Here is a 72089-nt window from a genome sequence, read left to right as displayed (position 1 = left end):
GTTCAAAACCTGTAAAACTAGATTTAACTTGCCTCTCATACATAGTAAACGAATCCAAGGTTCACAGTTGGAGAACTGCAGTTCGGCTGTGTCTTGCAGTCACCATGTTTTCAAGTTAACAGAATGAGTAATTTAATAATACATTTTATTTATACAAGGCGCCTTTCAGAGAACTCAAGGACACTGAACAAACAAACAAATAAATAAATAAATACAAAACACAATTATAAACAACTTAAAACATCAGAAAATCTAAAAATTAAAACCAAACAAAACCACTATAATTAGGAGGAAGAAGAAAAATCCATTTTAAACAAATGTGTTTTAAGTTTACATTTGAAAGATAAATATGATTTGATATTTCGGAGATCCGCAGGTAATGAGTTCCAGTGCTTGGGAGCAGAACGGCTGAAAGCTCTGCTCTCCATGGTAGTTAGACGGGAGGGAGGAACGGTCAGATGGGTGGAGGAAGAGGATCTAAGGTTACGAGATGGAATGGCAACATGTAGAAGGTCAGACAGATATGGAGGTGCGAGGTTATGGATGGCCTTAAAAGTTAGTAGCAGAATCTTAAAATCAATACGAAACTTGATCGGGAGCCAATGAAGCTGCTGCAAGACCGGAGTAATATGGTGAAAAGATGGGATTCCAGTGATGATACGTGCTGCAGAATTCTGGACTAATTGAAGCTTGTGAAGAGATTTATTAGGGAGACCAAAGAGGAGTGAATTGCAGTAGTCCAGCCGAGAAGTGACAAGACTATGAACAAGAATGGCAGTGGTATGAGAAGTGAGGGAGGGCTAATGTGATTAATATTACGTAAGTGGAAGTAAGCAGACCGGGTGATATTATTAATGTGACATTGGAAAGATAGAGTACTGTCGAGGATGACACCCAGACTCTTGACCTGAGATGATGGGGAAACAACAGAGTTATCAATAATAAAAGAAAGATTATTGGTTTTGGATAATGATGATTTTGAACCAATGAGGAGAACCTCAGTTTTATCACTGTTTAATTTAAGAAAATTTGAAGAGAACCAGGATTTAATTTCAGAAATGCAATCAATAATCAATCAATCAATCAACATTTATTTATATAGCACATATTCATACAAAAAAAATGTAGCTCAAAGTGCTTTACAAAATGAATAGAAAAATAGAAGACACAATAAAAAATAAACATAAGTCAACATTAATTAACATAGAATAAGAGTAAGGTCCGATGGCCAGGGTGGACAGAAAAACAAAAAACTCCAAAAGCTGGAGAAAAAAAAAATCTGTAGGGGTTCCAGACCAAGAGACCGCCCAGTCCCCTCTGGGCATTCTACCTAACATAAGTCAAACAGTCCTCTTTGTATTTAGGGTTCTCATGGAAGGACCTGATGATGATGGTCACGTAGACTTCTGGCTTTCAGTCCATCATTGTTGGAGCATCATGATGCTTTGAGTAGGTGGTGGTGGCAGGCCGCCACCACAAAGAAACCGGAAAAAGAAACAGAAGAGAGAGTAGGGGTCAGTACGGATTTTAGAGCCACCATGAATAGTTATTATGAAGAATTGAACATACAGAGTATCAGGATTAAGTTAAAGTGAAGTTATAAAAGGCCATGTTAAAGTAATGTGTTTTCAGCAGTGTTTTAAATTGCTCTACTGTATTTGCCTGGCGAATTCCTATTGGCAGGCTATTCCAGATTTTAGGTGCATAGCAGCAGAAGGCCGCCTCACCACTTCTTTTAAGTTTAGCTTTTGGAATTATAAGGAGACACTCATTTGAAGATCTAAGGTTACGATTTGGAATATAACGTGTCAGGCATTCCGATATATAAGATGGAGCGAGATTATTTAAGGCTTTATAAACCATAAGCAGTATTTTAAAGTCAATCCTGAATGACACAGGCAACCAGTGTAGTGACATCAAAACTGGAGAAATGTGTTCGGATTTTCTTTTCCCAGTTAGGATTCTAGCAGCTGCATTCTGCACTCGTTGCAAATGATTTATGTCTTTTTTGGGTAGTCCTGAGAGGAGTGCGTTACAGTAATCTAGTCTACTGAAAACAAAAGCGTGAATTAATTTCTCAGCATCTTTCAGTGATATAAGCGGTCTAACTTTAGCTATGTTTCTTAAATGAAAAAATGCTGTCCTAGTGGTCTGATGAATATGCGATTTAAAATTCAGATTACAGTCAACAGTTACCCCTAAATTTTTTACTTCCGTCTTAACTTTTAATCCTAGTGCATTAAGTTTATTTCTGATAACCTCATTGAATCCATTATTGCCAATTACTAAAATTTCAGTTTTCTCTTTATTTAGTTTGAGAAAATTACTATTCATCCATTCAGAAATACCAGTAAGACATTGTGTTAGTGTATCGAAAGAGTCGGAGTCATCAGGTGCTATAGATAAGTACAGCTGTGTGTCATCAGCATAGCTGTGGTAGCTCACATTGTAACCTGAGATAATCTGACCTAACGGAAGCATATAGATTGAGAATAACAGCGGACCCAGGATAGAGCCTTGTGGAACACCATATCGGATATCATGTGTCTTTGAGATTTGATTACCACAACTCACAAAGAATTTTCTCCTGCCAGGTAGGATTCAAACCAATTTAAGACACTGCCAGAGAGGCCCACCCATTGACTAAGGCGATTTCTAAGAATATTATGATCAATGGTGTCAAATGCAGCACTCAGATCTAAGAGGATGAGAACAGATAAATGGCCTCTGTCTGCATTTACCGCAAGTCATTTACTACTTTAACAAGTGCAGTTTCTGTACTGTGATTTGTTCTGAAGCCTGACTGAAAAGTATCAAGAATAGCATGTTTATTGAGGTGGTCATTTAACTGCATAATGACTGCCTTCTCTAAAATTTTACTTAAGAAGGGCAGGTTAGAAATGGGTCTAAAATTTTCAAAGGCAGAGGGGTCAAGATTATGTTTCTTAAGAAGGGGTTTAACTACAGCAGTCTTAAGACAGTCTGGAAAGACCCCCGTATCTAATGACGAATTTACTATGTCCAGAATATTGTCAATTAGAACGCCTGATATTTCTTTGAAAAACCTGGTTGGTATTGGGTCAAGGACGCAGGTGGAGGATTTCAGTTGAGAGATTATACTATGTAATTCAGGTAAATCTATCCTGGTGAAAGCATTTAATTTGTTTATAACGGAGTACCGGGGCTTTGGAGGTTCTGCAGTGTTCGGGAGATATACTATGTTATCTCTAATATCATTAATTTTTTGAGTGAAAAATACAGCAATGTTCTCACAGGTTTCACTGGAAGTATTCTGGGGGCATTCCTTTGTGTTCCCTGGGTTTAACAGAATATGTGAGGGTGGTGGAAAAGAGGAGGTGGGTTTACCAGCAAGGTAGAGCTGGGTGTCATCAGCATGACAATGAAAATTAATGTTATATTTGCGAAAAATATTGCCAAGGGGAAGAAGGTAAATAATAAAAAGAAGAGGCCCCAGGACAGAGCCTTGGGGCACACCAGAAGTAACAGCGGTGGGTTGGGATGTGAAGGTTTTAAGCTGTATGAACTGAGTGCGGCCTGAAAGGTAAGATCTAAACCAATCAAGTGGAGTGTGAGTAATGCCAATCAAAGATAATCTATTAAGGAGAGTGGTATGACAAATAGTATCAAAGGCCGCACTCAGATCAAGAAGGATGAGAATAGTGATTAAACCAGAGTCAGCAGCCATAAGGAGGTCATTAGTAATTTTAACAAGTGCTGTTTCTGTACTATGAAGGGGGCGAAAACCAGACTGGAACTTCTCATATAGATTATTGTGAGACAAGTGCCCAGAGGGGACTGGGCGGTCTCTTGGTCTGGAACCCCTACAGATTTTATTTTTTTCTCCAGCCTTAGGAGTTTTTTGTTTTTCTGTCCACCCTGGCCATCGGACCTTACTCTTATTCTATGTTAATTAATGTTGACTTATGTTTATTTTTTATTGTGTCTTCTATTTTTCTATTCATTTTGTAAAGCACTTTGAGCTACATTTTTTTGTATGAATATGTGCTATATAAATAAATGTTGATTGATTGAAGTGGGTGTGAAGTTGGATAGCTACTATTTTTTCAAGAATTTTGGAGATAAAGGGCAAGTTAGAAATGGGGCGAAAATTATTGAAATTAGTAGGATCACAACCAGGTTTTTTTAATATTGGGGTTATAGCAGCAGTTTTGAAAGATGAGGGAATAATACCAGTAGTAAGAGAAGAGTGAATGATGGCAGAAATAAGAGGGACTAGAGAGGGAGGCAGGCTTTAACCAAAACTGTAGGCAGGGGTCCAGCTGACAAGTAGATGACTTGGATTTGCAGATGAGATCTGAGATTTCAGAGGAAGTGGGAAGCTGGAAAGAAGAGAAAGAGTGAATAGGTGAGTGTAGTTCAGAAGAAATACAGAAAGGATCTGGACCAAGGTGCTGATGTATCTTTTGGATTTTCTCATTGAAAAAGACATAAGAGAATTACAGAAGGCAGTTGAGTGAAGGTGAGATGGTAAAGAGTCTGGAGGTTGTGTAACATTATTAAGTAAAGAAAACAAAGACTTGGTGTTACCTGTATTACTAGTAATTAACTGAGTGTAATAATTAGATTTGGTTTGAGCTATACAATCCTTGTAATAGAGTAGATGATTTTATACATCTCTTTGTGGACAAAGAGTCTGGTTTTTTTAAACAACCTTTCAAGTTGCCTGCCTTTAGCTTTCAGAAGCCGAAGTTCAGGCGTAAACCAGGGGTCAGAAAAGGAAAAAGAAACAGATCTGGTTTTAGCGGAGCCAGAGAATTAAGAATACCATTAAGACAAGTGTCATAATATGAGACCAGTTCTATGGGAGAGGATAAATTATAAAAGTCCATTTGCGAATCAATTCTAGAAGACAGCAAATTCAAGTTGATATTCTTAATGTTACGAAGGCTATGAGGCGTGGAAGCTTAGGAACAGAAAAGGTAAGTTTAGCGTTGAATGAGAGGAGAAAGTGGTCGGTTATAGTGAGTTCATCTGCTGTAAGATCAAAAGGAACAACACCAGAGCAGCAAATCAGGTCCAAGATATGTCCTTTACAATGGGTAGGAACATCAGTGTGCTGCTGGTATCCAAAACTCTCCAGGCAAGATAAAACGTCTCTAGTGAGAGGGATATTGATATTGTCCAGATGTATATTAAAATCCCCCAGAAGAATTATATTTGGAGTAATTACAGATAGATTGGTAAGGAAGGTAGCAAGATCGTTCAAAAAATTGTTGTTAGACTTAGGAGGACGGTAGACAGTTGCAATGATGGTTGGAACTGGCCCAGACAGTTGACATACAGTCGATTCAAAAGAGCTAACAGCAGGTGCAGGCAACGGCAGGACTTTCCACTTCTCGCGATAAATTATCGTGACACCTCCTCCACGGCCAGATGCACGGGGTTGACAAGTGTAAACAAACCCCGGGGGGGTGCATTCATTAAGTTGTGAAAAGTCTTGAGGTTGCTGCCAAGTCTCAGTTAAACAGAGAAAGTCAAACTTACGGTCAATGAGGAGATCCTGAATGAGATGTCCCTTGCTCGTAAGTGAGCGGATGTTCAATAGACCAAAGCTGACAATGTTGCTGTCGCATTTGACAGTGGTGTTAGTCGACCGAGCTAAGCTGGCCAACACGCTATGGTCAACGTTCCTATCTGTGTTATGTGGAGGGTGCCGAAAATCAATTTTCAATCAAAATTTAGAAGGTTTCACCCAAATATGTTAGGAGATACACCAGTCACTAGTTACATTTTATTGTTTAACAGAATCCCTTTAAACACTAATACATCAGTTACAACATTCACAAAGCTTTTCTATGCTTCTCAAATAAACTGTTTTGACTTGCTTGTGCAACTGCTCCTTCAACGTAGCTGCTGTGGCATGTTCATCATCGGCATTGTGAGATGCAGTTTTGCAGAACCAGTGGTAGAAGCACGGGGCCAGTCTGGAAAAGGTGGTGGGTGTCGCACCTCTTTGAATCCTCAGTTGCCCAGTGCTACTTTTGTCACGTGCCCTGTGAGCAGTTGCATTGTCCAAATGAAGGACGGTCAACAGCATTCATCTTTTTCCCCAATTTACTGTCACAAACAGCAAGGCAATTCAGTGTAACATTGACTACCAGGTACTTTTAAAGTATTTAAATGATGACAATATCATGGGAGATGGGGCCACCTCTAGCTTGGACTTTGAATTCTGCACCTGGTCATTGTTGTTGTAGAGTCTTCACATTGTCCATGTGTGTGACATGCAGGTGAGGTTTATTGGTAATTTCAGTGTGAGTTCCAATGTGTGCATGAGTGGGCCTTGAACTAGACTGTGCCCCTGGTCCATGATTGTTTCCTACCATGTGCCCATTGGGGTTGGGATCGTCACTGCACCCCTCTGACCTTAAATTGGATAAAATCTGTTTAAGAATGCATTTTATTGATCAAGTTTAATAATAAAAATCATTATGCTTTAAATTTTGCATCTCACTCTTGCCACTAAGGTACACAACTTACCTGAATGTGAGCAGCTGACAACAAGCAACCCCATCCCCAATAATGTTAATCTCCCAAGAAGTAAGGTATTTGCAGAGCCACAGCACCATACGTCACCGCAGTTTCAGACCCGCAGTTGTAGACCCGCAGTTGTAGACCCGGAAGTGACGTTTCAGGACTGACTTCGTAACATTACTTTCGGAAGGTTTCGGCAGGTCTCGGCAAGTAAGTCTTCTCCAAGTCAGAACTGACGTCACCGCAGTTTGAGAACGGAGAATCGGAAGATAACTTTTGGAAGGTTTCGGCAGGTCTCTTTAACATGTCGACAAAATTAAAATCGTTAAGATCTGTGTTATTTGAAAATAGTTTTTCGTTTACATTCATGAAACGAAATATACAGTATAATTACAATGTTTGCACCACGTTAGATTTTAGTAAAACGTTAATAATAAAAGTGATTACATTTTTTAAAGAATAAACATTTTAGCCAATCTAATATTTTTAAACATGTATGTGAAGAAAACGGCAATACGTTATACACTGAATTATGCTATATATTAATTGCCTTACATTGAACTTCTCTAGTTTTTATCACTTATTATTATAAGCCACCAAAAAAATATTATTAATAACCCTAATGTATTTATATAGCACCCTTCCTATGCCCAAAATTCAGAAAGAACAACAAGACCTATATAACATTGGCTACAAATATCTCCACTAAATAAAGATAAATACAGGATATACAAAACATTCAAATAGAATAAAAAACAATAATCCAGACTAATATACAACATATAATACTACAACAAATTTTTGAACAAATAACATAATTTGTGATAAGGCAAACCCCGAGTACTTGGACAGATAGAGGGGGTAAACTGAAAGGGCAGAATGTCAGGTCTGTTTAATGTCTTCCTAAACGAATGAGTTAAAAACAAATGAATGGAGTCAGCTGATGTCATTAATTTTGGGAGGTCATTCTACAGTCAGGGCGCTATATACAGCTGAAAGGCCCTGCTGTCACCCACAGAGTGCAGGTTAGTGGGGGGCACAGAATGAGAGGACCTCAGTGGGCAGGTCAATAACAGAATTTGATATTCAATCCTGTAAGACACAGGGAGCAGTGAAGCTGCAGGATGGCTGTGATGTGCTCGCCGTTGCCAGTCCCTGTCAGGACTCTTGCAGTTGAGTTTTGAATCAGCTGGAGCTGTGATATACAGTAAGATTAGAAGTGGCACCTGCCAGTAGTGACTTACAATAATCAATGCTGGATGTGATAACAGCAGGGACAAGATTTTCACCATTAGAAAAGGACGGGAATGAGCAAACATAAGAAATGTGACACAGGTGGTAGTTTCTTAATGTGGCTTACATGGCTGAAATAAGAAAAGGAGGAATCAAAGTGACACCGAGATTCTTTGCAGTAAAAGAAGGTCTGATGAGACCATCACCCAGAATGGCTGAAGAGGAGCTTGTTTTCTTAAGTTCTTAAGTTGCACTTTAGTGCCGCTTTGCAGGAGATAAGTTATGTTGCAATTTAATTTTAAAGAGTTTTGCTCTGTTCAGGTTTTAATTTTAATTTAATTTCACTGAAGCAAATTGTGAGCTGAGAAGGCTGTGATGAAGTGTCACTTTTAACATTGAAACAGATCTAAACATCATCTGCATAAAAATGATAAGCCAGTCCAAAGCTACAAATAACTTGCTCAAGGGAAGCACAGAGGATGTCATTTCATTAACAAGGGGAAGTCAGATGGAGGAACTCCTGTGAGAAATTAAGGCATGAGGCTTACCCTGGACATGACATAAGCTGCATGGCCACAACGCCATATGCAATAACTTTTACTTTTACACAAACTGGGACAGGAGCTCCTCAAGATGAAGGTAACAATGCTTAGCTCAATAAGGAAAAATAAGCCAGAGCTCCCATCTCAACTGCTGGCCACACAGAATAGGCCAGTGAAGACCTTCACGTTTGTATAAACAAATGACACATCCTTGGTGCACAATGTGACCTGCACAGAGAGAGGAGATTCCATGGCCAGAAATGATAATGGACGCTAATTCTACAAAAGAGGAGTGGAGAATTTAGACAAAACATTACGCTGGATGCTGGCCACAGACAATTTTTCAACGTATTGAACATCTCATAAAAATACTTTTGTCATCTGGGCAACCTTGAACCGAGGCTGGAACAGGGAGAAGACAGAGCCATCTTGAGGAGCAGAGTAAACCATTGGTGACACCTCACATGCTACTGGGATGACATGTGCCAAAGACCCCAGCATGTACAGCCATTGTGTCGATTCAACAGTCCAATCCACAGAGGAACCAATGATGGTACCTGTAGTGTGTATGCATAGTGAGTGTGTTTGTGTTTCTCACTGTGTGAACTGTACAGTTATTACAGTATTGTGTAGAAAATGAAAATATTAAATTCTGCTTGATAAACACATAGAATGTGATCTGAGAGTAAACAGGTTATTTACATTGCTTGTTAAACTAAAGTGACCTTCTGATTTAAAAAAAAAGTCCCAATAGTACATACGTAGAAAAAATGTAATCATAAATTGAGATTCAACACAATTCTTTCATGCTTCTCAAAGAGAAATTAAAATATGAGGTTTGTAAACTACTGTATTTGTGAAGGACTGAAGTGTGAGGCTATCTAAAACTACCATTGAGTGTACTTCAGTAATGTGTTAGTGACTTAGAAAACCACAATATTACATTATTGCACATCAGCATCTTCATAATGTCCAAGACCTCAAATCTTTCACTGCTGTACCAAAATAATGTTCTGTCCTCCAAGGAAACCCTCAAAAACACTACATTATCTCCAAAAGGAGACATTTTTACTAATTTTCGTGTTTGTTCTGTGATGAACTATTTTTAAAAAATATTTTAAAGGAGCCTTTAGATAGCACTAAGTGGGCTTTAAATGAGCAATAGACCCAAAAAGACTTGCAGTTAAATTGTTTATTTTCAAAACTACCCACCATCAAAGGAAAACAGAAAAATCAAAGTATTATAAACTGAAATCAACAGAGTATTAATGCACAATAAAATACAAGTAACAATCAATGTAGCAACAGACAATAATTATACTGATTCATTAAATATGCAGTTTACTTTAAGTTTCATTTTATCCCGACATTCCCGAGTGAAAAGTTCCATATCATCCCTAAACTGAAAAATAAATATAAAGGGTTCTTTTGCCAAAATTAAATCTTCAGTTTCAACTGCATCGATGATGTCCTGGAGAGCTCGGCTTTGGTCCTCCTCCTCCATCTCCAGAAAATGGGGCTCAGACACGGCACCTCTGAACAACTGTCTATGTTGGCAACCATTTTACTGCAGTGTGGAGGTCCCTTTTTATTAGTGGTTCCTTTAGATAAAGACCACAAAGAGAATTAAACAAAACATGTATTTCTACATGCCTATTTAAATAATATTAGATATTACATACAGTATATACCTCCTCACTGCTCTGGGTCTCATTCACACTCTCCAGTGCCCCTTTAGTGAACGCCTTTGTCCTGTAAGAAATATTCACACGTTAGCCAGAGAGAGAGAGAGAGGAGATACCTTTCAACAGCAAAATTCTCCAACAGAATGAAGCACCACCACCTCCTGATCAAGGGTAAATCACACTGCCATGCAGATGGAAAAAACAAAGTACATTAAAACCAGTAACAGATATTAACAAATAATCAGAGACATAAGTGAAAGCTTACAGCTGTGAAGTCAAATGGCATCCAAGACAAGGTGCAGAGCATACTGTGGAGCACACAAAAGAATTATCTTAAATTAATATTTAATCTATTTGCATACAGTACAGTGCACACTCTACTTATTGCAATTTATTTATAGTGATTCTAAAGAATTCCCAACCTAAAAAATAAGTTTCTTTGATTTTCTCACCATCAACATGAATACTCCACAATCCACTGACCCAACCAACTGCTGTGGAAGATTCTGAAATTGAAATGGATTCATATCACCTACTGCAAGTTACAAAAGAATGTCCATTACTTGTAGTCCTCTCAATGACATTCCTATAAACTAACCTTGTTTTTAATTAGTATCCATGTGCCTGAAGATATTCGTTTTGTCATGTTACTGTAACAAAACAAACAAACAAGTCTTACACATACAAATGTAAATATCCAATATGTGCTGATATTTAGGTAGAGTAAGAAAATCTTGATGTAAGCAGAATATAAGCACAACTTCTTAAAGTAGGCATGTGTTATCAATATTAGTGTGACGGCATTTTGCATATACGGGTTGGAAAATGGATGGATGGATGGATAACTTAAATATTTATAATATACACTTGAATTAAATAAAATATTGTAGTCTGGCAGTAGGGGCAGTGATAATGCTGTGATGGTCTGCAGTCTAAACCACATCTGTGGATGGCAAAACCTAAAATGTGTAACAGTATAAATTGTTATAATGTAGAATACCGAGTTAAAAGTATACAGTATGTACCAGTACTGGACATACATTAAAATAAACTCTCAAATGAATTTACCTTCATGGAGAACTGCCTTCTTGAAATGACTCTTCAAATGCTTTTTTAATTTTTCCAGTTTGGAGGGCTTAAAAACATTACCACTACAAAAAGGACAATGGAACAAGGTGCAACATCTGTTGCATTGAGTCAGCAGTGGTACTGACACTCCCAATTGAATAGTTATGTGTTTCTATAAAAATGACAAAAAAGCAGGATAGCTTTAGCAAGTTTAAATTCTGTATCTACAGTAATCACTCACAATACTAAATAACTGTTTTAATCAAGCAATCAAATTTGAATTATTTTGTGCATTTTACAATTAGTATTGTCACAAAGCAGCTTTAACTATTTCCAGGCCATAAACCTGGAGACAAAAATCTTGGTGTCAGTACCAGATTATAATTGAACAAAATAAAAAATGGTCTGTTTTGTTTTACACAAATTAAAAATAACATAGCAAGTTTAAAAAGAAAAGACAAAGGACAAATAGGAATGCAGATTCATTGTAAATTTTACTTATTGGACTGACTAAGCAAATATATTTTTATCCTAGATTTGAAGGCTGACAGACTGTCAGAATCTCAAACCACTTTGGCAGGGTTGTTCCTAAAACAGTGTGCTTTACAAACTACTGTTTTATTTCCAGCTACAGCTTTTTTTTTTATTCTAGAGACAACAAGATATTCCACTTCCTGTAAGAGTGATTGTAAGGAATTAAAAGGTAACTCAAATATTGAGATCCTTAACTATGCAAAGTGATACATGTGATCACCAGTACCTAATAATTCAATACAAAATACAAAATTTGCAGAAAGAAAATGTAAAGAAAGCAATACAGGGTGATATATACTGTTCATATTTCCTGGCTCTTGTAAGCTCTTCAGCCGCTGTATTTTGAACTAAATTAAGTCTGTTATCAGCCACAAAGCCTTATAGTGATCCATGTAGAAGTAATAAAAGCACGGATAAGTTATTCAGCATCATGGAATGCTAACATAATCTAAGTTTTGCAATATTTCTTAAGTAAAATGAAGACTACTCTAGATACATGTTTAGTATGTGTATCAAATGAAAGATCATCATTTTCATTGTAGATATATCCAAGTTTAGAATTAGTGCATTGTGAGTGATAGGGGTGCCATCAACAGACATGTTACATTCAGACTGACATTTTTAGCAGCTTTCAACCAATGACTAGCACTTCTGTTTTTAGAATTCAACAAATGAAAATTTCAAGGAATCTACTTTCTAACAGGTAAACCTCTATTTTAGAACACTGAGATGGTTCATGTAGTTGATCAGATGAATATCATGGTCTATAGTATCAAATGTGGCACTTACTGTAGATGTAATACTATGGGCCTAAAAATGCAACCTTCGTCAGTGGAGTGCAAATCATTGAATACTTTGACTAAAGCAGTACCTGGGTGAAAATGTTACAAGAGATTACTTTTATTTGCAAAAATATAGAGAACCACTTACCTACACCTTTCTCTAAATTTCAGAAATACAAGAAAGATTAGAAAATTGGTCTATAATTTGATAGATCACAGTTAAAAAGATTTCTTTTTTTACATTAAGAAGAGGTTATTAGCCAGTATAAATAATGTAGGTACACATCCAAGATTTAAAAACTAATTTATAATACTTAAATGTGGCTTACCAAAGAGAAAGAAAAAGATCTTTCACAAATGTAGTAAGAAAATGAAGGAAGATTTAGACTTGTTAACTAATGCACCAAATTCTGAACATTCAATTTGGGCAAAGGATTTTAATTTCTCAGCTTTCTTAAAAGCAACATCATTTGACACTACTTCACTGGCTAAATAAGAAAACATAATTTATTATAAAGTGGTGTAGAATTTTGAAGCTTATACCTAGATTACTTTCTCATTTGAAGACTTAATGTTCACTTCTTAACCGAATAGGAATATGTTTGTTTCATTTTCATTAAAAAGTCGCGCCCACCCCCCAAAAAAGAAAATAATTAAAAGTTAAATAAACACTACGTTAACATTCGTTAGGAAATGAATGGATGGATGAATACAATTTATAAAATATATTACAAACAACAAAACGAAACTTAAAAGATCTTAATTTAGGTTAAATATCGTCTTAAAGTATTGGGAATTTTCCGTTCATCAAGAACATAGACTGAACTTTGAGCAAAATGCATTTTTATCGTATTTTGCTGACAATGCAACATTAAGTGTCGATTTCTCCAGTTTTTACGAGGCAAACCACCGTAACCAGTGTTGCAGTCATTAACAATTAGCTCGCCAGCCAAAGATTACATACATGTAAACGTAAAGTTAACTTTTCAAACTGTTCTGAAAAACGTTTTGCAAAATGTACAGGTTTATAATTATATTAAGAATAACAGTAGTAATAATAATAATAATAATAATAACAACAACAACAATAATACCGTGCTGTTTTCTGTCATATTTTGTTCGTGCTCAAAAATGCTGCGCTCGTGCTAAAAACTAAGACTTGTGTTCGATAAATGGAGGCGTTGTTTTCGCCTTGCCTAGAAATGGTAACGTCACTTCCGGGTCTAAAACTGCGGGTCTACAACTGCGGCTCTGAAACTGCGGTGACGTATGGTGCTGTGGCTCTGCAAGTGGATGCTTCTCCAAATAGACGACGTTTTCCAGAATGACTGTCTATTCAAATTAGCCAAGAAAAAAAGAAGCAGGCTGCTGGCTAACCCACCAGCGAGGAGGTGCAGGGCTATTGGAGGCACGCGCATCAAGCACTGTTGCGTTTTTTTCGATATTACACACTTTTAACAATACCAGACGTTCCCAGCTCCCCGTGTTAGCGGTTCATATAGTAAAACAACCAATTTAGCAACACTAATCAGTGCGAACCACTCGTTAGTTCAGCCTTCGGAAGAGAACGACTAACGCGCGTCCGAAGTGAGCAAGCCCGCTAACATCCCAATCACGCTCGCAGCCTGTCCTCGTCAAGCGGCAGTGTGGGTGCGGCCTCCGAATCCTCCAATGAGATTGCGGAGTGGGCGGGATCGTCGAGGGTGCGCTTGAGGCGCACTGTGACAGTACAGTTTCGGCTTGCCTGGCCAATCGACGGAATAGCGAAATTTTAGCAGAGCTCGAAATTACAAGGAAAGCTTAGAAAGTCTGTCTGATACCAGATCACCAGCGTTAGAAGGTCTCGATGAACAAGGGTTGCGGAGAAAACAGGTACTGCGCCCATTCAAACAAAGGGCGCGGTGCTCGAAGGAGGCTTCGCAGACAAAAGGTGTCATTGCGAATGACTTGTTTGTTCATCGATGGTATTTAAAACATTTTGGTTTGCAGGTCCCACAAAAGCAGGACGCGACTGCACCACATATTTATTTCAATCAATCATGACAGGACCGAACGGTTTATTAAATCGACAAGATCTGTTGCGACGCACTTAAACCTTTCATACGTCTCACACGCATTCCTAACCAGTTATAGGTGTAATTGTTTTGGAACCATTATCGGATTAATTTTCTTTTCAATATTGAAAATTCACATTGACTAGTTTCTGCTCCTAGAAGGGCACACGTCTGCTTTAAATTTTGTTCAGTAGCTAAGCATATAGTAAAAAAGAAAATCCCATTGCAGTTTAAAACTATCTGTTTGTAACTAAGTCGTAACTGATCATTATCTTCATAATTTTCATTCCATTTTTACTGGTAAGGCTGAGGGTGGTAAACCTCCAAACCAAACGTTTCCAACGTCTCCTGTGGAATTCCAAGATGCTCCAGGCCAGTTGAGAGATAAAATCCCAGTATATCCCGTAAGGGTGCCTAATACACCCATAGTGATCATGACCAACACATCTCAAATGGTTCCTCTCAATCCAGAAAAGCATCAGTTGTACCCCAAGTTTCTCCAGCATGGCCGAACTTCTCCCCCATACATGGTTTGTAAACCCTGCATCCTGGTGCAAGACCAGTGCCGTTTGAGCAGTAAGGGTCCATGGGGCACAGCTGTGCCAAATACGTTAATGAGCTCCTGTTGGTATTTTTTACTTATTATTAAAATGTTCTTAACAGCCTTTCACCATGTGCTCAATTTAATTGCGTATTTAGAAACATATTGGTTTCGTAGAGTGTGAAATGGTTCCTGTCAATTGCATCATGCCTGCTTCCAATTCATGGAGTAGCTTTATTGGCCCTACAGTGTTCTGGGCTTCCCGCTGCATATGTGTGCATGTGTAACCCAGTTTAATGTCAGCTCTTGAAAGCTAGAGCCCATTATTCTTAGTATTAGCATAATGACTGCCTTTTTGTTTATTTTTTGTTAATGACAGGTTTGCACTTCTGGTTTAAGTTTTTCCTACTCAAGGGTCACACAGATTCCTAAAGGGAAGATTAAAAGTCAAGGTTTCACTAGCGACCGCAAAATGAAGTGCCCATGTTACATTATTCTCTCTCATTCTCTGTTCATCATTGCCTCACGTCGGACAGGATTGGGAAGTTCTCTCATGATAAGTGCCTTCTCTTTATCAATGAAAGTGAGCTTAGCTATAGGTTCAAAAATGCAGTAAAACTTTATCCCAAGTGAAATGCAAAAAATGTATAAACAGACAAAAATAACGCAGCTTGTCAAAACTCATTTTCCCATAGCTAAGTCTGAAATCTGTCCAAGTGACAGTGAAACTGCAGGACCAAAATATTGTGGGTGTAAATTTGAAGATCAGTATGTAGTATGTGTTGGGACATATAGTATTTGCTATCATTAAACATTTATTTGATAACGTGCAACAGTCTATATTCGAACCCTGCACTTTTAGGTTAGTTAATTCTGGATGATTCAAATTAGATGTGTACGTTTATGTCGCTCATCCAGTGTTGATTCTTTCCTAATGCTATTTTTTTACAATTTAGACATAGAAACTGTGTCAGGTCCACACACAATTAAGTAGATACTGTATCTGGCCCGGTCTTTAGCACTTTCTCGCAGAAGTGCTAGTTAGTGTCCATTCATCTCTTGTGCCAGTTGGTCTAGTACGGGGTAATGGGAAATTAGTTCATTTTTTGTAATGTAAAGGGCACAAAACATTCAATATGCTAATATGCTAGTCTAATCGCAGGAAATATTCATTTTACTGCCCACATTAGGCCAGTGAACAGTTGCCAGTCTTAACAGTTTTGCTTTGAACTGCAAGATGGAACTGTTGCCACTGTTCTAATTCCAAACTGTTTTACTGCATATGAAGAAACGTTTGAGATTTTGGGAGTCTTTGAATCCAAGCATGAAAAGATTCTGTCATCATGTTATATGGCCTAGTACAGACTCTACTGTAAAATCCCTAGAGCAGTCAGGTCGGCAATTGGCCATGGTCTCTAGCACTCTGACTGTTACTGACTTTGTTTTTTGACTTTGTCTGTTGTAACTGACCGTGGGCCATGTAGAGGTTTATTTTCTACAGGGATGCTGCTGAAGTTTTTGCTTTCCTCAACTCCATTGTCAGCTGGCCATATTTCAATAATTAATTATAGGAGAGATATTACTACTTTGTTTTCTTGTCTATTAAAACAAATCTCATTATGTACACAGTTTTTCAATTTTCTCTTAAAATTTAATCAGTTGAAATGCAATAAATGTCCTAAAGTGGTTAAAGGTGAGCAGTAAACTACCGGAGGTTTAAGTTTACATTTTAGGTTAGCAAAAACTGAAAAAATGAAATATCAGAACAAATGGTCCTTCTTCAGGGAACAACTAATAGGTTACCACCTACAGATATTATCCAGTAATTAAAGTAAATTAAGCCTTGCAAGTTGAAGCAAACACTTTGCATATGTGTTTCAACTTCTGTTGATTACTTAAAAAACTTCTGTCTGTCTTAAACCAGAGTTAGAACAAACTAAAGTACTATTTGGGCAATATTACACTGGCATAGAACTATAAACAATGACAAATAAATAAAATAAGTCAAGGAATCATTAAGTGTACAAAATTTTTATTACAATTTTTGATTAATCAAAGTAGCCACCTTTTGTTGATATTACAGCCAAACTGGTGGTAACCCTTTAGATTCAGAATGACAGTCACTCAGTGCAAGTCACCAACTCTGCCTCCAGCAAAAGATCTCCAGATCATCACACATCGTCTTACATGTCGTACACTTGGTGTCACACACTGAGGAGCCATCCATTCACCAACTCAACACTGTACAAACACCTTGCATGATAAACCACATTTTGATCCATCTGTCCATAAGACTTTCTTCCACTCTGCCATAGCCTACAGCTGGTATTTCAAGGTCCTATTTTGTACATTAAGGAATGACTTTCATACTGCCACTCACCCTGTCAAACGTGAAGCACAAAGTTTCTTTTTCACAGTAGAAACTGACACTTGTTTTTTGTGACCACTGTTAAGCTGTGTTTGAAGCTGTTGTGCTGTGAGACACCTCTCATGCAAGCTGGTGACCCTCAGAAACTTGTCTTCTGATTGGGTTGTGACTTTGGGTCTGCCTGATCTCTTCCTATCAGATTTCTTCCAGTTTCCAATTGCATTTGAATTATGTAGGACACCACTGTACTCACTTCAGTTTCTATTAGTGACAGGCCTACACTTCTAAGGGTTATCAAGCTCTGTCTCATTTCATTTGTTAATTGCTGTTTTCTTGTCATTATCGGCAGACTTTACAATTTTCTAGGGTGTAGAAGGTATAGTAACGCAATCTGTCCAACTCTGCTTTGAGACAGACAAGAGGGTTTTTAAGTATTCAAGAGAAGTTGGGACACCAGTGCAAATTGTTTGCTCCGACATGCAAAGCTTACCATATATACTCGCGGATAAGTCGGGACTTGATTTTACCGTAAAATTTCTGTTATTTTATAATGTTTGTCGTATAAGTTGAATGCGAAAAACTCACACTATTGGTCCAGGAGATTATGATATGCTAACACCCACCTGAGAGAGTAACCACGGAGTACACTGCCTCTTTTTTCTATAGATTATGCCTACGTGACTACACAGTAATACCCAAACTATTCCGAAGTGACATTTGCACTGATTTATGTTTTTTGTATCTCACACTCTCATACACCTTTATTGTAAGAGCATCCCTTATCTACAATGGAGCGTTCGATCATTTTTGAAGTTGGTTTTAAATTATATGTCGTTGAAATAGCGAAAGAAATTTGTAACTGTGCTGCTGAAACAAAATTCGATGCCTCTGAAAAACTGGTGCAAGATTGGAGGAGGCAAGAAGATGTTAAAAAAAAATTTAAGTGTTGCATTTTTGAACGGGCGTATAAATCGGGGTCTGATTTTATGATTGATTTTTCGGGTTTCAAGAACCGACTTATACGCGAGTATATATGGCAATTTGGTGTAGTTATTGCAGAACATCTGTAGGTTGTAACCCATTAGTTGTTCACTGAAGGAGGCTCATTTGTAATAGAATGAAATTTGTTTAAATTTAAACCTCTGGCAGATAACTGCTTAACTTTTCACCCTTTTAGGTCATTCATTGCATTTCAATTGATTAAATTTGCAAATAAAATTTAAAAACTGAAGTGTTCTAATACTTTTGACGGGTAGTGTAGTTAATAATTTGTAAATATTGTGTTTGCATGTACACAGGAACTTGTCACAGTGCTCTCTACCTGCACTCAGTGAAAAGCAGTATACAAAATTAACTGAAACTGAAGGCCATATGTAAATCAAAGAATTGGGTAATAGTGCACTGTTGTAAAGTAGATTGTAAGTAGAAGTAGTACTAATCAAATATCATAAAAGGTGGAGTGTGCTGGCCTCCAATCAGAGTGTAACACATTCTGAATTAACTACCATCTCCTGGTCAGCAGCATAGTGGTGCAGTGGACAATGCTGTTACCTCATGGATCGTAGCTTCCTGAGTTTGAATTACACATCTGGTTGTTGTCTGTGTGGTATGTGCTCATTCTGCCCAAATCTCTGGGGGTTTCCTCCGATATCCCAGAAGATGCAAGAGATTAGTTAGGTTAAAAGTTGTCCTCTGTATGAGTGTGGATATACTTGTCAGTGGGACTTGTGAAAGATGCGTGCCCTGCCCCAGGCTATTTTCTGCCTTGTGCCCAGTGTTGCTGTTATGGGCTCTGGCCTCAGTGGAGTAATAAGCAGGTTTGACAATATTGTATCTCCACACCATGCACAGCTCGCATCACTTTCCAGGTTTATTGCTAACAAGGGCAACTTACACTTTCTTTAAAAACTAATTTACTCTACTTTTACTTCCATAAAATAAATTTCTCTGTTGGAACATTATTTTTAATCATGTTAAAATGTGTAATACAATGTTAACTTTGAGCTTAATATATAAAGGCATTTTGTGTTATTTTACATGAAAGCAACCACATTTGTTTTTCGTTGCTGTTTTGGTCTGTATCATGCTATGTGTGATGTCACTTATTATTTAGTGCCCTTTTTATTCTGCTCTGCCTTTCTTGTCTTTCTTTTGCAATAGGGACTTTTACTGATATTAAGAGTATTGATTTTTGTCAGTGTGTACTGTGACTACAGTCCCAGTCACACAAAATAATAAAGAGAATGCATTCGGCAGCAAGTATCATGGAAGGACAACTAGAGATGAAATCATAAACTGAGACCTTTCTGTTAGTTGAGTGCTCGCCTGATTATTTTAACTTGGCTAGTATTCACTGTGATAAAGCATTGTTTAAAATAAAGTAGCATTATTTAATGGGAGTAGTGAAGGAATGACTTTTGCAATGCAGTCTTGATGATTTTTTGTAAATTTACATATGTACTACATAGATGGTATTAATATCTCTTTTTTTTTCTAGCTGTGCACTGGGATGTGGCTTCATGGAATCTACTATACACTGTGATATTAAGGTACTGATGTAAAATTAACGTGGAGAAAATATGTTTAATTAAATCAAGATTTTCAAATGTGTGGAAGTGAGCTGCTCTCATGTCTCTGATACTGTGTATGTTGGTAGCATCATACAGAGTGCAAAAAAAAGGAGCACAAAAGGTTTACTTTCTTTATCAAACTTTAAACACTTTCTATCAAGTTGCCTGCTTTATAAAAACAATTTCACAGGTGCCTGCAATTAGTGATAATATCAGAACATTTATTAGGTGTTCCTATGAGCTCCATGTTGATATCTGGATAAAATAATTGGAAGCTAGGATGAGTCGGGTTTAACTTGATTTTAGCCGCCAGTGTTCGATTTTGCAGCTGCCACAAACAGCAAATGAGCGGTAATATGCATGCCAATGCATAAGAGATGTTCAGGGTGGAGCAGACAGATTACTTTGTGGTGTAAACACAAATTTTCTACTGAAATAGTAAATGCACATCTTCCTACACATACAGTTAGGTCCATAAATATTTGGACAGAGACAACTTTTTTTTCATTTTGGTTCTGTACATTACCACAATGAATTTTAACTGAAACAACTCAGATGCAGTTGAAGTGCAGACTTTCAGCTTTAATTCAGTGGGTTGAATAAATAAATAAATGAAATATTTATGTACCTAACTATATACATTAGCTGATTTGTTTTGTATATTAATTTGAATAAAACACTGAAGTAAAAATATAAAGCTTATTTAATTTAAGCATTTATTCATTTAATCATGAAGAGATAAATATAAATTTAGCTAAATAAAGAAACTTACCATTTATCACCCAGAGGTTCATATTCAAAGAGTAATGATAGTAAGTTGTCTTACTCTTTGTATCCTCTCAATTCTCGGCTGTGGTACAAACAGAGCACAGTTGATACAAAGCTTTTAGAATTAAGAAAGTTAATTTGTCTTAATTTAGTGGCAAAGTCGCATTGCTTTCAGGTTCAATTTTATTATCAAATGTGATAAAGAAACACTTCTTAGGTATTAGCTTTTAACATTCTTTAAATACGTCACAATGTTCCGGGATAGCATTTGGCACTGTACTGTTGCTCTTCTTTATTCATTGGCGACTCTCTTAACACTAGAGTTACAAAAGCTTACGAAAAAACTTGTAAATCCGGCCCACCTTAAATCCACTGGCACCTCTCCATCAGCCTCTTTTGTCTTGTAAATGTGTCGATAAACCCAAGCAGCAAGCAACCTGCTATCCCATCCTCCCACCACCACAGAAAATGCAAAAACCTCTCCCAGCTCAAGCCTTGTTTATCAGGGAGTCAGGTACCTAAAGCTGTATAGTGTAAATAATATATTGTTATTTGGAACACATGCATTTCATGTGTGTTCTGTGTCTACAAAGATCTATGTAAGTGTAGGATGACAGAAATGTTGAACACATACCTTAAAGACAAACTTTTTTTGTTTTAGTACTAACAACAAAATTTTGACATGAAGTGTATAATGTGTGAAGACTGAAGACCAAATATCAAATAAGCACTTTCACAAAAAGTACAAATATACAAGAACAAGTGCGCTTTTATTCAAGACTATAACCGAAGACAAAGAAATCAGTTTAGTGTGCCTTGTTGTAGCGACTTCTTTCGTAGTACAGCGGTAAGAACTGCTGACCTTTATTCAAAAGGTTGGGGTTCGAGCCTTCCCGTGTCTCAAAATAAACGTATAATAAAATATCATTAACATAAATTGAGTGTTTTTTAATATCCTTTTATTTGAATATAAAATATTGCAAGAGCACACAACTCTATCAAGCAAATGAAAATAACATAGCAAGTAAAATAGTAAGTTTTGGAAACAATCCGTGAAACTCAGCATTCCACTACCACCCAAATAAAAGAGCCTTATGATTAGAGAGCCTTGTCTATAATAGGTATATGTATGGGATAAAACAGCAAATAAAATAATGAGGTTGAGCAAAGGCCCAACATGTTTACTTTAAGATTACATTAATGAGTTCTTGCCAGACTCTGATGAAGTACCCATTTGAAGAACGTTTGATTTTTTTCCCCACACATTTATAGAATATTGCTTTCCCACTGAGTTAAGAGGGTTGATTAGGATTCTTCCCAATAAACAACATTCATTTTAATGCAAGTTGTGTAGAATATTAAAGCTTTCCATAGCACACTTTAATTGCATTTTGTATTACTCCAGGTATTGAAGTTAAGGAATTAAGAGTGATTTTTAAATTGAAGGATACCCAAAAAATAAACCATCAGCAAAAATTATTGTTCAAGCATAGGTCAGTCTCAAAACACATGACCTAGTGATGCTAGCATTTGATGTCGTTGCTTACAGGTAAGATCTTGCCCTTAATATACTGTATTTGAGGCAATTTTAGATTACATATGTCTGATCAGTGAGAATTAGGACATTCTTTGCGCATATTAAACTACAGTGTATTTTATGAATAACTGAATTCCTTTTCTTTTCTCAAATTTTAATTTAAAGATCCCTTCCTATTATTCTGTAAAATCATTAAGGGTTAAGGGCCTTAAAATGCTCTGGATATGCTGTCTAAATCTTCATTTACTGTGCTTGTAGCCAAGAATAGATATACAGAACATGAAAAGTGAGTTACGGTGTGCAGATTGTTTTTGCAAAATGTTTCTAAATTGAATATAGAAGAAAAAGATTGTTGCTGGAAGGTGAAAATTTTAACTTAATAAAAGTATGCAAATATATGATTAATATAAAGATCTATAAACAATACAATCTGTAGTGACTTCTATAGATTGAATACTGCACAGTTTTAAAAAGGTGAAAATAGGTGATAATCATGATATGGACACATATAGAAGCTTCTTTGACTTAAATGTACCCACATTGGTTTGGTATCTTTAATAAACTGTGAACCACTAAGTTGCTTATAAGCTGATAAAAATTTGTTTTATTTAGTGCACAGAGTGGGGTATAAGAAGACTTTAAACAGGGTTTCCTTTCAATTGCTAGCCAACGTGGTATACATTAGTGGACTTTTACTAATGTCCAGTAATTTCCAGTATTTTTTTATTGTAAGAACCAATGTTATTATAGCTTTGCCTTTTTATTTTAGTTTTTATTTTTATATTTTTTCTGACCTTACTTGGAAATTCAGTTTAATTTTAGTTTTCCTTCATCGTGCATTTTTAGTTTTAGTTTAGTTTTTATTTCACAAAGACATTTCTATTTCATTTTTATATCTATTAGTTTCAGTTTTAGTTTTAGTAATTATGACATGGAGCTCCTACAGAGTTTAGTTTTGTGTCACTATCAGACAGAACTGTACACTTAACTGTACACTTAAGGTTTGGATACGAGTTTAATGTTAGTGGAAGCTTACTGCACTACATGGTTTACAATCTGGTTTTGATTTTGTCTGATAAAAACAAGCATAATCAAAACTAGATAGTGAATATGAACAATTTTCTAAGTTTTAAAATATTTTCTCATGAAAACCACGGGGGCTTAGGAAGAACAGGACTCTTAGACTTGAATCAGTGTGCAGACCCCACCTAGCAGTATTGAGGGAAACAAAGAACCACAAACATGTAGTGTGAATGTTAGGGGCAGTGAGACTTGAATAGCCCAACATAAAGAACAGTAAACCCATAATGAGCAAAAGCAGGTAATAGGAGTACGGATAGGCATAAAACGACAGAGATAGCATCTGAGAGTAAGAACAATATATAAATTATCTAAACCTGTTTATCCAGAGTAGGATTGCAGGAAACCTGGAGCCTACCGCAGCAGGTTTGGATGTAAGGCAGGAAAAATCCCCGGTATACAATGAGGTTGATGTTAAGAACAAAAAGAATATGATATTTCAACTATCTATATTGACAGAGAGAGAGAGAAACATGAAAAAAGGGAGACAAATATTTTAAAATATAATTCTGCTAATGGATTACTTTCACAATATCAGGTGTTTTGCGTTAAGAATATGAACCAAAAAAGATAAATGAATAAATATAGAATAAATACAAAAAACCCATAGTATGTTTAGTTTTTCATCACTTGGCAGACTCTCTTCGCCTACCTACCTTTGTTTGTTTCGCTTCATTGTTAAACAATGTTTTTAAAGCAAAAGTGATTGGTCAGCAACAATATGCTGATCTTGTGTGATGACCTAGTCAGTGTCTCAATCAGTACCATTTTATTTTCAAAAACCAGGAGTGGTCTCCCGTACACTATCTTGTATACTTGGATATGGGGATGGATATTTGAGGTGTAAACCACAAGAAAATTATTATATATTTTTATATTATGTACGTTAAGGAACCATCAACAACAAATCAAATCAAATTAATAATATATTGAACAATGATTATAAAAGTAAATTTGAGTAAATCGGACTCTACAGCTGCATGAGTAAAAAAAAAAAAAAAAGTGTTCAGGTAAAGTACCACTTCCGGGTGATGTATTTGGCCCAAATACACATTTACAATTGTAGTGTAACAACCACATGCCGAATTTCATACATCTATCTAGTTGCATTTTTGAGTTATCGTGTTTATATACACACAGACATACTTGCACACACATACCATTTCAAAAAATTGTATTTTTGGACTCTGGTAGGTCTATAACGTCAAGATTCATCAAAATATCGAGGTCGAATGTTTTCATGTTTATTTTAACTTTCTCTATACCTCGTATATGAGAAAGTAAACACGATTTCTCCTGTGCGAAGTGGCAGGTGAATTGCCGTCAACAAAAAGCAGTCACCTGAAAAATAAATTGAAACATTACTCACTTGTGATTTTTCTGTCCATATGGTAAATGTTTTGTTGACCAGCACATTCTGATTTCAGCCGTTTTAATTACATCTTGATATACAACAAGCGCAAAGAAAGGCAGCACGTACATAAATTGCTTTCTATTTCACACGATTTACATACCCGTATTCAGCTTGCTCTGTCACCACAAATTCTGTTTTAGAGTTAAACTTACAAAGGTTAAAGACTAATGGCAAGAATATTCATTCAAAAACGAAAACTAAAAATATTTTAGTAAATTATTATTTTATTTCAGTTAGTCTTTCCAGTTACTTTAATAGTTTTATTTAGTTTTAATTTTTCATTTTGGTTTTGTTAATTATTTTATTTCAGTTTATGAAAACGTTTTTTTAATAATAGTTTCAGTTTTGATTTTAGTTTTCGTTAACTATAATAACCTTGGTAAGAACACTTGCCATCCATAGAAATAAAAGTTGTTATGGCCATGCCACCTTCTGCTTTAGGTCTCTGTAGAGTCGCCTTTTCAATGTGTAGCCATTTTCAATGTAGTTATTCCCAGATATTTAAAGTGTGCTGATACTATTAGTGGAAACTTTTCCAACCTCTTCTGAGGTGCCAGAGAATTCACTGGAAAAAGCACTCTTTTATTCAAGCAAATTTTGAAACCAGGGATCTTACGAAATTCACTTGGCACGTTTAATATTAATGTAGGTCTGGGATTCAAAGCACTATATCATCAGCATAAGTACATACTTTCTGTTCCATCTTTTCCCTTACAATCCCTTATGATACTTTTACCTGTGATTGCTTCTAGACATAAGTAGCTAGTGATTGAGTAGTTATCTCAAATAGCATTGCAAATAAGAATTGCTTTATGTGCACCTTCTCTTGTTATTTTATAATCCACATCCACTACCCATGAACGTTTGTAATTTGGTGGACATTTTGATCCACAGAGCAAAGTCAAGTGTCAGTCTTGGCATGATATAATGTAACCTATGGGACATAAGGTATCACCGTAAAATAAAAGCCTGAAAACTTACTGAGTATGTACTCTTTGAAGTGGCAAAAGTGTTGATATAAGAGGACCTTCTGTGTTTATGAAAATGTTTCTGGAAATAGTTTTATTGCATATTCCTGGTATTGTATTTCTCAAAGTAAGGATACATTTTCAGTTAACTTGTGAAATAGAAGTGATCTTCCTTGGAGGAGTTCTCACATAAATAAATTAAAATACCATGATACCGTGGAATATAGCCGGAAAAGTTTACTGTGATTTTGTATTTCGAGAGGAAACCATGGCTCGAGGGTGAATGGTTATTGCAGAAGAATACAAGCATTAAGTGAGCATACACAGCCACATAGTAAAATGTCTGAATGTCATAATGTTTTGGTTTTTATTTTGAAAATAACATGTATAAGCTATTTTATGCTGTGTGTGTGTGTGTGTGTAATCTCAAGCCACAGATCAATGCTCAGAATCTTTCTTTGCTTGAAAAAAGGACATGTTTGGTATCCAAACATCCCAAGCCCCTTAGGTTCCATTATAAAATGCCCACACTAGCTTTTTTTTAATTTTTAGAAAACACTCAATTTTACAACGCAATTTTGCATGGCAGTACTTTGACTTAAAAAATACTGAACATATCCATTAAGACTTGCTGTATGAATCAGGACATCACTTTCTACAATTGATAAAAACTAAGTGGTAATGCATTGTATGATGCAAGTAGACTGTCTTTTGTGTAGGTTTCCATTATTAGGCATAACAGTAATCATTGTTAAAGAAGCTTTTTTGGCAGCATGGTGGCATAATGGGTAATGCTGTTGCCTCACAGATCAGTCCTGAGTTTGAATACTATTCTGGTTATTGTTCAGGGTTTTCCTCAGATAAATACATTTTCCTTTCACACCCCAAACATCTAAACATCATATATATATATATATATATATATATATATATATATATATATATATATATATATATATATATATATATATATATATATATATATATATATATATATATATATATATTTGTACCATGTTGCCAGGATTTCTTCAGTAATCCAGAATTGGATTAAGCAAATTTGCCAATGTTACGTCGTATTTAATTTTAATGTTAACATTTTTATATAATAATTTGCTATGATTTTCACAAAATATAAAATTTTGAAGAAGAAAGAAGAAATAACATTATCAAACTTTTTACTTAATTTGTTTCTGGTTTGCAACATCAAGCACAAAGCAGGAACCAAGCCTGAACAGGACACATTCATTCACATGCCCACATTCCTTCTCATATAGCCAGTTAGACCAGAGTTAAACTGTGTTACTTTGAGTCAGAGATCATGTCACACTTAAGTTGTTGTATCTGTAGTTTCCTTGAGGATTTCAGAATACATGACCCAGTATTGGAGAAGCTGAAAGATTAAATAACTCTTCCACAGGTTCTCAGCAAGTTTCAGATATCCTATGGTGCCGTAAAACTACTGCTACATCAGCCCATTTTGGAAGTTAATAACCTGAAGCAAATTGGAATAAGAACTGATGCACTGAATGAAAGAAAACAAACAACATGGAGAACAACCAAGCAGTTGCTACTGCTGCCGTTGCTCTCTCTGTTTCACTAATAGTAATACATTTTATTTATATAGCACATCTCCCTTGCTTTCCTTTGTATGTATCGTATTTCTGGCAGAGTGCTCATTGGTTACCAGCGCCTATAGAAGTGCCCTCAGACTTGTGACAGTATGGCTGAGTTGCTGTGAATACCATAATGCATGACTAATGCTCATGGCTGTACTCAGCAACTGTTTGTAAAGATTATGTAATTGAAGACCAGTGACTCAAAATTGCTGGAAATGTGTTTCAATTGTGACAGGGACTTAACATGCACACATTTGAAGTTTTGGTGGAAAACAGAAGTACTTTTAGAAAAACCCTTGTATAACAAGAAGAAAATGTACAGACACCACAGTACCTGACAGCAGGATTTCAACAAAGACTGTTGGATCTGTGAGGCTGCTGGGCTAACCAGTGCAATTTTGTGCTGCCTTGAAATAAAAATAATTAAATAGTAAGTCAAGTATAAAAATCTTGCCTTACTAATTTAGTTTTCAAGTGTACCCTGCTGCCTTGCAATAAGAAGATCTTGGGTTCACATTCTGGGTCCTTCCTCTGTGGAAGCGCTTTGAGTAGTGAGAAAAGCATTACTATAAATGTAAAGAATTATTATTATTATTACTTTCAAAACCTAGTTTTCAGTCTCTTTCCCTCTTGTTAAACCCTCTTCAGTTAATGTGAAGTGAGGTAACCAGTCTGGTTAACTACAGTTAGAGGCTGCTGAGTGTTCCTACCAGTGAGCCTCTTTGAAGTTATGCTCCTTTATTCTAAGGTACTATGGCTGTGGAATGGTGGTTCCAGAATGTCTAGAAGGTTGTCGTGTGCTGGATCTAGGGTGTGGAGCTGGAAGGGACTGTTTTCTACTGAGCCAGTTGGTTGGAGAGGAGGGTCATGTAACAGGAATTGACATGACAGAAGAGCAGGTAGGCCCAATGTAAAATTTATGTTTCTGAGTTTAATTTTAGCAAAATGGCTTACACAATAGTTGAATGATGTTAAAATGTCATGATCAGTGACTTTGAAATTCTTGTAATACCTCATATAATGAACAGAAACTACTGTGTCATAGAAACGATTATTAATTCTTTCAAACCGTTGGCCTTTATGGTACATTAATAATGGAGGTCTGTGAAAAGGTAGTTTATGTTTTTTTTGTGTTACACTTCATAAAGTCAGAAGAGAAGTGTGACAGGATTCCGTTATTTTCACTTTCCAGACCTGACACACAATAAAATTATATTTAACTTTTGTGACATTGTAGTTCTATGGAAAAGTATTTGCCCTTTTTAAGATTTTCACATTTTTGCTTATTTGTTATCATTTAGTTTATTCACTCAGATATTTATTGTACAGTGATGGATTGGTGTCCTGTCCTGGGTTGTTTTCTGCCTTGCATCCAGTGCTGCTGGGATAGGCTTTGGCCCAACATGACACTAATTTGGATTAAGCAGCTGAAGCTGTGACATTGTCTGTATTTAATAGCGTCATGCGCATGGGAAACAGCTTGAAGGCTTAGGTGATGGCCACTGGCAAAACACGGAACCAGTGCTGCGACCCAAGGAGAAGCACACGACTCCTCCCTGCTGCTATGAGTTCAGGGAACTAGGACATACCATCCCCAACTGCCCCTCTCTGTCGCAGAGTTTAACTTATGTTAGTCATCTTTAAGTAACTAGGCTAAAGGAAAGTTAAATAGGCTCAACCTATTTATTCTTTTAACTTTACAACCAAATAAAATTACAAGTACTGACTCATTTACAGGGTGAGAACAAAAGAAAAATGCATCACCACACTTCAAACACACTCCACTGCAGATTGTTCATGAAATGCAAACAATATTGTAATATACCATCATTAAGTCATATGAACCCTGTAAAAGTAATATGACACTTATATCAATTCTTAAATATGGTAAAATTCTATATTTAAAGATGACCAGATTATACTGTACTGTTGAAATTTGGCTGTAAATTAACAGCAATTTGTAACAAGGTATACAGTACATAGGTCCTGACCTATTGACTACTCTGTAGGCACATACCTGACTCAGCTGGTTGAATGGTAAGGTGTTACTTAGTGAATTTGGTATACTCCATGATCTTGTTTACTCAGAAAATGTTTATAACTGACTTCTGTTGCTGTCTCTATGTTCCTTCACATATACATGCTAAACCCCTTAGACTGTGACTCTGGTACTTATTAACATGAATTATATTTAAATACTTCATTATATGTATTTTAGTAGAGTAATACTGAAATTACTCCTAAGAAAGGTACAGAAATCTTCAGCCTTTCTGCCTCCACTAGTATTTTAATCTTACAGGTGCAAACAACCAAAAGTAAAAATACAGGGTCCTGGCTGTTACAACCAGTACATGACTGATCCTTTGGTTCAATCCCCAGGCAGCAAAGCAAACTATAAACTTATTTTTAGGGTTCTAGTTACACTTGGTAGGTGTTACCACCAAATAGCAACTCCCTATACTCCATTTTAATTTGCTGAGGATAGTTTTCCTTTCTATGTTCAAAGGGTTCGTCCCCCAGTGGCTGTTGTGTGGTGGTGAATTATTGAATGAGACAGACCTCCTTTTGACTCCAAGTGTGCCATCTTAGAGTGTCAGTATGTGCTTTTTCTATTTTATGTGTTTCAGTTTTCACTGTGCAGCCACCTCTGATGCTCAGATGAAGGTGGATTCCCTTGCTGTCCATGAGGTCCACCGCTTTGAATCCTCTTGGACTAAACAAAAAACAAAGAAACATTAAGGAACAACTTGAGTAAATTTATGTTAGGTAGAATGGCCAATGAGGGCTTGGCAGTCTTTTGGCCTTGGAACCCCTGTAGATTTTGTGGTTTTTTTTCTCTGTTTTTTAATTTGTATTTCATTCTGTTCCACCAAGCCATCAGATGTTATCATTGGACTAATCTTTAGTAATTTAACAAAATAATACTATATATAAGGACTCTACTTTTGTACTATTTATAGCATATATCCATTTTATGTAAGTCTGCTGTTTATTTTTTTTCTATTCATTATTATTCTTACCTCTTTTTAATTTGTATTTCTTTTCTTGCAATATTTCTTTGACATCTTTTAAAGCACTTTGAGCTATGTCATGTGTTTGAAAATATACTATAGAAATAAATGTTATCTGTTGGGTTTTAAACTAACAGCTGTCTCAGGACACAAACTAATGACAACTTTAAGCTGCTTGTTTTAATACAAGTTTTATTTTTCCAGGATACATACATAAATTATAATTAATTTTGATTGTTTTCTTCACACATCACTTGGTAAATTTGTTACTTTTTAAATAAAATGTAAGTGCAAGTAGTTACGTAACATGCATGCAGAGGGTCAGAATGTGAGTCAGATGTTAGCATTCATGTCTAAATATTTCAGGAATTATCTTCCAATGGCAAAAGTGTTTAAATCTACTCTATATACAGTATACTGTACAGTATATAAAATCCTAATCCTAAAAGTGCAACGATTTTATGTCATGTTTTATGTCACACTTTAATTATTTTAAAACTACATACTGTATATACATGTTTGGTATCATTCTTTTCAGAATTTATTGAACTTTAATGTGATGTGTTAGATTTTCAGATTCTTATTCCGTTTTTAAATTATAAACTAAAAATATCAAGAACTCACGTCCCACAAGACAAGACTTTGTGCCAAGAGATTTAACTACGACAGGGCCAGAAATAAAAGACAAAGAGTAGGACAGCTGCTGTACAGGCTTTTAAATGTTTGGAGCTTCCGTGAGAGATGCAGATAACGCAGCACTGCAGCAGCAGCGAGCCAGCAGTTGATTGAGCAAAGAGGAGATAAAAAACTCTTTGTTTCCCATTGTATCACCATTTAAGAGGTGGTTTTGGAGGATAACCTCGTCTCCTTGGGGTGCGTTCGGCCCCCCTCTTCACAATGTGAGCGGCAGAGGCACGAAGTGGCTGCCGCGTAGTGTAGGCAGGGGAGGTTGGCGAGCGAAGCGAGCAGGGGGGAACCCCCTAGTGTTAAACATAAGGTTATAGGTAGTGTTGTGCTTAAGTCCATGACTACTATAAATAGATATATAGATATAGATTTGCTCAGAATTTGTCACAATCATCAATACAGGATTTGTAGCTGGAGTTAAATACAAGCAAGAAAAAACAATGTGCAAGGAAGTGACAGATTTATTCAAGTGCCATACTGTCTGGACATTTCATGAAAATTTCACAAATATGGCAAAACGTTTGTTCTGAACTAGGATATACAGGATTAGAATTGAGGCAAGAATTGTACAGATGATGTAACATTGAAGAGAAAATAGTTGAACTGGTCCTTAAACAGTCCTGGGTGATTTAACAACTGCTGAGAGATTACTGGCACCACCACTTGCCACTGGTATTGTAAGATTTTAGTCTGTTAAAACCTATTAATGTAGGACAAAAACCACTAACCAGATTCAATGATGTAGTATCCAGAGGTAAAACACGTGTCATGGATTTGCGTTTTTAATGCACATTTGCTGATCATTGTTATTACCAAAGAAGCCGTAGTGTTTCCAAAGAGGAGGTGATTTGGTTTGATTTTGCTTGGACTTGATCTTCCCACTTTCTATGTCTGACCACTTTGCTAACCAGTGCAGCTTTCAGAGGCAACTCTAAACTGTCGCAGCAGAAAATTAAAAGAGGTGGAGACGAAGCTTGATAACATAGTAGAGACTTGAAAAGTTATTTTATCTTTTTTTTTTACCCGAATGTCTGAGCGTTGGATAATTCTTTGTGCTAGCATATTCTGAAATTTCATATTATCAGACTTTAGTTGCAGAGTGATTTGACTTATGCCATAGCATGATCGAGTACTGTATATATCAGACTGGATGCTTTTTGAAACAAGTGTTAAAGAGCAAGTCTACAAAATTGATTATCACAAATAAAGAGCTCTAAGCTCACATAGGTAGCTTCTAGCTGGTGGAATGAACTACCCACCTGCATTCAAAATTCTGACTTCCTCAATGTGTATAAGAAGCGTTTGAAGACTTATTTGTTGTCTCTATATATACAGGTGCTGACCCATTGACTACTCTGTAGGTAAATATCAAGTATGTCATGAGTGCCTCCATGTACATGGGTGCTAAACCACTGACTACTCTGTAAACAAGCAGCAAGGATTAGAGCTTGATGCATGCTGCAACATGGAGCCAGTGGAGTGACCTGAAATGAGGAGTGACATGTGCAAGGCTCAGCTGGTTGAATATGAGAGAAGTCACTGCATTTTGAATCATCTGCAGCGGCTTGGTAGCACCAGCTGGTACCTTTGGCAGTAAGGAGTTGCAGTAATCCAGATGTGATGAGATCAATGGTGGGACCAGATGTTGTGCTGCATACTCCTTCAGATACAACCTGATCTTGAAAATACTATGCAGACTGAATCTGCATGAACAAGGGACAGTTACATTGTGATCAGTGAAGAATAACCGGTCATCAATGACCATCCCAAGGCTGTGTGCTGACTTGGCAGATTAGTGATAATGAGGCAAGCTTTACAGAGATAGGGTATGAAATAGATGGACTGGCTGAGATAACACGGAGCTTTGTCTTTTCCAGCTGGAGATGGTGGATGGATGCTGGATATCAGTGAGACATCTTAAGTTTTTAGATGAGACCTTGTGGTCCCCCTGGAGGGAACAACAGATACAGCTGTGTGTTGTCACAAACTCCACACAGAGCCATAGCAAGGTTTGGGGCAGCCACCCATATATTAATTTCCTTGCTGCAAAGTTGCAAATAAATGACAGCACTGATGTCCAAAACAGAACTTAGGGAATAGGGGAAAGGTGAAGGCATTTAAAGGTCAGGACCGGACATGACATCAAGGGGGCCGGGATCGGAAGGGTCCTCAGCCATAGGCTCGAGTCTGAACGTGACATCAAGGGGGCCGGAGCCGGCAAGGTCTTCCTCTATAGGTCTGGACCCGGAAGAGACGTCAACAGGGCCAGGTGGAACTTCCCATGAATGGTTTGTAGGAAAGCAGGAAAAAAAATCAGTGCACTCTGCCACATCCCAGTTGGATTCGAAATTACCCTTACTCAAGCCCTTTAGCTGCCTCCCATGTGCACGTGTGTGGCAGTATCTACAGCACCGATATGAGATTTCATGGTATTGGATGATTGGTTCTAGTGTAATAGGACCTCATGCAAGCGCTCCTTAGCTGTGTGACATTGCTAATCTAGGGCAGGATACAATAACAGCCTTTGTCACACAGGCCAAAGTGATGTCCTTTTGCTCAGTTACTCTGTCATTTTACTGCATCCGCTCATTGAGTGGTAGTCCTAAGGCACTGAGCACTGTTACTTGTGTAATGCAACTATGATTTGAAACCCTCATTTGGAACCTGTCCCTTTATATCTTGCTGTTTGCTGGCATGCAACAGGTGATGTGCATTCTGGTGTTCCCAGGGAAATTGGAATCATTTGGTTCAGTTTAATGAAAAGATCTAGATTGTTGGCTCAATGATTTGTTTATATATTTCATTGAGTACCAACTTTTATACCAATCTTTCCCCCAGTCCCACAAAGCTCTGACCCTCCCCATATTGTGCAATATTTATGTAGAAGGACAGCCAGTTTGGATAGAAATTAAAGATAGGACCGCCTGTCCCAGTGCAGAAAAAGGGCCAAACAAGGCACTGATAGAGAAGGAGAAAAAAGTCACTGGCACAAAGACATACATTGTATGTGCCACAGCAAAATAAAGGACACTGACGGGGGGCAGTATACTCTGCAGACAGACAAAGGCACCTTCAAAAGAGTGATTTAATTTTGGAGGTGGCAGCATCTCTGGAGCACTGTCTCAGCTATTGTGCTGTGGAAGACTTGGAGCTGCATTACCATGAAGGGCCACCAAAGGTTACTGTAACTTGGCTACTAAGGGAGTTTGTTAGTCCTGATTCTCACCTTGACAGTGACAGCAGAATAAACCTAGAAGTGGTCCTAAGACACTAGTCAAGGCCCAGTTTAGTGTTTAGGATTATGGACAAGGACACACTGCTTGAGAGGAGAGGACAGACAGAGAGCGGGAGAAAAGGAGGGATTGGCCCACATAGCCACCAATACACAGCCAGCCTGTCCAAGATTCTGGATTCAGCAGCTCTTTATGTAGGGCCAAAGAGGCTCTGAGTTTTTTTGATTTTCTGTTTTATACTTTAACCCTGGTTTTCGTACAGCTCATCTTTTAGTTTTTGATTTTCTTTAAAACTTTCTTCTTGGATTCTGTGCTTGCATTGGCATTACTCTGGATTTTCAGTCAACTTGACAGAGCCACCTTGTAAAACACCCTTGAAATTTTACTACTTTCAGATCTGTTTAATTGTAGTATTTGGGTTAATACAGAAGCATACAATAAAAAAAAAACTAAAGGCTGAATATGATAAGTTTTAACAAGGGACAGAAACCACACACATACACACATTCTGAGACTAATTTTATATGCATCTCATCTCATTTTCTTATTCCTTTGCCCTAGTAAGGATTGCAGGGAAATCCCAGGAATTTCCAAGACAGAAAAAAAGATATAATCCCTCTAGCGTATCCTGGGTCTGTCTCAGCGTTTCTAACTTGTAGGATGTGGCTGAGACTCCTAAGCAAAAATGAACGCACTTACAAATCCTGACGCCAAGAGAGGCCTTAGACACAAATACGATAAAATTACATTACTTCTATCTATAGCCAGAAAATTTGATTAGTAATACAAACAAGAAAGAATGGTTAGCGTGGACGTCCTTCACAAGATTCACGATAGGGAACAAATATGACATGAGTGCGTTTGTACAGTAAATATGACTGACAAGGAGGACGAGTAAATCATTTTAATCCTCCTTAATATGGTAAGTGTCTGTCCATGTGTCCGTTCAGTGGCTGTGTCTCTGTCATTCCAACAGATGACACATCACAAATATTAACACTGCTTTTATAAGTCTCATACCGAATGGCATATAACAGCGACATGCATTGCATAAAGCACTGCAAACATCACCACTAATGTCTACTTTGATTACTTAGATTTCAACTCATCTCAGACGTGTAGCACAGCTAATCATATTAATAAAGCAATGCCTAAAGCTGGTGTGATGCAGACATACAGTAACTGTAGAAAACCCCAGTATAGTCCGCTAAAAGCTGCCTCAGCATCCAAAGACAAAAGTGTATTAGGCGATCCTTAACAGGAAGCAGCTGTATCTTGTTTAGCATGGATAATGCAATTTGCTTAGGTTTCTGTAAATTAATGTTGGTTTTAAAAAAATAACAGTAATGGTGATTAGAGACAAGTTCAAAAGCTGCTGTCCGAATCTTGGACTTTGTTGCATGGTCTTTTGTATAAGCCGAAAGTGTTTACTTCAGCAACAAACTGCTTCAGACAGTTAAGAGTATGAATTTTACTCTGTTTCACAATTCTTAATCCACACAAGGCTTTAACCATATAAAACACCATGTGTATTATTCTTTAAATACTGATCTGTCGACAGATGCTGGAAACACAAGGGTGCATTTCCCCAGGATCAGATTCTAGTAAAAGACATGTGTGCCCATCCTGAGATTCGGAACCCAAACGGCATGCTAAACAAGATCCAGTTAATACATCTCTTACACAGGTGCAGACCACATAAGCTACAACAGACTTGACATAATACTTCATTAAAATCAATCCGGTTCCATGACTTCAATGGCTGACAAGTGTTTGAGAAAATATACACAGGTCTTGAGACTTCAGCCTTGAAGTTGAACAGTCTTTCACACTGTGCTTAAATAGGTCACCGGCCATCGTCACTCTATGGGGAAAAAAAAGAAATGTCAAGCGAAAAAACATGTTGGAATGGATGAGTGAACAATACACTTACAGTATGCACAAACAAGCACAGCTGAGGTTTTCAAGAGAAACAGAACAATTGTTTCAACAATCAGTTACCAGTGGCAAGTAGATTTAGCAGAGATGTCTTATTACTCCAAATTCAATGATGGATATAAAATTTATCCTCACATGTATCGATGTGCTCTCAAAATATGCTTGGGCTGTGTAAATAAAAGGCCAAGACATGGAAAGAAGTTTCTCTGGGTTTTAGTTTGATCTTTAGACAGGGTTGAGTTCCTAAAAAGCTACAGACAGACCAAGGCAAAGAATTTTATAACACATTGATACAAAAACTTCTAAGACAGAACAATATTGTACATATTGTCATGAACAGCGATGTAAAGGCCAGCATAGTAAAACGATTCAATAGCACCTTAAAGTCCAAAATGTGGAAATATTTTACATATGCCAATACTTTTCGGTATATAGATGTCCCGTCAGACATTTTGCAAAGTTTTAACCACAGTTTTCACACCACGATTAAAACGAGACCTGTAGATGTGACTCCTGAAAATGCTCTAAGTGTTTGGAAAACAGTCTATGGTAGTGCCGGGCAAAGAAAATCTACTCCGTGCACTTTGAAAATAGGTGATCATGTCCGAGTTTCAAAATTAAAAAGTGTATTCGAAAAGGCTATGAGCAGTCGTTTACAGATGAGATATTTATTATCGTGGACTGTTTTAAAATGGATCAAACCTGTATATAAACTAAAAGATTACGCAGGTGATGAAATTCAAGGGACATTTTATGCAGAAGAGTTACAAAAAGTAAACCCCGATGCTAACCTGGTGTACCGCATCCAGACAACCAGGGCTGTGGAGTCGGTAGATAAATGCTCTGACTCCGACTCCTCAGTTTCTAAATCTTCCGACTCCGACTCCCCGACTCCGACTCCTCTGTATGTATATACTATGCTAATGTATTTTCTACATCCATTGAAGGAAAGGAAGGCAACATACATGTCATTTCACCACAGAACTACTGGCTAGGAAGCCAACACTCTACTATAATGCCAGATTAAAGACAAACACAATTGATTGGCGGCCGCAGATTGCGGGTGTCCACATGGACGGGCAGATCCAGCTTGCTGAAAATCTCGACCACCGCCCCCATCCAAAGTAATGTGATGCATCTGTCTGCTGCAGTGGCTGTCTCCTCTGTCAGCCAGCCGGAAGTTTAGTGCATTGTGTCACTCACCGGCCAGCTGATCAGCAGAACGAGCCTCTGCTGGAGACAGGTAGGGAGACCTGTGTTCTCGGCTCTCGCTATGCGCTAGTGAAGGAGAGCCGACGGAGCTGAGAACACACCAGATGAATTTTCAGGCGTTTGACGCGTGATGACTCGTTGAACGGACGAAAAATCGGCAGTGCATCTGTAAATGTATGGGGGGCTTTAGGCTAGGTTCACAGTTCTCTGTAACAGTGGAACACGACACAATGGAAAGTGGTGCCGCACCTTACCTGTGCATTACATCCCATATAGTGACGCATACAGTCAATGAAAAGCATGCTTTTTTACCATGTTCGTTTTGTGGTAACATTATGCACTGCATGCATTGGGCTTTATTCTTACAGCAGAGAAGTAGTTCATTATGACTGTTTGTGAATTGGGACATTTCAACTTACTTTTTTAATTCCCATTTAAATTTAGTAGGAGTCGGAGTCGGTTAACTTTTTGCCGACTCCGACTCCTCGACTCCGACTCCGACTCCACAGCCTTGCAGAAAACCCTAACCACTCACGGGCATGGTAGAAACAAGCATGTGTTGGTAAAATGGCTTGGTTGGGACAAGAAATTTAACAGTTGGGTCAAGGCTTCAGAAGTGAAAGACAAGGAGTTGAGAAACCAAGAAAAAATGTCTAAAGTCAGAAATGGATTTTATATAACACTGCTGAGTAATTCATCTGCCAGAACTTTTCCCAACAACACGACAGCATCATTAACCGTTCAGGTAGCCAAGACAATAGAACTGCCCAGAGACTGGGAAGTGGCACTGGTGGAACTGACTTACCCAAAAATGTTCAATTCCATCACACAGGATGCACAATTTACACTAATGAATGAGGAAACAAGAGAGTTATTAGATGAAGTGACAGACCCAGAGACAGGATGTACAAGAAGGTTTAGAGAGAGAATCTATTACACACCCAAGGAAACTGGCAGTGCAGCCCAAACACACCATGGGCATCCCATTACCTCAGCCACCTTCCAAACCATACCCTTTATAAAGCAAATCAAAAAGTAAACACCAAGGTGTCTTAAAAACAATAACTTTATTGAATGATTAAAGGACACACACAGTTTGCATCCTTTATCTCATGATCTAACCCAATCCATCCATTATATTTTTTTTAAATGTATGAATAAAGCAGGAGAAAGAGCAGGAAAATATTCACTGATACATACATTATATGATGTGGGCATCATAAATGTTTATGTTGGTGTAATGCACTCATAGACAATAATGTTTTGTACTATATGTTGCAAACTTAATTGAAAAGATTTCTTGAGCATTCTATTCATAAATTTGTCAAAAGAGACTTTGGGTAAATTACAGTATGACACTGCTTAGGAAAATATTCACACAAGCTTGTTTGTATAGAGATCAGTAACCCATTTGAAAAGAAACAAAAACACAAGAATTGTATACAAGTATGAGAACACAATCGAATTGCAAACCAGGTCCAAACCCATCAGTCAACCAGTAATACCCCTAAATAAAAGTGTTTAAGTCAGCACGTTTTATATATTTGTATTTCACTAAATTATGCAAGTCTATTTTCTCTGTTTGGAACAGAGCCGACCACTAAAAGCTGGTCCTCACAGGCTGAATCAGTCGTGCATAAGCATCAACGGGTATCTCTCCCTGCTCAAACACCGACATAGCATCATCCACCTTTCTCTTGACAGATTTAAGAAAACAGGGGAGATTATACATTTTTAGCACAGCACAGACACAGGACACAAGTCTAGTCTTTCTAACCCTCTGGAGCATAAATAAGTTAGATCTATAAGCCGAAGAACGTTTTTAGACAGGCATAGATCCAAATTACCGGTTTAGATTTCTCTGGTTCATGTTCTACCGACTGGTTATCTTCTATAATGATGACACCGGTCTCTGCTTTAGCGGTATGTTTTGTTGCAGAATCCATGTTTTGCTTCTTTCTAGTAAAAGAAAACAGATAATGGTGTCTCCGCGATGGACCAGCGTGAACGCTCGACTGGCCAAGCGACACAGGGACACGGGTAAGCTGGGGTCAGCAAGCTCCAATGCCGCAACGGGCCAGCGAGAGAACAATCGACTGGCCAAGCGATACAGGGACTATGGTTAGCGTAGCCAGTTAAAACCTTGCAAAAGTGGTGGACTCAGCCAACCAACTTCAGCTCAGTCAAAAGAAATGTTAGCTGTAAAACAAGCGTAGGTGTAAATAAAATGGAGAGGAAAGCATTAGGGAAAATAAAAGGAGAGAAAAAAAAAGAAAAAAAAAAACCCAGCACAACTTACCCAATTCTTGTTATTGAGGAGCCCGGGCCTTTGGGTCCAAATATCTGTACTCAAATATGCTTTTGGGCGAGGCTTTTACAACGCGGGGGCCAATCAAAACGTTTTAAGAAAAGATTTTTTAAGATAACCCGCCAACATATTTTTAACCAAACACATGCCTTATGTTAAGCTAGCCAATGGAATTACACCATGCTGGTTCAGGCATGTGCTGAGTGCATCCAGCGCTTCCCAAATTCAGAACCGCCAATCAGCGGCTGGGATGTGAAGAGTCTCTATGGCTAAAAGGCAATATGGCGCGACTGAAAAAAAAATGTGTGAACTTGTCTGTCAATGAAAACGGTGTTAGCATATGAATTTAACAGTAACAGACAAAATCTTTATAATACTGTATAGCAATGGTGGCGCACTCATAGGGCAGCCGCTTTCTAAGCCTGGAGATCTGGTTTTGCGATTTGGGACAAGAGCAAAAATAAGACAGGTCTTTTTAAGTGTGTATATAAGTATCTAAGACAGGTCTTTTTAAGTGAGTATATAAGTATCTAAGACAGGTCTTTTTAAGTGTGTATATAAGTATCTATCTATCTATCTATCTATCTATCTATCTATCTATCTATCTATCTATCTATCTATCTATCTATCTATCTATCAATATTATCATGATTAAAATATTAATGTGTGTTATTCTATCATAGCCCCGTAAACTAATGATAAAAAAAAAATGGAATGCTCTTCTTGTCATTCTTAATAAACACAATTTAATTTATGATACGCCTAGAAGTTGGTAAGACACGCTAGGGCTAAAGGTTTTGTAAATAAATACAAATCCGGTAACGCGTTAATATTTAGGCTTTATATAAGTCATGAATGTGTGTACACGTTTAATTAGTCTTTTTATTCCTGGCATGTTTAACTTGTACATTTAAAAAGAAGAAAAAGCATTATTTTGGTGCATAGCAACCATTTATTAAGTAACTAGGATATGTTACGGAAAAAGAAGCAGCGTTGCTACTCTGTGTATTGGCAAATCGGGGTTCGCACCCGGGCAGAAAAATATGACATTAACTTTTAAAATGAATATATTATTATGACCTTTCATTACGGTGTGTCATTCTTTTATAGACCCATAAATGAAAAGGTAAAATGGAATTCTCTTGTTGTTATTCTTAATACGCGCAATTTAATTTATGATAGGCCTAGAAGTTGGTAAGTCACGCTGGGGCAGACGGTCTTGTAAATAAATAAATAAATAAATAAATAAAAACCCGGTTACGCGTTAATATTTATGTATATATAGGTCATGATGGTGTGTACGTGTAATTTGACTTTTTATCCCTGGCATGATTAACTTGTGCCTTAAAATAAGAATAAAAAAACAAAAAATGAACCAGAGCCGCGGCTGTCTGTGTTGGCGGGTGGCGTACCCGTAGAGCTGTCACTTTCTTAAGCTTGGAGATCTGACAACAAAAGTAAAACATTGACTTTTCAAATGTGTATATTATTATGATTATGCATTACTGTATGTTATTCTATTATAGCCAAGTAAACTAAGTGGTAAAATGGAATTCTAGCAGGAGTTTGAAATGAATAATAGATTTTTACTCGCGAAAGCAGATAGGAAGAGCATTCCAAATTTTAGGGGCCATCACACTGAAAGTTCTGCCACCCATAGTTACTAACCTGTATTTAGCTACGGTGAGTAAATTAGAGTCACGATGATCTTAAATCCTCACCCAGGGTAATCCGCAACACGTTTCTAACGGTTCAAAATCCTTATAAATAATTTTTCGTTACAAAAAGTAACACTCGTCAGGGGGACACTGGAATCTGTTGCTGCTCTTTGAGATGAGGCGAGTGTAGAGGGCCTTGTTGGAACATTCTAGATGTACCCTATTACATAAAATGAAATGATAAAATTCATTGGAATATATGTTTCACCGTCTGTCTATAAGTGATAACGGTGGAACATTCCACAGGTATTACATAAAATAAATGATGCAATTTAATTGTAGCATCTGTTTTACAGTTATGTTTCACCATGTGTCCATAAACGGTAACAGCTGATTACGTCATGTTAGGTGGTTATTGGTCTATTATATATAACATGGACAGAATTACACATTAAATATTTTAATGCATTTTGCATTCCTGGAGCATTATGGCTCGCTTCTTAGATTCGGATGAAACTGATGATCACCTTTCCGATTGCCACAGAATTAAGATTTGTATATTATATATTCCTGCATAATTAGTTAAAAAAAAACAAAACTACTTTGTCCCGGTCTGGAGATTGCTCCCGAAGGGGATATAATGCTATTTGTATGTACAAGGTTAATTTTAAAATACCGCAACTACATTTCTTACCAGGATTTTCAGCACGTGAGAAATTGCTTGAATCTCGAGTAATGACTGTCTCGCCGAAAAAAGAGCACCATAAAGCAACCCAGACATGTCTTAACATTATTATTAGGTATGACAACATCTTGGCAGATCCCAGGTACGAAAAAAAAAAACCAAAAAAACAAACATTTGTTGTTTAACGAATCCTTTCATTGTTAAAACCGATCTGGATGCTGTATGTATTTGTTCAACCAACAAGCAGTGGGGTCTGTGTTCAGTCCAGGCCCGCTGTTCATTGCTTGGAGCTCAATGCACCGCAGCGATAAGACCCTTGCTGGCCTAGGGCCTCACAAATGGGCAAACGGTAGAAAAAGAGAATGGGCGTGTATGATTATTGGGGCCCTTCGGGGATCGGCGAGCTGAGTGAACGGATACGAGTCAGTATTGTATAATAGCGAATAAGATTGTGTTTGCAGCACGTTTATATTGCAAGGTGTGCGCTGGAGAAAAAATCCACGATTTCACGAGTTTATATCCTTATGTGAATAAAACCAAAAGATATCCAAATTATTTATAAGGATTTTGAACCGTTAGAAACGTGTTTCAGATTACCCTGGGTGAGGATTTAAGATCATCGTGACGCTAATTTACTCACCGTAGCTAAATACAGGTTAGTAACTATGGGTGGCAGAACTTTCAGTGTGATGGCCCCTAAAATTTGGAATGCTCTTCCTATCTGCTTTCGCGAGTAAAAATCTATTATTCATTTCAAACTCCTGCTAGAATTCCATTTTACCACTTAGTTTACTTGGCCATAATAACATACAGTAATGCAAAATCATAATAATATACACATTTGAAAAGTCAATGTTTTACTTTTGTTGTCAGATCTCCAAGCTTAAGAAAGTGACAGCTCTACGGGTGCCCCACCGGCCAACACAGGCAGCCGCGGCTCTGGTTCATTTTTTTTTTTATTCTTATTTTAAGGCACAAGTTAATCAAGCCAGGGATAAAGAGTCAAATTACACGTGTACACCATCATGGCCTATATATACATAAATATTAACGCGTTACCGGGTTTTTATTTATTTATTTAGTTTATTTACAAGACCGTCTGCCCCAGCGTGACTTACCAACTTCTAGGCCTATCATAAATTAAATTGCGCTTATTAAGAATAACAGCAAGAGAATTCCATTTTACCTTTTCATTTATGGGTATATAAACGAATGACACACCGTAATGCAAGGTCATAATAACATACTCATTTTAAGACTCAATGTCATATTTTTCTGCCCGGGTGCGAACCCCGATCTGCTGATTTAGAAAGTGACAGCTCTATGCGTGCGCCACAGGCCAATACACAGATATAGCAACGCTGCTTCTTTTTCCTTAACATATCCTAGTTACTTAATAAATGGTACTATGCACCAAAATAATGCTTTTTCTTCTTTTTAAAGGTACAAGTTAATCATGCCAGGAATAAAAAGACTAATTAAACGTGTACATACATTCATGACTTATATATAGATATTAACGCGTTACCGGATTTTTATTTATTTACAAAACCGTTAGCCCTAGCGTGTCTTACCAACTTCTAGGCGTATCATAAATTAAATTGTGTTTATTAAGAATGACAAGAAGAGCATTCCATTTTTTTACCATTAGTTTACGGGGCTATGATAGAATAACACACATTAATATTTTAATCATGATAATATAGATAGATAGATAGATACTTATATACACACTTAAAAAGACCTGTCTTATTTTTGCTCTTGTCCCCAATCCCAAAACCAGATCTCCTGGCTTAGAAAGCGGCTGCCCTATGAGTGCGCCACCATTGCATGTACAGTATTATAAAGATTTTGTCTGTTACTGTTAAATTCATATGCTAACACCGTTTTCATTGACAGACCAGTTCACACATTTTTTTCAGTCGCGCCATATTGCCTTTTAGCCATAGAGACTCTTCACATCCCAGCTGCCTGGTGTGTATCCTGATTGGCGGTTCTGAATTTGGGAAGCGCTGGATGCACTCAGCACACGCCCGAACCAGCATGGTGTAATTCCATTGGCTAGCTTAACATAAGGCATGTGTTTGGTTAAAAATATGTTGGCGGGTTATCTTAAAAAATCTTTTCTTAAAACGTTTTGATTGGCCCCAGCGTTGTAAAAGCCTCGCCCAAAAGCATATTTAAGTACAGATATTTGGACCTCAATAACAAGAATTGGGTAAGTTGTGCTGTTTTTTTTTTTTCTTTTTCTTTTTTTTTCTCTACTTTTATTTTCTGTCTCTCCTTTGGGTAAAACCAAGCACCGGTAGCCATCTCCTTATGACAGAGACCTAGCAGGTCGGCTGAGTCCACCGCTGTCCAAGTCAGAAAGGAGACACCAACGCTTGTTTTACAGCTAACATTTCTTTTGACTGAGCTGAAGTAGTTCGGCTGAGTCCACCACTTTTGCAAGGTTTTAACTGGCTACGCTTAACCATAGTTCCTGTATCGCTTGGCCAGTCGAGTGTTCTCGCTGTTCCGTTGCGGCATTGGAGCTTGCTGACCCCAGCTTACCCGTGTCCCTGTGTCGCTTGGCCAGTCGAGCGTTCACGCTGGTCCCTCGCAGCATTGGAGCTTGCTGGTCCATCGCGGAGACACCATTATCTGTTTTCTTTTACTAGAAAGATGCAAAACATGGATTCTGCAACAACAAAACATACCGCTAAAGCAGAGACCGGTGTCATCATTATAGAAGATAACCAGTCGGTAGAACATGAACCAGAGAAATCTAAACAGGTAATTTGGATCTATGCCTCTCTAAAAACGTTCTTGGGCTTATAGATCTAACTTATTTATGCTCCAAAGGGCTAGAAAGGCTAGACTTGTGTCCTGTGTCTGTGCTGTGTTAAAAATGTATAATCTCCCCTGTTTTCTTAAATCTGTCAAGAGAAAGGTGGATGATGTTATGTCGGTGTTTGAGCAGGGAGAGATACCCGTTGATGCTTATGCACAACTGATTCAGCCTGTGAGGACCAGCTTTTAGTGGTCGGCTCTGTTCCAAACAGAGAAAATAGGCTTGCATAATTTAGTGAAATACAAATATATAAAACATGCTGACTTACTGGTTCACTGATGGGTTTGGACCTGGTTTGCAATTTGATTGTGTTCTCATACTTGTATATAATTCTTGTGTTTTTGTTTCTTTTCAAATGGGATACTGATCTCATACAAACAAGCTTGTGTGAATATTTTCCTAAGCAGTTTCATACTGTAATTTACCCAAAGTCTCTTTTGACAAATTTATGAACAGAATGCTCAAGAAATCTTTTCAATGAAGTTTGCAACATACAGTACAAAACATTATTGTCTATGAGTGCATTACACCAACATAAACATTTATGATGCCCACATCATATACTGTATGTATCAGTGAATATTTTCCTGCTGTTTCTCCTGCTTTATTCATACATTTAAAAAAATATAATGTATAGCACACAGTGTGTAACTCTGAAAGCAAAGACTACGTGTTAATTGCTATGTTTGGAATTTTGCTTCAATAAACTTGTTGTTTTAAGGCACTTTGATATCTTTTTTTTTCTCTCCCTTTATGTATCCTGTTATAACAGATGGATTGGGTAAGATCATGAGGTAAAGGATGCAAACTGTGTGTGTCCTTCAATCATTCAATAAAGTTATTGTTTTTAAGACACCTTGGTGTTTGTTTTATGATTTGCTTTATAAAGGGTATGGTTTGGAAGGTGGCTGAGGTAATGGGATGCCCATTGTGTGTTTGGGCTGCACTGCCAGTTTCCTTGGGTGTGTAATAGATTCTCTCTCTAAAACCTTCTTGTACATCCTGTCTCTGGGTCTGTCACTTCATCTAATAACTTTCTTGTTTCCTCATTCATTAGTGTAAATTGTGCTTCCTGGGTGATGGAATTGAACATTTTTGGGTAAGTCAGTTCCACCAGTGCCACTTCCCAGTCTCTGGGCAGTTCTATTGTCTTGGCTACCTGAACGGTTAATGATGCTGTCGTGTTGTTGGGAAAAGTTCTGGCCGATGAATTACTCAGCAGTGTTTTATAAAATCCATTTCTGACTTTAGACATTTTTTCTTGGTTTCTCAACTCCTTGTCTTTCACTTCTGAAGCCTTGACCCAACTGTTAAATTTCTTGTCCCAACCAAGCCATTTTACCAACACATGCTTGTTTCTACCATGCCCGTGAGTGGTTAGGATTTTCATTTTTTGTAACTCTTCTGCATAAAATGTCCCTTGAATTTCATCACCTGCGTAATCTTTTAGTTTATATACAGGTTTGATCCATTTTAAAACAGTCCACGATAATAAATATCTCATCTGTAAACGACTGCTCATAGCCTTTTCGAATACACTTTTTAATTTTGAAACTCGGACATGATCACCTATTTTCAAAGTGCACAGAGTAGATTTTCTTTGCCCGGCCCTACCATAGACTGTTTTCCAAACACTCAGAGCATTTTCAGGAGTCACATCTACAGGTCTTGTTTTAATCGTGCTGTGAAAACTGTGGTTATAACTCTGCAGAAAGTCTGACGGGAGATCTATATACCGAAAAGTATTGGCATATGTAAAATATTTCCACATTTTGGATTTTAAGGTGCTATTGAATTGTTTTACTATGCTGGCCTTTACATCGCTGTTCGTGACAAAATGTACAATATTGTTCTGTCTTGTTGTTGTTGTTCTGAAGTTTTTGTACCAATGTGTTATAAAATTCTTTGCCTTGGTCTGTCTGTAGCTTTTTAGGAACTCGACCCTGTCTAAAGATCAAACTAAAACCCAGAGAAACTTCTTTCCATGTCTTGGCCTTTTATTTACACAGCCCAAGCATATTTTGTGAGCACATCGATACACGTGAGGATAAATTTTATATCCATCATTGAATTTTGAGTAATAAGACATCTCTGCTAAATCTACTTGCCACTGGTAATTGAATGTTGAAACAATTGTTCTGTTTCTCTTGAACCTCAGCTGTGCTTGTTTGTGCATACTGTAAGTGTATTGTTTACTCATCCATTCCAACACGTTTTTTTGCTTGACATTTCTGCGGCCGACCATTTTCCTTGCACCACTTTTCCGCATGGTTTTACAAGCACCCATGGGGTGTTTTGGGCGACTGACAAAGATTCCTCTAAAATTTTCTTGTATGGGTCTGGTCCAACACACCTCCTACCGGGCGCTGCACAGATAGGAGCAGGATGCCTGGCCCCATTGATGACAGACACCTTACAGGGTCCCAAAGGTCATCACAAAGATGATCAGCCCCAGTTTTTAGCATCAAGGCTAAAATGCCCCATTAACCCAGATGGCATACAGTAGGTACCGGAAATGCCAAAGGGGCGGGACATACACCTGTCAAAATTTTATGATGTATAATGGTGACACTCCTTACTACTGTTAGCACTTGCATGACTTGTTCCAGGGAAAGTTTTAATTCATAGTTCATAAGGCTACTCAACAGCTGCTCAAACAGAGTCTTACTAATATGCAGTAAATGCTGTCTGTTGTCTGATGGTGTATTTCATGAGTGTTGTTGTATTTCTTGTCTGTTTGTATTAAAATACTGTCACCGATAAACCATTAACCCTCTAAAACAGGGGTTCCCAACATTTTTCATTCCATTTACCCTATGGCAACTTTTTGAAAGTAAATTTACCCCCACCCTGTTTTGTTTAGTAATTTGAGTTTAAATTTCTTCTATACTAAATCAATTGACAATGGGGATACTTTAAGATACTGTTTTTAACATTTTTATTTTAATTTCAAATAACAATAATAAAAGCACATAATAATGCTATTTCACAAAATAGGCCTACTTCAAATTTTATTTTCAACTTCAGAGTTTTTGAGCAAATCTACCCCCTGAGTGCATGAAATTTATCTCCTGGGGGGTAAATTCCAGTCTGGTTCAGAGCGCCTGCTTGTTTCATGAAATTGGACTTTTATCCCAAGTGTGGTAAATCATTTTTTTCAGAAGTTATACTTTTCACAAATGGTAGAGTTGTACTTTTCACTAGTAGATCCATGCTTACATTATAGTTTAGCTGTTGATCTGTTTACTCCGTAGTAATTCATGCCAATTTAAAGGATGATCCATCTACTTTTTTGTAATTTGTACCTATTTACTGATCTATAAAGAAATGCTGAAGAAATTGTCCCACCTATAATAGATTATCAGTTCTGCAACAACAAATGAAGTAGATTGATATTAAGTAATGGAATCCGTTCAATTCTCTTTATGGTATTCAGGAGAATCAGTTTATATCTGGCTACAATTTATGGGGAGCTCAGATTGAGTTTTTTTTTGGACTGACAATTACAACCCTGCTTTTCATTTTTTCTTTTTAAGATCGCTGTAGCACAGAAATATGTGGACTACCATGCTGAGAAGTTTGGCTTCAAGAGACCCAATGTGAATTTCCTCCAAGGGTATATTGAAACCCTACAGGAGGTCGGCCTACAGGAGTGCAGCTATGATGTTATCATGTAAGTTGAAGGTGAACCAAAGATCTGTTGTAACAGAACTTCAAAAATCTTGGAATATGCACCCTAGTTTACTGAAACCCAACCAGTAGTTAATTCTTCTTTGATGGATTTTCTTTCAGATCAAACTGTGTGATTAACCTGTCCCCAGACAAGAAAGCAGTTCTGAAAGAAGCCTACCGTGTACTTAAGGTGGGAAAATTCATGCATTTATTATTTGCACTGTACAAAAATAATTGAAAGTGGAAGAGAACTGAAAGGGTAGAGTAGTAGACAGATATGTGCAGTGTGAACAAGGCAGCACCTTGCTTTATGCTGCGGGATCCTCACTCTACACAATGTTACATTAAAGTCAGCTTTCCGTCTTGAACCCCCTGAGCAATAACAAATCTCCACTGAATGTTTATACTTTTCAATAATGCAATTTGTTGCACGTGCATTACGAAAAATTAAAAGTTATTTCTTTAACCTTCCTACAAAGTGTTGATCCACAGAGCTTTTCTGCATGCAGTTTTTCTGTTATATATGTTACACGTGGCAGTTGTTCAAATTATACTCTTTCAGTATATTACTGCTACACCCACTAAACAAGAGGTGACATTAAAATACAACATTGTGTTCTGCTTACCGTGTTTTTATGTGTGTCTGTAAGAGTGTGTACAAATAATGAACTGGTTGTCTATAAAATACTTTTTTTCTTTTTTCAGGATGGTGGAGAAATGTATTTCAGTGATGTCTATGTAAATAAACGTCTTCCAAAGAATCTGAGAGACCACAAAGTACTGCTGGGTTTGTGCCATATTATTTTTATACATTAACATCCTGCAGGTATTTGGAAGTTTTATCATTAGTGGATTCTCAGTGACTTAGTGTTATCTAAAAGTTTCTTTAAAGTATGTGGATATTTTATTACTAATGTCTTGCACACATAATTTCATTATCTAAACTCTGATATTTAATGAAGGTGCCCAAAATAACAAAGATGGAGTAGAAAACAGTCCCGACTCATAACAGTCCTGCTGCAGTTTGGACAGTGGGGATAAGGCTATTTTTATGAGAGGCAATGTAAGGTTTCAGTCAACGGTAGCACTTTTTATTGTAGTTAGAGATCAATTTTAGACTAATCATTCCAGAGGACATTCTTCCAAAAATCCACATGATCATTCAGAAGGTTTTATGCAAACTTTAAAAGAGTAGCAATGTTCTTTTGTTCTTTGCTACTATACCCCTTAATGAATCCAGATGTTATTTAGCTATTTAGAGATAAGAACATGAACATAATTAAGAGACGTGTGGCAATAGAGTCCTGGCTTTATTTTAGACTATGATTTTTTCCCCTAATTTTCCTTTGGGACAAGTAGAAGAATGTTCTTAAAATGGACTTAACAAAAAGTATTACTCCCAGCCTATACATCACGAGGAGGTTGAATGACCCATGACTATGGATTTTTGGCCTTAAGATAGCTGAGGGTCTTTCAGACATTGTCCTGATCATCATCACTTTCACTGTGTATCTTAGCACCCAGTTATTTTAAAACATGACAATAACCTTTTAATATACTTTTGCACAGGGTGTTCTTATTTTTTTTAATTGAATTCTTGATGTCCTCTAATCAATACATAGAATGGTTAGAAAACTTTTCTTTTAGAAACTTAAGAAGAACAAACATAACATTCTGAAATCCATATACTGGCAACATTGGGCACAAGGCAGGAGCTAGGCCTGTGAAAGCCGGGAGTTGGACCACAGCAGTAAAGCAAAGTAGTTTTGTTTAAAGAAGACATTCTTAGTAAAAATAAAGCAGTGAAAGTAGTATTTTGAGATTTTACAAACTTCTAAGGCAGCACTGTAGTCATTTTACTTTGTTATTTAAAGATTGGAGTTCATAAATCCCACAAACTGTTTAGTTGAATTTTAATGCATGGTGTAAAATGCCTCCCATTTACATAATGATAAGTAAGTCTTTCAGTTTATACGGACTTTTAGTTTTAAATATTAAATATATGTAAAATGTTTTTAAAAATCTATTTATAAGAATGAAAAAGACAGATATGACCCTTGTAATGATGAGGAAATACTGAAGAGGAATGCATCAGAATCATGTCTAAGCCTGAGCAAATAACCTGCCTGTTCTTTATTCTGTGTCCTTTTGTTTAGTGTAGTGCAATAAAAATGGCTTTGAAAAGCTCATCTTAATGGTGATTGTTTTTAAAGATGCTATCAAAATATAGATGGTTTTATAGAAGAATAATTTTTCCACACAAGATGTCCCTGTTGTATTTTCAGGGGAGTGTCTTGGAGGTGCATTGTGGTGGCTAGACCTTATTCAGCTGGCACAAGAAGTTGGCTTCTGCACCCCAAGATTAGTCAGCTCCAGCCTGATTAGTATTAATAATAAGGAACTGGAGAGTTTAATTGGTGAGTCTTTGTTTTGTATATACTGAATGAAATATTTACTAAAAGTGAATTTATCATTATTGTTGCATCTACAGAATAAAATATTTCCCAACAAACAGGGATCTTATTATATGCTGTTAATTGAGAGCATGGCTTTAATCACAAACAGTGATGCTCTTATATCATTTTGTTAATAATCCCCCATTCATGATAAAGTAGTATAACTGTCTATATATACAGCAGATTATTGTTGTGATATTACTGTTTACCATAGTCCTAACTATTTTATATACATCAAATCATCCATCCATCCATCCATCCATCCATTTTCCAACCCACTGAATCCGAACACAGTGTGCAAGGCAGGAACCAATCCTGGGCAGGGCACCAGCCCACTGCAGGGTGCACACACACACCCACACACCAAGCACACACTAGGGACAATTTAGAATCGCCAATCCACCTAACCTGCATGTTTTTGGACTGTGGGAGAAAACCGGAGCACCTGGAGGAAACCCACGCAAACACGGGAAGAACATGCAAACTCCACGCATGGAGGACCTGGGAAGCAAACCCGGGTCTCTTAACTGTGAGGCAACAGCACTACCACTGCGCCCCTGTGCCACCCACATCAAATCATAAATTCATCAAATTCTTCAACCTTCTTTATAGTATAGTGTTATAATGAGCTAGAGACCTTTCAAGCAGGTACATGCTGAAACAGAAACCATGCTTGGACGGAACACCACTCCATCACAGGATAAACATTCCTAAACAAAACAATGACGTTTAAAATGAACAGATTATTTTGTAACTTTTCTAAATGGGGAAAAAATGCATAAAAAAGTGTCAGATATAAACATACGTCTTATATTAGACACAGCAAATAATAGTAAGACAGTGAACACTGTTTGTTAATTTTGGATCCGTGTCAATAATATGAGTGTGTGCTAAATAACAACAACATCACTTTTTTTTATTTATATTATTAACACATGGTCACTTTTGCCTTTCTGATTTAAAAAAAAAAAATCAAGAAAAGCTTGTGTGGGACTTCATAAAGTGCATCATCCTTACCACACAATACCCACTCAATCTTTTGTAAGTCTCATAGGGTTGCTGATTTAGAATATTCAGATAAACTACCATTTATTGATCGCATTTCAGCTTTTTATTATGGTTGTCCTCACAAGCATAGGAACATGTTCAAATACCCAATGCACTGGGGCCGTGAAGTTGTAGAACTGAGTTTTGTTTTTGGTTTTTTTTTTTTTAATTTTTTTTCTTGCACACTTCGAGTTGCCAACACTGAACATAAATGTTAGACACACTGAAGTAAGGCAGCATGTTGAAGCAGTGCTAGTGTTGCTTCTTTGCAGGAAGGAGACCCGGGTTTGCATCCTTCCTCCTTCCTGTGTGGAGTTTGCATGTTCTCCCCATGTCTGCTGGGTTTCATCCAGGTGCTCCTTTTTTTCTCAATGCCCAAAGACATTGGCACATTAGGTGAATTTACAATGTTAAATTGGCCCTAGTGTATGTTTGGTGTATGTGTTTACTCTGCGATGAACTGACACCCTGTTCCTGCTTTGCACCTTGAGCTTCCTGTAGAGGGCTGCAGCCCCCTCTGCTACTGTGGTCTGGTTTAACAGATTAGAAAATGACATGACATGATATTACACTGTGGTAAGCACTGTTGTATCTCAAGGCTGTACTCTGCACTTAGCCACGACTGTAAACCCAGATACTATAGTAGTTATGCCCATTGATTTGAAGGTGAAAACATTTTAGCCCATTGGAATAGCAGCAGTGAGACTGTCATAAGCATGTGACTTTATGAAATATATTTTTACCTCTCTCTCTGTCTCTCTCACATCTTTATTGATTGTTGAAATGGTGAAATGGTGTTTTATTGTCTAATGTTTGTATATTACTCCAGTGTTGCTTGTCTTTTTTGACGTTGTTGTTGTGCTGTTTGGGTTGCATGAAATCACATGTAAAATTTTAGATATCTGTAATAATTTATATGTATTTTTGTACATATATTGTATGGTATTTTGTGCTTTTACATATTTTGTGCTTTTTTTTTACTCTCACTATATTTTGAAACATGTGCAGTTTTCTAGGTTTGTTTGTATAACAAAGTGCATTACATTAAATTGAACTATATATTACAGTAAGGGAAGGTCGTATTTATTTATTTTTTTAATTTTTGAACACTCCTACAAAAAGTCTCTTGATATCAAAATGCATTGTTATTTTAACAATCTTGTTAGAGGTAAAGACAGAACAGAAATTAACAAAGGAACCAAAAGATTGTCAGGATGACATAGAACCAATTTGCAAATACTAATGAAGTATTTATAGCTCCAAATAGAATTTTTATTCTAATAGAATATGCTGTTTTCTCTCCCTTATGGTAGAAGGATACCAGTTTGTTTCTGCAACATTCCGTCTGTTCAGGGTTCCTAAGAACATTAAAAGGTCAAGGTACCAGGTCATATACAATGGCTCCATTACTGAGAAGGAAGATTGCTTGGATTTTGATGCAAGCTTTAAATTTAAGGTAAGTTACACCTATTCAAATTAATGGGTGTTTTTAAGTTTTTTCTTTCTGAGAAAAAGTGACATGCTGGCATTATAGTAGGGCATATTATCCTTATCTATACGCACCTGACATTAATGATGATGACTGTACACTGCCATTAAATTTACTAGGCGCTTCTTTGGTATAAACAAAAGACTACTGTAACTTGAATATGTCTAATCTTTTCACTATTGTCTCACCTACTCTAGTTTGAAATTCAAGCCGTCACAGAGCAGTTTATATAGTGTGGTGAATTGCCGGCATTTTACTCCGGCCCTCAACCCCAGGCCGCCAGGAGGAGCTCCCCCGACAGCATGATCATGCCCTGAGTTTCAGCAGGGCATCATGGACTATGTAGTGTTTATACACAGCCCTGCTGGATACCTTGGGGGCCACCAGGTATCGCTGTAGGGGGGGCTCGTAGGCTCGAATTTGCCCTATAACCCGGGAGTACGTCATAGTCATGTGACAGGAAGAAACAACATGCTCCTGGGGTGAAGAAAAGTACTGTTTGCCCTGACCCGGAAGGAATAAGGAACTGTGGACTGATTGGGCAGGAACACCTCTGGGTCAGGGTTTATAAAAGGATTGTGGGAAAGCCCAGACAGTGAGCTGAGCTGGGAGGTAGGAGGGCGAAGTGTCTGGGCTAGGAGGAAAGAGAATTGATTGGAAATTTATTTGTGGTTTATGAGTGTAGAGTGGAGGGTGCTTTGTGCACTGTATAATAATAAAAAGAATAGTTATTATACTTTCACCTGGTGTTCAGAGTGGTACCTGAGGGTGTTAGAGGTGGACCACGCCTCTATCTGCTACAATAGTATCATTAGACATTATAAGGTAGAGTGGAGCTGTGTGCAGTCCTTTTTGTTTAATCCTACACCCTCTTTCTCTAGTAGACACTTGAATTGCTCCCACAAGACAGTAGAGTTGGTTTCCATTTCAATCTACAGTAAACTAATTTCCCCTTTTTCATTTTGCTGTACTGGCCTGGCTAATTGACCTTGCACATCTGCTGGTTCTCGTTTCTTGATATACTTAGACTATCTGGTGTTTAAAAGTAATATAAAAATAATGGCTTTACAGCAGGATTTTTCAAATGTAAACAAGTTAAAAATGTATAATGTAATATGTTTGTGCATATTTAAACCAAGATTTTATTTTCATGAATCTTATTGGACATTATAGGCAATTTGTCACTCTACATTTGTTCTGACGATTTTGATTCAGACAGTGCAGTTCCAACTGCATGACAGTGAAAAGGTCCCATGTCCATAATGTAGATTTAATGCATACCTGTGGTATAAGGATAGGGCTTTTAAGGAAAAGGAGAAAAACAGCTGGTGCTGATATACTTTATGTATATTTTTGCCCAGTTGGTATATTCTTTCAATCATATAAAAGTTTTTTTATCCTTAGCCTAACAAAAATATGACACTTAGCAAGTCTAAGGAAGACTATAGAAGAATTTAGTTATGTATTATAATACAGCATTATAAATATAAGCAAGTAAATGATAACCTGCAAGAGGTGGCAGCAGTAGTAACAGTAAACTCTAAAAAGAGTTAAATGATTTATCACAAGGAACTATACAGAAGTACTTCAAAGAATGAAAATTTTGTAAAATATATTGTAATAGCTGTTATATACAAATCAATGAATGGTATGCTTAAGCTTTACAATCGTTGAGCAAGACTGCATTATAGTACTGTGTGCAGCTTTGGTCCTTGCACTATGAAACAGATGGAGCACCAGAAGAAGTGGTACATAAAAACAGCCTGAGTGTGGGCTACTGTGGCAGTCTAAGGTAATTGAGCTTATTAAGTTGTAAGCAGAAAAGGCTATCTATGTACTCAGTCTAGATCAGTGTTTCCCAAACTCGGTCCTGGGGACCCCCTGTGGCTGCAGGTTTTGTTCTAACGATTCTTAATCAGTGACAACACCTGATAACACTGATTTCATTTAATTAGCTGGTATTTTTTTCTTTTATTCGACATTGAGAAAAGCACAGCAGCATGATTTTTACATTTATAAGACATTTATAAATATTTGTACTTTGCTATAGATTTAAATGCTTAACTCTCTTTTGTTGATTTCATTATACTTTGCCCTTTCTCTGTGCAGTTTTTCCCCATTCGTTGTATCTTAATAATGACAATTTAAAACAAGCAGATCAGACACCCAGGCAAACAACAATGAATAATCAAAGGCTACAACTACTTTAGAGTCAGACCCACTAATTAGTAAATAATGGATTAATTAAACAATTAGAACACCTAGAAAAGTAGAATGAAAATCAAGATGAAAATACTGTTAAAAAGAAAACAAAAAACATTCCTATATAACTACTTGGTACATTTTAATTTTTTTTTTTGGCAAACTTAGTTTTCAAATTTCTATATTAGTTCCCTAAACACAGAACTTGGGAAATATCAGTTCACTTAATTAGCCCAGGAGTTCAATTAAAAAGAAGCTGGTTGGATCAAAACCTGCAGCCACAGGGGTCCCCAGGACCGAGTTTGGGAAACACTGGTCTAGATCTTTACATTCTCAAAGGCTTTAATAAGCAGATCAGCTAAAGTTGAGAGGCTGGTGCTGGCACACATTAAACAGAATATTCAACTCAGGTTGGTATATCATCACACCTATTCCACAGATGATGCCGTATGCTTGCACTTCTTATTACTCTTACACATCCAGAAAATAAAAATAAAAAACTGATACACTTTTTATAGACCACAGCTCATCATGTAACACTTCTGTAACATCAATGCTGATCACTACTCAACAAGTGACGTAGTGCCCCCCTTTACAAATCAACTGTAGCTTACTTAACTGGCAGGACTCAGGATGTTCAATTTTTTCCTCCACATAGGCAATCCATAGAATAATGTTCTGAGCCGCCATCTTTTGAGCCCTACTCCATCAGTGCATTTGGATGATGATACCATAATCATAGGCCTGATCAAGAATAATGAGATAGCTTACAGAAAATGTTAATGATTTTTTTTCCTTTACAACCATTTAAGAGTGATATTTATTGACTCTTCATGAGGATGAGGAAATTTAGTTGGCGCCAGAGAGAGGTGACAGTGTTCTGATTTTTCATATGAAGTGTTTTCCTTCTAAGATTGGTTTTAGCTTTTCTTTAGCAATAAACAAATATATTTTGTAGCTGCCATGACAATAAATGGACAGGTGGACAGGTTAGTTTTTATCATCACATTAAAAAAAAGGTTTTAGAACTGAAGAGATCATTTTTAAGCCTTCACACGTATATGACAAAACCTAATAGGTTTATTTTTTTCCTTCAGGAGGGAGAAGTGGTTGAAGTAGATGAAGAGTTGGCCACAATTTTGAAATGCTCCCGATTTGTAAATGAATTTATGTATTGCCCAATGATTGATGAGAAGGCATCAGTTGTTCATTGCAGATCAACGCCTAAGGTTTGTTTTGGCAAGATACTTTGACTTTCTTTTCATTTTCATATTTTTCAGCTTAAAATTATTATGAAAACTGCTGTGAAATATTTTTCATGCTTGCAATGTGATCCCTGAGTCTTTAAATCAGCTTTGTTAGAAGCAAGAATCTATGGTGAAGTCACTTGGTTCAAGGCTGTAACCATCATGGATGAGAAATTATATCTCGCATAGCATACTGAAGGTTGTTCATGATACAGTTTAAAGAATATGCTCGAATTGGCAGCAGAGGAATCTCAGCTGCAATTTAAACTGTCAGATAATTTTTACCCACTGCACCCAGACACATTACTTTAACTAATCTGTACACATTGTTCTTTCATTAATTTTTTTTGAAGCCCTGTATTCCAATATAGGACAACTAAGAGCTTGAGCAACATCAGATATTCATATATGATGAATGTGCAGCTAGCACAATGACCATTAACTTGGCTGAATATGAATACATTGGATCTCAATACTGATTACATTATATTACTTTTAATTAGCTACTGGGAAAAATAAATCCAAATATATTCTGCATACCCATCCTGTTTTATTAAGACAGATGTGTTTTACTTTTCTTTTGTTCTGAGAGTTTCACTACAGCGTGAATGAGAATTATACTCCAGCACAAACTTTGAGCAATTAAGACACGATGAAACACAGCGTGTGCAGTGATTAATCGGTTTATTATTTAAAATACATTTATTCAAATTATATTTGACTAGTGAAAATTTTGTGACAGTCCTCACTGATTCAATCACTCACAATAGGTGGTCAAATAGGACCATTTAAGAGTTTCCAGTTAACGTGAAATGCAGAACATGTGGAGGAAACCTGAGCATGCTAAGATGTTTCATGATCAACATAAATAAATTCAGCTTTGGGAAAAGCAAAAAATTTGTCACCCAATCAAAGGGAATTTTTTAAAAAAAAGTTTTTGGTTTAAGGCCAAAAAAATCCTTTTTTTAAGGGAAAGTTTTCAAAAGACTGGAAGCCAGCCCTGGAGTGAGGGCTCACTACACCGGAATTTTTAGGCTCATCTGTATAACCCGAGTACGTCATAGTCATGTGACAGGAAGAAACAACATGCTCCTGGGGTGAAGAAAAGTACTGTTTGCCCTGACCCGGAAGGAATAAGGAACTGTGGACTGATTGGGCAGGAACACCTCTGGGTCAGGGTTTATAAAAGGATTGTGGGAAAGCCCAGACAGTGAGCTGAGCTGGGAGGTAGGAGGGCGAAGTGTCTGGGCTAGGAGGAAAGAGAATTGATTGGAAATTTATTTGTGGTTTATGAGTGTAGAGTGGAGGGTGCTTTGTGCACTGTATAATAATAAAAGAATAGTTATTATACTTTCACCTGGTGTTCAGAGTGGTACCTGAGGGTGTTAGAGGTGGACCACGCCTCTATCTGCTACAATAGTATCATTAGACATTATAAGGTAGAGTGGAGCTGTGTGCAGTCCTTTTTGTTTAATCCTACACCCTCTTTCTCTAGTAGACACTTGAATTGCTCCCACAAGACAGTAGAGTTGGTTTCCATTTCAATCTACAGTAAACTAATTTCCCCTTTTTCATTTTGCTGTACTGGCCTGGCTAATTGACCTTGCACATCTGCTGGTTCTCGTTTCTTGATATACTTAGACTATCTGGTGTTTAAAAGTAATATAAAAATAATGGCTTTACAGCAGGATTTTTCAAATGTAAACAAGTTAAAAATGTATAATGTAATATGTTTGTGCATATTTAAACCAAGATTTTATTTTCATGAATCTTATTGGACATTATAGGCAATTTGTCACTCTACATTTGTTCTGACGATTTTGATTCAGACAGTGCAGTTCCAACTGCATGACAGTGAAAAGGTCCCATGTCCATAATGTAGATTTAATGCATACCTGTGGTATAAGGATAGGGCTTTTAAGGAAAAGGAGAAAAACAGCTGGTGCTGATATACTTTATGTATATTTTTGCCCAGTTGGTATATTCTTTCAATCATATAAAAGTTTTTTTATCCTTAGCCTAACAAAAATATGACACTTAGCAAGTCTAAGGAAGACTATAGAAGAATTTAGTTATGTATTATAATACAGCATTATAAATATAAGCAAGTAAATGATAACCTGCAAGAGGTGGCAGCAGTAGTAACAGTAAACTCTAAAAAGAGTTAAATGATTTATCACAAGGAACTATACAGAAGTTCTTCAAAGAATGAAAATTTTGTAAAATATATTGTAATAGCTGTTATATACAAATCAATGAATGGTATGCTTAAGCTTTACAATCGTTGAGCAAGACTGCATTATAGTACTGTGTGCAGCTTTGGTCCTTGCACTATGAAACAGATGGAGCACCAGAAGAAGTGGTACATAAAAAAACAGCCTGAGTGTGGGCTACTGTGGCAGTCTAAGGTAATTGAGCTTATTAAGTTGTAAGCAGAAAAGGCTATCTATGTACTCAGTCTAGATCAGTGTTTCCCAAACTCGGTCCTGGGGACCCCCTGTGGCTGCAGGTTTTTGTTCTAACCGGATTCTTAATCAGTGACAACACCTGATAACACTGATTTCATTTAATTAGCTGGTATTTTTTTCTTTTATTCGACATTGAGAAAAGCACAGCAGCATGATTTTTACATTTATAAGACATTTATAAATATTTGTACTTTTGCTATAGATTTAAATGCTTAACTCTCTTTTGTTGATTTCATTATACTTTGCCCTTTCTCTGTGCAGTTTTTCCCCATTCGTTGTATCTTAATAATGACAATTTAAAACAAGCAGATCAGACACCCAGGCAAACAACAATGAATAATCAAAGGCTACAACTACTTTAGAGTCAGACCCACTAATTAGTAAATAATGGATTAATTAAACAATTAGAACACCTAGAAAAGTAGAATGAAAATCAAGATGAAAATACTGTTAAAAAGAAAACAAAAAACATTCCTATATAACTACTTGGTACATTTTAATTTTTTTTTTTGGCAAACTTAGTTTTCAAATTTCTATATTAGTTCCCTAAACACAGAACTTGGGAAATATCAGTTCACTTAATTAGCCCAGGAGTTCAATTAAAAAAAGAAGCTGGTTGGATCAAAAACCTGCAGCCACAGGGGTCCCCAGGACCGAGTTTGGGAAACACTGGTCTAGATCTTTACATTCTCAAAGGCTTTAATAAGCAGATCAGCTAAAGTTGAGAGGCTGGTGCTGGCACACATTAAACAGAATATTCAACTCAGGTTGGTATATCATCACACCTATTCCACAGATGATGCCGTATGCTTGCACTTCTTATTACTCTTACACATCCAGAAAATAAAAATAAAAAACTGATACACTTTTTATAGACCACAGCTCATCATGTAACACTTCTGTAACATCAATGCTGATCACTACTCAACAAGTGACGTAGTGCCCCCCTTTACAAATCAACTGTAGCTTACTTAACTGGCAGGACTCAGGATGTTCAATTTTTTCCTCCACATAGGCAATCCATAGAATAATGTTCTGAGCCGCCATCTTTTGAGCCCTACTCCATCAGTGCATTTGGATGATGATACCATAATCATAGGCCTGATCAAGAATAATGAGATAGCTTACAGAAAATGTTAATGATTTTTTTTCCTTTACAACCATTTAAGAGTGATATTTATTGACTCTTCATGAGGATGAGGAAATTTAGTTGGCGCCAGAGAGAGGTGACAGTGTTCTGATTTTTCATATGAAGTGTTTTCCTTCTAAGATTGGTTTTAGCTTTTCTTTAGCAATAAACAAATATATTTTGTAGCTGCCATGACAATAAATGGACAGGTGGACAGGTTAGTTTTTATCATCACATTAAAAAAAAGGTTTTAGAACTGAAGAGATCATTTTTAAGCCTTCACACGTATATGACAAAACCTAATAGGTTTATTTTTTTCCTTCAGGAGGGAGAAGTGGTTGAAGTAGATGAAGAGTTGGCCACAATTTTGAAATGCTCCCGATTTGTAAATGAATTTATGTATTGCCCAATGATTGATGAGAAGGCATCAGTTGTTCATTGCAGATCAACGCCTAAGGTTTGTTTTGGCAAGATACTTTGACTTTCTTTTCATTTTCATATTTTTCAGCTTAAAATTATTATGAAAACTGCTGTGAAATATTTTTCATGCTTGCAATGTGATCCCTGAGTCTTTAAATCAGCTTTGTTAGAAGCAAGAATCTATGGTGAAGTCACTTGGTTCAAGGCTGTAACCATCATGGATGAGAAATTATATCTCGCATAGCATACTGAAGGTTGTTCATGATACAGTTTAAAGAATATGCTCGAATTGGCAGCAGAGGAATCTCAGCTGCAATTTAAACTGTCAGATAATTTTTACCCACTGCACCCAGACACATTACTTTAACTAATCTGTACACATTGTTCTTTCATTAATTTTTTTTGAAGCCCTGTATTCCAATATAGGACAACTAAGAGCTTGAGCAACATCAGATATTCATATATGATGAATGTGCAGCTAGCACAATGACCATTAACTTGGCTGAATATGAATACATTGGATCTCAATACTGATTACATTATATTACTTTTAATTAGCTACTGGGAAAAATAAATCCAAATATATTCTGCATACCCATCCTGTTTTATTAAGACAGATGTGTTTTACTTTTTCTTTTGTTCTGAGAGTTTCACTACAGCGTGAATGAGAATTATACTCCAGCACAAACTTTGAGCAATTAAGACACGATGAAACACAGCGTGTGCAGTGATTAATCGGTTTATTATTTAAAATACATTTATTCAAATTATATTTGACTAGTGAAAATTTTGTGACAGTCCTCACTGATTCAATCACTCACAATAGGTGGTCAAATAGGACCATTTAAGAGTTTCCAGTTAACGTGAAATGCAGAACATGTGGAGGAAACCTGAGCATGCTAAGATGTTTCATGATCAACATAAATAAATTCAGCTTGCATGCAAATGTCACTATCAGAATTACGTTTTGGTAGCCATCATCCTAAGTGCAAGATGGTCTGCTTAATGGTGTTTTTAAAAAACTTAATTAAGGAACACAATTCCTATTACAAGACTGATCTTTGAGAGGATCGTGGTCAAATTAGAGGTCAGCATGATTATTACTGCGCATTGTGTTTGTAACACATTGTCCTGGACACCTGTAGCCATTGGCTTATTTTACCACAAAGTGCTAAGAGGCATGGCTGGGACAGTCTTCTTACGATTAGATCATATAATGTCACATGCCATCATATCTGCCTTCACTCTAGTAAGCTACAATAGACACATTGTCATAGGAACAATATTTCTATACATTAAATATACATTGGGCACTAGTTTTCTTATGGGTTTGAGTCTTGCATTTGTTTATTGGTTTGATTTGAGTTTAATACTGTTATGCATTTTGTATGCATTTTAAGTTCTGTGTTGCTTCAGGAACATGTTGAAGATTACACATTTTTATAAACTATCATTGTAGAACTCCAAGTAATTTAAAGGGATCACAAAGGTTTATTATTGCTACTGTTGTTCCTTTCCTGTCCATCCTACAATCTATTAATCAACGAGCTTCATAGCACCACTGCACCTTCTGCATTTGTCTATTAAATAGAACAGATTTTTATTGGTCAATTATAGCTAAGGAGCAAAATATACTTGTGCTAATGAAACAAGTATGTAGTGAATCAAAGGGATAAAATAATAAAGAAAATGAAAGCAGATTTATACCTGGAAATTCTCTGTTTGTCCTGTCCACTAAGTTTTCTCAATTCACTGAAAAACAGTACACTCTCCAAAAGGTACTGTACACTTTTTCACCATCTATATATATATATATATATATATATATATATATATATATATATATATATATATATATATATATATATATATATATATTATATATAATCTCATGGGGTGCCAAACAGGGAAGTGCATTGATTTTCTAAATATATAAAGTCGTCGTCAGAATATATAAAGTCAAAACTTGAATATATAAAGTCAGTGTCTGTATATATAAAGTCAAAACTTGTTTCTGAATATTTAAAGTCAAAACTTGAATATATAAAGTCAGCGTCGGAATATATAAAGTCATTCCGGAATATATAAAGTTAAACCTTGAATATATAAAGTCAAAACCTGAGTATATAAAGTCAGCGTCGGAATATACAAAGTCAGCGCTGGAATATCCATCCATTTCCAAACCCGTTGAATCCGACCACAGGGTCACGGAGGTCTGCTGGAGCCAATCCCAGCCAACACTGGGCGCAAGGCAGGAACCAATCCTGGGCAGGGCACATGCATCATTTTCAAAACATTAACCGAACAGTGTTTTTTTAATTTTTTTTTCTTAATACATTTTTGTTAACTTAGTTCAGTTTTTTTAGTTTACTAAAAATGTGCCTGAGGCGTTTCAATCAATATATTTTGACTATATATTCAGGAATGACTTTATAAATTCCGACGCTGACTTTATACAGTATATTCAAGTTTTGACTTTATATATCCAAGTTTTGACTTTATATATACCGACGCTGACTTTATATATTCCGACGCTGACTTTATATACTCAGTTTTTGACTTTATATATTCGGGAATGACTTTATATATTCCAGCGCTGACTTTATATATTCAAGTTTTGACTTTATATATTCTGACGCTGACTTTATATATTCAGAAAATCAATGTATTTGCCTGTTTGGCACCCCATAATATATATATATATACACAGAGAGAGAGAGAGAGAATGTGTGTGTGTGTATTTCTCTGTCATCCTACCTCTCCAATTAATGGATGGTTCAACACTGCAGATATTTAGTGAACTCTATAGCTGATGACGTATGGAGGAATGTTTTAGAGGAAGAAAAAGCACTGTGCAGAGCAAAGATGTGTTGCAGGCTAAGTGGCCATATGTTCTGCTGCCTAAGGGAGACTGTAAAATTAAGTCGTATGTGTCTTTTTGCTAAAAACTGTATTCTAAACCATGTGTTAAAAAACATGGACACTGGACATGAAGTAAAATATGGAATTATGGTCCTAGTCACCTTGGTGTAATCAAAGAAAACGCTGAATTTATTGATGTCATCGTAAAGGACAGCCTTAGAACATTAGAACACTCTACACGAGAACAGGCCATTCAGCCCAACAAAGCTCACCAGTCCTATCCACTTATTTCTTCCAAAAAACATCGTAGAGTTTTGAAAGTCCCTAAAGTCTTACTGTCTACCACACTACTTTGTAGCTTATTCCAAGTCTCTGTCTTTCTTTATGTAAAGAAAAACTTCCTAATGTTTTTGAGATATTTACCCTTAACAAGTTTCCAACTGTGTCCCCGTGTTCTTAATGAGCTTATTTTAAAATAACTGTACTGATCCCCTTCATAATTTTAAACACTTCAATCATGTCACCTCTTAATCTTCTTTTGCTTAAACTGTAAAGGCTCAGCTCTTTTAATCTTTACTCATAATTTAACCCCTGTAGCCCTGGAATCAGCCTAGTCGCTCTTCTCTGGACCTTTTCTAGCGCTGCTATGTCCTTTTTGTAGCCTGGAGACCAACAATGCATGATGACGTATATTTTGGTATGTCTTCCTTACAACTCTCAAAGTCCTGTACTTTGGCCTACTGAGAGTTTTTTTTATATAGTTTCCCCGCTTTTCCAAAGATGTGCACCAGATGTACTATGAGTACTGAGTTTTCCTTGTAAGTTTGTGCAGAATGTAAAAGTCTGGCCTCCTATGATGGGCATAAGTTGACCTGACAGCTGATTTTTAACTTGCTGTTACACTCATTAGTAACTTTTGTTCTTTTTTTAAAAAAGATAATAGTCTATCAGTGTACAAACAGATGATTAATTCATTAATGAATATCTAAGGTAGATACTTCATGTTTACAAATGACACTAAAAGGTTTTCCACATCTCGTTTCCCCAAACAAAGGCAGCTTAAGAAACTTGCTTATGGACACACAGGGAGTTCATAGCACCACTGTGGTTTAGTGACCACTGCTGTAAGAACTGTGCCAACGACACATTTTTTTAAGAGACTAGATTTTGCTTAACATATACTCTAAAGTTAATTATAATTTGTCTGCAATAACATGCTATCTCCTTTGACACCGAGAACAGCATGTGCTCAGTTTTTATGCAATTTGTACAGAATTGCCCATTTGTCTTTATTATGAGCTGCATTTTACTGATTTGATCAAAGAAAGTTTACCCATTTTTCTATGCTATATCATCTGTGCAGGGGTTTTAGCTTATTACACATTTCTTAAGGTGCAAAGTAGCAAGTAGAAGGAGACCCTGCAATGTGTACAGTGAAACACATACAAAGAGATACACCTTGTCCTGTACCATACTGACACTCCATCTTGGGTTGAATGCTGCTGACATAGGCTGCGGCTCCCCTTAACCCTGGAATTACAATTAGAATATGCAGGCTATGCAAATGGGTAAATTATTAATTCTATAACATAAAGTTTTTAAGCATACTTTCTACAGTAACTGTTATAACCTGGCTCAACTGTGTGTTTGCTTCCTTATGGTCAAATTCTTAGTATTTACATTAATTTGCAGATTTATTTTTAATAGGAAAAAAGCTAAAAGGTATTTCCACACTGAAAATGAAAGAAGGTAAGCAACAACATTTTAGTTTAGCCTTCACACTTGTATGGCCGTCACCGGATGAAGGCTATGGAGCTGAAACGTTGTGTCTCATACCTTATTTTCTTTTCTGTGCAGAAATAACCTTTAACTTTTTTTTTCCATTAACTACATTGCGTTTTTCATAATTTACGTGGTTAAAATGGCTGGTGCCCTAATACAATGCTGGATGCTGTACAAATAAGTTCCAACCCTGTGGCCTGAAACAACACATTGGGAAAATAGAATGATTGTGATTCCTAAAACTGGTAAATACTAGTAGTATCAGTACACAGTAAAGTATTAACATATTAAGCTAATTCCATATTGAATTTGAAAAGAGAAAAAACAACCTGGAAAGAAATAAAGGGTGAAGGTTGTTTGATTGCAGGAAGCACAATGGCAGAACCTACAAGTCAGAGAAACATTGCTGTGTTTTTCATTATTTTTTAATATTAATAAATCGTCCCGTTCAATGTACCTTTTACCACATTACATACCAATTTGCTCCACTCTGAGGGCTGATCGCTGGATTTCTTTTTATTGATGTTATTTTGCTGGACTCTATTTTTGGAGAAAAGCAATATGCTTTTCTATGCTGGAGTGCATTCTGGTTTATCTTTGTCTGTTCTTTCTGTCTTCCTATGTGGTGCCCAGCTTCCTCTACAGTCCAAAGACATGTTACTGGAATGTATGGCATTACTAAACTGGCCCAGTGTGAGTGAGTGTGGGCATGCACATATAATGGATTGGTCACTCCATCCTGAGATGGGTCTTACTTTGCAGCCAAGGTTGTGACTGTGAGATTTATATGTTAAAGATGGGTTTGTTTTCACACTTGAATTTTTTTTTTTTTTGCATTTTTTAAACTCTTGTGGTCAGCAGGCAGTGTAGTCTAGTGGCTAAGGACTTAACACCACAAAGCTGCCACTTCACTTCCCATCTCACCACATGACCCTGAATGGGACAATTAACCCACCTGTGTCTTGAGAACTGATAAAAAATGTATGATTATCAGCCACATATATCATTATAATGTATATCTGATATCTACTAGTAATAGTCCTTTTAAGGAAAGTAAACACATTGTAAATTTAGTCCAAAAGAACACAATAATGTGTGTTTTAATAGCCCATGAATTTTTCTCCTGCTTGTTTTTCAGCATTAGTGGTTTTTAATGCTACCACTTATGAAAATTGCACTATATTAAATGTTCCTCTGTAGTTTTTATCTTTAAACCTGGGGGTATAGGTTGGTAAAAACTCTTGACAATTAAGACTTCATTCTGTTTGCCCATGGATTTCTGAACCTGCTCAATCCAGCTTAGTGTCATGTGGAATGGAAGTGGAGCCTATTCTAATAAGGTATATTTGCTTTTACAGGGAATGTTTAGAGCTGTCAGTTAGCCTAACCTGTATGTCTTTGACATGGGGAGGGTGGGAAAAGGAGTAAATGGGAGTCACTGAAGTACCCGGAGAGAACTCCACACGGACTCTGGGAGAATTTGAAAACACCACACAGACAGTGGTCAGGCTGGGATTTGAACCCAATCTCCTGAAGCTGTGAGATATTAGTGATAACCACTGCAGCACCATAAGGCCCCAAGTTAAAGAAGAAACAAAATACACTTATGTGGCACAATAGCACAGTAATAGTGTGTAAGACATAGCAAAGTAAAAAAGACAAAATTAGGCTGTCTGTTTAAAGAAACATTTTAATTAAATGCAGAACTGTTTGCTAAATAAACAGAACTATACAAATGATGCCCATACAATGTAATAGCTGACAACCAGCTTATTAATTTGGTTATTTTTAAAGGGAGTTTTTTGAAGGTAATGTGAAAGAAGAGGACGTTCTTCTTGGCCTAAAGCCCTAGGACCCAGCTTATCACAGTCTGTAGCCTTGGGACTTGAGTACTGAACTTGAGATAAGCACTAACTGTTTTGTACTCTTAACTCCTATATCATTTTGGAAGAAATATTTTTTCTCCCAAGAAAAATTTGTCAATTAAAATACTTGGTTTGGTTTGAAACATTAGTTTGACACTTCAAGGTAAACCTGCAGAAAAGCTGACTAACTGCATGTAACGTTTCTGAAAGATAAACGTACTGCTGATTTAGGCCTGGATTTAATGACTCAAAATGATTTATATATATATTTCTTCTGTGATTGTGGTCATGTATCTTTTATTTTACAGACTGTCAACTTAAATCCCTTTGACCTGGCAAAACAACTGGAGTTAGAGAGCAGTAAGTCACCCATTGGAGGATGTTGTGGGCAAAAGGAGTCTGGATGCTGCTAGCAGAGCCTTAAAAAATAGTTAATGCTAGGGGGAAAAACTCCTATATGTGTCCTCCTGCTGTATTGTTTAAAAGACTGGAACTAATTAATAGGATATGATACAGATGATCATTTTTTTGAAGAAGCATGGTGGGAAAAGGAATGCATCTAGGCATCCATTGGTACATTGAGACAGAAGAGTAATGGAGGCACTACCTTCATTCCCTCAGGATGGCACCACATGGCAGCCAAGACCCAATATAGGACCTCAACGTCATGATGAGTTTGCCGAAAAAACTGCAAGGGTCTTAATTAGATATGCCAGAGTGGCATCTTGCAGTTTTCAGCAAATCTGTCTGATATTTCCTGCAGAAACATCCTGTACATTTCAAATCGGTTATTTGCCTTGCTAATCCTCACATGTTTTGACTTTATCTCACATGTTTCGATAAGTCCATACATTAAAACATTGTGTTTTTATTTGGCCCAATTAGTAAATAACTACTTTCTTATCAAATCATTCTGATTTTTAAATCAGCTGTTTTCTATGGACTACTGTGAAATCTCATTATTTTTACTATTTCCCAGTACAAGTGGTTAAAAAAATAGTTACACAAATATGCTAATTTTAAAAACTAATTAAAAAATAACCTTGTTAAAAGAAGTAAACTTAAAATATATTAAACATCCCTGTTGTCAAATACGACGAGATAGCCTGGGTTAGATTTTCATATTCATTTGTTATTACAAGGATTGTACCAAAATTAGTGGACACATTCACTTTACAATTCTTTAAAGATACGAAGAAGACATTATGCCATGTCAATCAAGTTTGTCTACTCTTCTTCAAGTCTGTATGTCTTTGCCACTGTTCTAGAAGTTCAAAGACGCCTTTGTGGTAGAATTCCATTCCAGCATGGCCTTGTTATTCTGAGTGTCCCATATTGATCGTTTCTGGTGAGCTCCCTTTTGTCTTGCTTGCTAAATGGAGTTTTGGGTTTTCGACAGGGCTGTTAAGCAAAAGCAGTGTTTCTGTCTTTAAAGTTCTTTACTTATTCTCCAATGTTGCCAGCTTCCATATATACATTCAAGTCATAAATGAATGTCAGCCACAAAGAGAGTTTCCTTCATAAAAATTTCTGTAATGCAGCATTGTTGACAATTTTTGTCAGCCATTTTCTTGACATTAATATAAGAGATACCAATCTCCAGAACAGAAGATAAGGATGAAAGTAATAGAAACACTGTAGGTCTGAAGTACTCATATGGGAAGCACATGTCTCCATTCCTTCTGGCCTTATATCCCTACAATTGCTGTCAGGAACAGATAAATACCTGTGCCCATAATTAATTTGAGTGTGTTTGATCAGGTGTAAAAAAGACGTTTTAAAGGGCTTCACAAACTTAAAACAAACTAACTAACCAGCGAACACTTTTTGAGGAGCAATAAAAACTGGTTTTCAAAGAAAGCAGAGCAGAATCATTGGACAGAATACTCAAGAATAAAATCAAAATGTATACAAGGTCATGCAAGGAACATTTGCTTTGAAAATCCCAAAGCTGGGATGCTCAGAATGCTGTAATTCTATCTTAAATAGTGAACTCTTGATGGCATCCTGCGTCACATCCATGCTGATCACATGATAGCAACCACCTTGGTTACCACTAAATAAAATAACCTTCAAAACAAAGTACACACACACAAGATGGCAGCACAGGCAATAAAAAACAACACAGACAATGGTAACAAGATGATGTTGCTGTGATGATGGTAAAATTGAACAATATGTGATTAATAATTTTACAATACATGAAACTGATAAAATTCATTGCCAGGCAGGTTAAGAATCTTTTATCTGTTGTTCCTCTACATGATGATAACATTTTTCAACCTTCTCAAATTTACTCCGTATATAATCTTTGGAAACCTCACAAACCCCGCAACCGGATTAAGAAACTAAGACAACTGTTTATAGATTAAATAGTTGCAATTTATGAATACTTACGCTTCAAAGTCACCAGCAACACAATTTTTCCACTATTTTTAAATTTTAAATTTTATTAAACGAAACCTTCCAAATTTTCCAGATTTCCCACCTATTTCTATTCCAGAGGAAGCACTGATTAGCTTTTAAGTCTCATGGCAGCATCTCATCAATAAAGAAGAACATCTCAAAGAATCTTCCCTTCAATGACCCTAGGGTATGGTGGGAAAAGGACAGTTCAATTAACATCTCAGAAAAGGAATGGAAGGTAACCATACATTGAATACACTCTGGCTCTATATGTGCAAAGCATTTAATAATTCAACTTTAAATATTTCATCTATCACAGTTATTCAAAATTGTTCAAAATTTACCCAGGGCAATATCCAAAATGTGGGTGTTACTATTTAGCTCCAGCATCACCAGGCCATATGTTTTGGGAGTGCACCAAATTAATATCATTCTGGACCAAATGAAAATCTTTGAATGCTTATCAAACAGCCTTGATGTCACGATCCCTCCTAACTCATTAACAGCTGTGTTTGGTGTATTCCCAGATGGATTTAAACTGCACTTAGAGTGCAGACCTATAAATACCTGGGAGTGCAGCTGGATGATAAATTAGAATGGACTGCCAATACTGATGCTCTGTGCAAGAGAGGACAGAGCCGACTATACTTCCTTAGGAGGCTGGCGTCCTTCAACATCTGCAATAAGATGCTGTAGATATTCTATCAGACAGTTGTGGCAAGCGCCCTCTTCTACGCGGTGGTGTGCTGGGGAGGCAGCATAAAGAATAGGGATGCCTCACGCCTGGACAAACTGCTGAGGAAGGCAGGCTCTATTGTAGGCACGGAGCTGGACAGTTTGACATCCGTGGCAGAGCGACGGGCGCTGACCAGGCTCCTGTCAATCATGGAGAATCCACTGCATCCGCTGAACAGGATCATCTCCAGACAGAGGAGCAGCTTCAGCGACAGACTGCTGTCACTGTCCTGCTCCACTGACAGTCTGAGGAGATCGTTCCTCCTCCACACTATGCAACTCTTCTATTCTACCCAGGGGCGTAAACGATTACACTACACAAGACTTTAGACTATTATACTGTACCTGCCTCACACTCTCCACCTTGCATTTTTTAACTTGCACTGCATTTTTATCACTCTTTAATTAATATTGTTTTTATCAGTATGCTGCTGCTGGAGTATGTGAATTTCCCCTTGGGGATTAATCAAGTTATCTATCTATCTATCTATCTATCTATCTATCTATCTATCTATCTATCTATCTATCTATCTATCTATCTATCTATCTATCTATCTATCTATCTATCTATCTATCTATCTATCTAAGTAGAGAAGGACACATACATTGTAATAGTCTAAACCACACTTACTAGCACCTAGACTTAAACCCATCTTTTATAACTCAATGGGTAACTGATGCATTATATTATTTGAAATTATAAGAAATCAAATGTTCAACGTACGGATCTGTTCAAGTCTTTTTTAAAACATGGCAAGACTTAATCGAAAGAAAATGTAAAATATGCATTTGTATCGGGTTATAAAGATATTTTTTGTATGTTTTTCCACTTCATTGTCTCTATGTTTTCTTCGTATTTTTAATTTTTCTGGAGTTTTTTTTCTCAGGATTAATTTTGAAGTTATGTGTTGAATAAGTTCTGCAAATGTTATCTGCTTAATTGCACAAAATTAAAAAAAATCAAAGTAAGAATGGAAATTGTACAAATCATAAAACTGATAAAATTCAGACTGAGTCATTTTATTTGTGCTTATTTGCCAGAAAGGTTGGCTAGAGGCTTTTTCTGACATTTTTCCCCTAAAAGCAGCATTAATTTGCACAGAGTAGCACTTTACATAAATGGGTGCCTTATTACTCACATTGGGGGCTTTATAGCAATACCACTGCAGCAACTTTATAGCACTCACCCTGACACCTGCAGCCGGGGGCCATTCACTCAAATCTGACAGTCTTGGAGAGCCTAACTGTGTGTGTCTGGTCACAGAATTATTCACCCCTTTCATTCAGAATTTAGTAGATAGCAGACATGACAGTCTTGAGTCTGTGTGCTCAGGTCTTTATCAGTTTTGCACATCTGCATGACTTTTTTGCTACATTGCCCAAGCTCAGTATGGTTACTTGCTGATTGTGAGTGAACAGCCTTTATCAAGTCCAGACAAAAACTCTTAATTAGTCTGATGTTTGG

At 36.9% G+C, this 72089-nt stretch overlaps 1 protein-coding gene and 1 long non-coding RNA gene across 4 annotated transcripts; one reads left to right on the top strand and one right to left on the bottom strand.

Moving 5' to 3' along the window:
* Positions 1 to 9845: 9845 nt before the first annotated feature.
* LOC120514423 lies at positions 9846 to 13993 on the bottom strand. Of its 3 annotated transcripts, XR_005630452.1 has the most exons (6): positions 12368 to 12680; positions 11045 to 11216; positions 10575 to 10626; positions 10429 to 10482; positions 9983 to 10043; positions 9846 to 9892 (listed from the first exon to the last, which is right to left on the bottom strand). It is a non-coding gene; the product is annotated as an uncharacterized LOC120514423 (long non-coding RNA). The 3 variants fall into 3 exon arrangements; XR_005630454.1 differs by lacking the exons at positions 11045 to 11216; positions 12368 to 12680 and adding an exon at positions 13455 to 13993; XR_005630455.1 differs by lacking the exons at positions 9846 to 9892; positions 9983 to 10043 and adding an exon at positions 10259 to 10284.
* An 8150-nt stretch (positions 13994 to 22143) lies between these two features.
* LOC120514408 (arsenite methyltransferase-like) lies at positions 22144 to 70510 on the top strand. Its single transcript, XM_039734770.1, has 9 exons — positions 22144 to 22210; positions 28028 to 28178; positions 48381 to 48517; positions 48637 to 48706; positions 49222 to 49303; positions 50802 to 50933; positions 53333 to 53475; positions 56808 to 56939; positions 67792 to 70510. Exons 1-9 carry the CDS (start codon positions 22182 to 22184, stop codon positions 67894 to 67896), a joined length of 981 nt encoding a protein of 326 aa, XP_039590704.1. The 5' UTR covers positions 22144 to 22181; the 3' UTR covers positions 67897 to 70510.
* Positions 70511 to 72089: the final 1579 nt, after the last annotated feature.

The sequence above is a fragment of the Polypterus senegalus genome, chromosome 1, assembly GCF_016835505.1.
Source record: "Polypterus senegalus isolate Bchr_013 chromosome 1, ASM1683550v1, whole genome shotgun sequence".
In the NCBI taxonomy this organism is placed as follows: domain Eukaryota; kingdom Metazoa; phylum Chordata; class Cladistia; order Polypteriformes; family Polypteridae; genus Polypterus; species Polypterus senegalus.
Note: the sequence above shows the minus strand (reverse complement) of the source record. Positions and strands in the feature narration are given on the sequence as shown.

Excerpts from the sequence above, each read along its gene's own strand:
- LOC120514408 (XM_039734770.1), top strand. The coding sequence starts at position 22,182 with ATGCTAGCATTTGATGTCGTTGCTTACAG. Across the intron at positions 49,304-50,801 it reads AGACCACAAAGTACTGCTGG|GGGAGTGTCTTGGAGGTGCA; the intron begins GTTTGTGCCATA and ends TTGTATTTTCAG. Across the intron at positions 56,940-67,791 it reads ATTGCAGATCAACGCCTAAG|ACTGTCAACTTAAATCCCTT; the intron begins GTTTGTTTTGGC and ends TTTATTTTACAG.